This window comes from Cornus florida, unplaced genomic scaffold, assembly GCF_030987335.1.
Source record: "Cornus florida cultivar Cherokee Brave unplaced genomic scaffold, ASM3098733v1 CherokeeBrave_3.0.0_Hap2_Chr06, whole genome shotgun sequence".
In the NCBI taxonomy this organism is placed as follows: domain Eukaryota; kingdom Viridiplantae; phylum Streptophyta; class Magnoliopsida; order Cornales; family Cornaceae; genus Cornus; species Cornus florida.
The window spans coordinates 73,395,641-73,467,729 of NW_026775576.1; the positions used below are offsets into that span (position 1 = coordinate 73,395,641).

Sequence of the window (72,089 nt, forward strand, 5' to 3'; positions counted from 1 at the left end):
TCATAGTTATTTCTGGATTGTTTGATGTATTTCCTTAATCGTTACATCAATTGTTGGATTGTGTGGTTTAATGCACCGGTATGGGACAATGGCATTCTAGGGACGGATTAATTTATCAGTTAAGTCCTACCTATTTTATATAAGGGAATGGATTAACTAAAATGTTAAGTCCTACTTATATTCAAGTCATGTCAGCTGAACAAGTTGAATGACTTATGGAGGATTAATTTATACTGGATATGATGGTTACTAGATTTTATATATATAAGTATGGTGCCATGATATGAGCTTGAGTCTCAGGATCAGTGGTTAGGGCACGTATATCGCCAGGGATGTGTAGCTAGATATAATGTAGTTGTGTACCCTGGTAAATCTAGGTACTCATGCCCACTATATGTGCGTTTTGTATGTTGCCTACTATTCAGGTTGAGACAACCCTATAGTCTAGTGAGGTTCCTTTAGTGTGCATTTATATATATACGGACTACTAGTTATTGTTGGATTGACTAGGATGTATACGTGTATCGAATCTCTGCTTGGATTGTAGTAGAGTAAAACTTGTTTATGGGCCTAACCCGCCATTATTTTTCAGGTGTTCGTCAGGAGTAGAGGTTGTTCATGCTGAGTAAGGATCAGTCTACTTCACTCCTCCGGTTTATCTACATAGGAGTTCCTTTATGTTTCAGTTTCCTGATGTAGACAGTTATTGCTATCATTTGGGTTTTTCTAGGAGTCCACACAGTATAGATTCCCGAGTTGTATTAATGGAGAATTAATTGTATCAGAATGTTTTTATTTTTAATAAGAATTTATTCTGAGGAGTTTGGATTATCCTCTTAGTTTCTTTTCAGCATTTTTATTTATTCTTATTTATCCTCTTGTATTCTGTGTTCGTTTATTATCAATTTGTTTTCATATTCTCGGGTATTCGGGCGTGGGCCTGGCCAACCCGCATTTGGAAATTCGGGGGTATCACAAGATATTTCATTTTTCATCGTCTCCCCTCTTCATGCACGACCTGGAGCTCCCATGGCAGCCCAAGGGGTGCTGCCATCTTCTCTCTCCTCTTTTGGTTCATTTTTCCTTGATGGAAAGTCTTCGACTTTAACATTTGTTGCTCCCCTCGCCGTGCTCTACCTTTCCCCCTTATTAGAATTCAGTTTTAACCATTTCTTAAGTTTGTTTTGAGGTCAAGTTATGATTTTGATGGGGCTTTCATGGGAGTTATGTTCACGGCTTGTCCCCTACAAAACCTAGTAGTTTCGTCGGATTCAGAGCCGTTCCATTTTAATGGCTTTTGAGATTTTCATCTCTAATTGAGGTAGAGAATGTTTTAGGCTTTTGTGTGTGTTGTATTGAGTGTTTAGCATGATTATACAACTTATATATATGCCTTGTATCAAATCTTGAAAGTTATTAATTTTTATTCTTTGTATAAGATTTAAAATTCATGATGATATATAACTTTGATTTGAATTGTGGCATGCTAGAAAATCTAGTTTTAATATGTTTCTTAACATATATTAAATTGGGATTAATTAAATAAGAATTGCTCTTTTTTATTAATATTTCTCTTTTGTGAAAGATTAAAGTGCATGTCCGTACCTTGCATGAAATTAAGTTGTAGTATGCTTCTAAATTAGGTTTTGGCATGTTGTTTAACATACTTTAATTTGAGAGCATTTGGACAAGTATGAAAATCTAGAGATTTTAATTAAAATGATTAATTAAAATCTAATTAAGGGTTCCGTTGGCCTAATTGAGTGTTTAGCTTGATATTTGTGATAACTATGACTTATGTACTAGCATATGTTAATTTGGGACCATTTAGAGTTGTTTAGAATTGAGAGATTTAATTATCATAATGTAATTAAATTCTACCTTGTTGCACCGTTGATTGAATCATGTAATTGACATTGATAATATGTTTAAGGCATGATTTTAGGCTTATAATGGAATTATGAGTTTATGTTCCAATATTGAATTATATTGTTATAGCGTGTAACGAATCGCACACTGAAGATTCGACATGTGATGTTATTATAGTGCGTAACGAATCGCGCTCTGAAGATTCGACATTGTCATCTTATAGTAGTTGTGGATTTAGAGCATGTGTTGTGTAGCTATAACCTACTTGTGCATAAAGGTAGTTTCATGTACTATTTAATACGTATATAAGTTGTTAACTTATTTATTTTGGAGTTGCTTGGGACATCGTTAAGATGTGATGGTTAGGGTTTAGCTCTAGTACAGGGACAAGAGTCCTCTAAGTCAAAAGTTCGCGCGTTGGGTAGGCTACCTGAGGGTTAGTAGCTCCAAATTAGCCCTATAAAGTTCGCGCGTTGGGTAGGCTGCCTGGGGGTTAGTAGCTCCAAATTTGCCTTGTCTCGGTGGAAATCCGAGCTGCGATGTCCAAGTCTTCCACTATTTGATTTCGCATTCAATTCCAAGTTGACAACCAATGTTTAATTGTGACTTGTGATTTTGGTAATTGGCGATTTGATGTTGTTAAGTACATCCATATTAAATTGATATATTTAGTTGATTTCACACTTTTAGATTGCTAGTTGATAACCTAGAGAATCTATGTCTTGATGTGTGGTATTAGATATTCTAATTATGCTAAATTGTTATATTTAGTTAATGTTGCATTTTAGACTTCAAGTTGATAACCTTGAGAACCACTATGTTGTTGCTTTGTGTAAACATGCTCCTATGTTGTTGCTTTGTGTAAGTATGACCCTATGTTGTTAAAATTGCATGACTGAAGTGATTGATGCTAAAAATGATCTTAAGTAGCTACGATGCTCCTTGAGTCTCACCTTGACATAGACGTTAGGTGGAATGAATCACAACAATTAAATCATGCAACTTGTAAAACTTTAGGTCGATGCATGCTCATTTCCTACGAGTAGCTTTATGTTACTCACCCCTACGATACTGGGGCATATTTCAGGTACAGGATATAAGATTGGAGATTGCAATTGCTTGGGTGATTTGCTGAGTTGAGCTTCTTTAGAAGCATTCTTGTTCACATGCAAGTGTTAGCATGTTCATGATTTGTCTATGAAATGTAATTTTTCTAACTTGGAGGTTTGACATGTCAAATGTTGTAAATGTATTGTAATGAAGCCATAGGCCATTGTAGCATATCTATTTTATCATATTACATACACTTGCATGCTCACTTTGGCAAACAATACCTTCCTTGATGAAGTAAAATCTCTAAGTAGCATTTTTAGGGAGTTTTTCCCTATTCTGTTCCTGGGTATTTCGGGTATATCACAATGCGTTTTTTTTCATTTTTTTCCTTAAAAGTCACGTAGAAAACTCAATTTTCAGGGGGGTTTCTTCTCTGTATTTTTCCAGAAAACATCATCTTGTCCCTCAAAAATCAATTTTTTTCCGAAAAATCCTTGCTGCCAGGTTTTGCAAATTTTTAGTACAAATGTAGTTGGTACTATTCATCAACTTGTTTTTTAAAAATCGTCACGACCGATCCAAAACTTTCGGAGGTCTTATGGTGCATTTTAAGATTACATTTTTAATTTAGGCAATTTAAAAACCTCCCGAAGCCCTATTTCCAAAACTTAGGCAGTAGCTCGGATTAGTTTTTTTCCTCTTGACCTGATTTTCTTGGGGGCATTCTGGGCATTTTACAATGCATTTTTTTTTGTTTCCGTATGCGTTCGGGGTAGGAAACTTGATTTGAGTGGGGGGTTTCTTCTTTGAGTTTTTCCAAAAAAGTCCGTTTAGATGCCCGTTTTTACTCTCAGTTGCAGCAGTGGTGGGTTGTCCTCGTCGGGCCGCCACGACATCATTTTTGTTTTTGACCTTTCTCCCCCGTCCGGACTCCAAATTGAGTAAATTTTTTTTTGAACTTGACTAATTTGTCATTGTCTTTCCAGTGGTGTGCTCGATAACACCTAAATCCACTTTTTACAAAATGACCATTTTGCCCCTAGGTTCTTTTTGTCCGTTTTTGAAATGACACTTCTGCATTTGTTTCCTTTGGGTTCTGTGACCTCATTGAGGGTCACATTGGTGTCTTAGAGACGCATTGTATCTCTAGATACCGTTGTTTCACCTTTCGTTTCGGCATTTCAGATCCATTATCGGGTCATCTTTTGGTCATCACTAACGCACCGGGTTTACAAAACTTGGGCCGTCGCAATGGTATCAGAGCTCCTAGGTTCGAAAACCTTAGGACAACGGGTTTTGGGTGCATATCATGCTTTTGTTGCCATGCTCTATGTGTTTATATGCTTTATGATTACATGTTTTGGTTGATAACATGTTTATTTGCTTACGTGCTACATGTTGTATGTCGTTCGTTTAGCATTGTTTTATTCTGATGTAAAGAGCATGACATGTGACATGCTAGATTAGAATTGTATATGCATAATTATGTTACATATTTGGCATGACACGAGATTGGTCATTGAGGCACGAGTTGAGGTTGATGGTGATTGTAGTCACAGTTTCGTGGTAGTATAAGTTGTTGTCGACCTAGTATTGGTTTTAAGATAGGTGGATGGTCACTTTTTGTTTAGGCTCTAGTGAGATGAGTTGTTTGGCGTTACCATAGTGCTGGATTTGTTGATTTGGGGCCATTATGAGGTTATGGACCTCTTAGGATCCTTGATTGTTCAGATTGATTCTTCTCGAACTTGCGTTTTTCGTGGGCGGGTACGTTGTGGGCGGGTGCATGGCACTGTCATGCTACCATACTGGCATGCTACATGTGTAGTTCGGATGGAATCAATATCGATTTTGTTTTGATAGGCGTTGTCCTTTTGATCGATGATGATGGTGTTTGTTTTGGGGATCAGTCGTGGTAATTGATTTGGTTGTTGTTGGCATGGCTATAGTTGCCATTTTTTTTGGAGTTCTCCTTGAGAGATGATGCTTTTGGGATCAAGTCGATTGATTGATGTTTCGGGTAGAGAGAGCATTGTATTGTTAGCGTCTCTTGTAGTGTCAACTCTAGATTTGGAGTTAGATTGTTAGAGTCTTACCATTGTGGTAAGGGCTCACATTTGTTTTGAGACAGGTTGATGTCGTATTGGTTTTTAGAGACAGTTTATGGCTAGGACTGGTCCTTCCTTTTGCTTAGACACTCTAGGACACGATGTCCATAGGGTTCATTGTTGCATCATTTTGTCTTTTGCAGTTTCGTTTACTACCATGTTAGTAGTATGATTTATGATGTTGTGATGCATGAGCAGATGGAGGTGTATCCACATTTGCCTTCTTGTTGTGTAGCATCAGCATGCCTTCTTTATATGCTTAGAGATGCCATACTGTTATTACGCTTTAATGACATGCTTTTGTGATTACGTGGAGACGTGTTGCATGTACCTTTGATTTTTATCTATGTGAGTAGATTTCTTTCTGGTAGTTGCATTCCTTATCACATGCATGACTTCCAAGTTTGGGTTCCCTTTTGTTTCTCCTCAGTCGCACGTAGTGTGTATGTGGGTTTTTGTAAGAGTTTCGCTGTGAGATTCCTTGTAGAGGAATTGTCACATTTGTTCCATCTTGAGCTGTCCACTTCCCTAAGGTGGGAAGGATGCTCAATTTTCGTGTTTGTGATATCGACACTTGTAGAAGGATAGGCTTTCTTTTCTTTTTTTGGTTCGTGTTAAGGCCTTTACAAGGAGTGAGTCTCTTCTTTTCGTTGCGTTGCGCACAGTTCTTGGTTGGTTGGTCCGTGAGGATCACCATTGTTGTTTTGAGTCCTTGGTGAGGATTTGATGGATTTTGGTCGACTTACTTCCATGTAGGGGGTGAAGTCTTTGACCTTGTTGTCTTTCATTTCAGAGATGGGGTTTTGGTGTTGTCCTTTTAGGACTGGTGGTTGCCTTTCTTTCGTGTCTTCCTTGGGGTGTTTTTGTTGTGGTTGTTGACGGAATTGTGGTGCTCGGAGTGAGTTGATTGGTGTGAGATCATTTTATGGGGACTTGTGTCCATATCATTGACGATTTGTTTGATTGTGAGGTGAGCTTGATGCTCTTTTGAGAATGTCTTTTAGAGACTTGTTTCCGTTGTGGAAGTCTGGATGTGGTTAACTTTTAGGACGAGTTTTGGAGGATCGCTGTTGGATATGGCTTGTTATAGAGTTTCTCGTCCTAGTTATAACTAGGCATGGTTTTGAGGAATCATAGTTCCAGTGGTCATTTATGGATCGATAGAAATTGAGGAATTTTGATTTAGATTGGTGTTGCCAAGCATGGTTTTGAGAGATTCATCTTGTGACATTAGTTGTTGGCATTTTGATGTGTGTGCCACTTGGTGAATTTGTATTTTAAGGATTTAGTTATCCGTGATAGGGATGTGGATCTGATGTTCGATTACGGTGTAGTCTTGTAGTTGATCTGTTTCAGGGAGATGTGAAGGACTTTCGATGACATGTCTTATTGTGAGGTTCGTTTTGATTTCTGCAGGCATTGATTTGTTTGTAAGGTTTTGGATTCCTGATTAATGTTGTTAATAGGGGTATTTTGAGACATTGGAGATGTTGGTTTTGTTGTATTAAGGATTTAAAGCCTTAAGCATAGCGGTACCATTGGCGTTGTTGTCAGAGTTTTGGGATTGGCTAGGATGGTCTGGCCAGACATCTTTGGACCATATCTCAACTTTCACAAAATGTTGGTCTCCGTAGTGCTTTTGGCAATGATCATTTTTTACATTGATGTCATTTGTACCGAGAGGTTTCTTGGGTAGACCTAGTGGGGGGCAGGTTATGAATTAGTGCCTTATACTGCCATGCTACCGTACAAAGTTATGTGTTGTGGGTGAGTACTAGTTGTCGTCGATGCTACCTTACTGACGAGTAAGTATGGACGGGTACTAGGTACTGTCATTGGTACCACACATTTGAGTACGTCGTGGGCGGGTTCTGGTCGCTATTCGTACTACCGCATCGTCTTGTTCGGTACCCTGATATGATACGTGGTTATCTTGGAGATTTTTTGGTGGTCGCTGTTGGATCGGTATGATGGTTCATCTAGAGGGATGTTTACGGTTGTTGTCTTCCGTTCCATTGTCTCACCTTGGGTTCTGTGTATGAGTTCTGACTTGTTGGGTGGCCATTTAGTCACTTTCCTTTTGAGAGGTTGTCCTGTCATTAGCACGTGGGTGCGAATGACATTGGTTTGTGCGTTGTCTTTCAACTTTGGGATTGCTTTTGTATCGCATTGTGTGGGATACTCGGAGATGTACTCTATAGTTATCCTGGTTTCGCCTTTTTGTTTTGGTTGGGGCTGGATTTCGGGGACGAAATCCCTTTAAGGTGGGAAGGTTGTAATGACCTGGATTTTCACGGATATTTTTTTTCCGTTGTCTTTCCTTTCTGAGTTCAGTTCCTCTTCGCTTAGTGTCGTCTCGAGTGCTCTGGAGTGATTTCCGAGACTCTTTTCTGTGGATTGACAACTTCCTTTGAGGATCGAGTCGTTTTCATATTTTTCGTTTTTCGACACTATTCAATTTTCGTCATTTTCCCTATTTCGTCCTTTTCCCTATTTTGTCTTTTCCGCGTTTGACACTTTGTTGGCGTAACCACACTTCTTGTGTTCGGAGTTGGTTTTTGACTTCATGTATCTCCATCTTGAGTGGTTTCCACGAAATACGTATCTTTACTTTTGCAAGAAAGTACTCTGGTTGCTCCCGGTGTCCATAGGGACATGGATGCAAAGTTCTTTGAAATTATTTTCTTTTCTTGGGGTATTTTTCGTAAATATCTTTTAAAAATATTTTATTTCAGGGTTTTTAAGAAATATTTTTGGAAGATATTTTCATTCTGGGCCATAAGTGCAGTTTTTATTTTTTAGAGGGGCCATTGTGCAATTAATGAAAGTTATTACAAAATGTCTTGTTTTGAGCCTGGATCCTCGTACGGGATTCATTTTCACATTTCGTCGAGTTGTGTACTCTTGGAATTTCCTCCTGGTTGATGTTTTCCAGTTTCAGGGTTTCTGACCCTAGATTGCGCCAAACTTGTTTTGGGCATAACTTTCTGTTCGGGACTCAGTTTTCAACGCCGTTTCCTCCGTTGTTCATATTTTGTCATTTTGAATCTTTTTCGTTCACAAAGTTTTGCCATTTGAGCGTGTCTACTCTAATTTTACTTTTTCGGACCCGACGGGGCCCGTTCAGGGCACTTTTTGAGATTTCTATAAAAGTGGGGTGAGATATTTCATTTTTCATCTTCTCCCCTCTTCATGCACGACCTGGAGCTCCCATGGCAGCCCAAGGGGTGCTGCCATCTTCTCTCTCCTCTTTTGGTTCACTTTTCCTTGATGGAAAGTCTTCGGCCTTAATGTTTATTGTTCCCCTCGCCGTGCTCTACCTTTCCCCCTTATTAGAATTCAGTTTGAACCATTTCTTGAGCTTGTTTTGAGGTCAAGTTATTATTTTGATGGGGCTTTCATGGGGGTTATGGTCACGGCGTTGTCCCCGACAAAACCTAGTAGTTTCGTCGGATTCGAAGCCGTTCCATTTTGATGGCTTTTGAGATTTCCATCTCAAATTGAGGTAGGGAATGTTTTAGGCTTTTGTGTGTGTTGTATTGAGTGTTTAGCATGATTATACAACTTATATATATGCCTTGTACCAAATCTTGAAAGTTATTAATTTTTATTCTTTTTATAAGATTTAAAATTCATGAAGATATATAACTTTGATTTGAATTATGGCATGCTAGAAAATCTAGTTTTAATATGTTTGTTAACATATATTAAATTAGGGTTAATTAAATAAGAAATGCTCTTTTTAATTAATATTTATCTTTTGTGAAAGATTAAAGTGCATGGCCGTACCTTGCATGAAATTAAGTTGTAGTATGCTTCTAAATTAGGTTTTGGCATGTTGTTTAACATACTTTAATTTGAGAGCATTTGGACAAGTATGAAAATCTAAAGATTTTAATTAAACTGATTAATTAAAATCTAATTAAGGGTTCTGTTGGCCTAATTGAGTGTTTAACTTGAAATTTGTGATAACTATGACTTATGTACTAGCATATGTTAATTTGGGACCATTTAGAGTTGTTTTAGAATTGAGAGATTTAATTATCATGATGTAATTAAATTCTACCTTGTTGCACCGTTGATTAAATCACGTAATTGACATTGATAGTATGTTTAAAGCATGATTTTAGGCTTATAATGGAATTATGAGTTTATGTTCCAATATTGAATTATATTGTTATAGCGTGTAACGAATCGCACACTGAAGATTCGACATGTGATGTTATTATAGTGCGTAACGAATTGCGCTTTGAAGATTCGACATTGTCATCCTATAGTAGTTGTGGATTTAGAGCATGTGTTGTGTGGTTACAACCTATTTGTGCATGAAGGTAGTTTCGTGTACTATTTAATACGTATATAAGTTGTTAACTTATTTATTTTGGAGTTGCTTGGGACATTATTAAGCTGTGATGGCTAAGGTTTGGCTCTAGTACGGGGACAAGAGTCCTCTAAGTCAAAAGTTCGCGCGTTGGGTAAGCTGCCTGGGGTTAGTAGCTCCAAATTAGCCCTATAAAGTTCGCGCGTTGGGTAGGCTGCCTGGGGGTTAGTAGCTCCAAATTTGCCTTGTCTCGGCGGAAATCTGAGCTGTGATGTCCAAGTCTTCCACTATTTGATTTCGCATTCAATTCCAAGTTGACAACCAATGTTTAATTATGACTTGTGGTTTTGGTAATTGGCGATTTGATGTTGTTAAGTACATCCATATTAAATTGATATATTTAATGGATTTCACACTTTTAGATTGCTAGCTGATAACCTAGAGAATCTATGTCTTGATGTGTGGTATTAGATATTCTAATTATGCTAAATTCTTATATTTAGTTGATGTTGCATTTTAGACTTCAAGTTGATAACCTTGAGAACCACTATGTTGTTGCTTTGTGTAAGCATGCTCCTATGTTGTTGTTTTGTATAAGCATGACCCTGTGTTGTTAAAATTGCATGAATGAGGTGATTGATGCTAGAAATGATCTTAGGTAGCTAGGATGCTCCCTGAGTCTCACCTTGACATAGACGTTAGGTGGAATGAACCATAATAATTAAATCATGCAACTTGTAAAACTTTAGGTCGATGCATGCTCATTTCCTACGAGTAGCTTTATGTTACTCACCCCTACGATACTAGGGCATATTTCAGGTACAGGATACAAGATTGGAGATTGCAATTGCTTAGGTGATTTGCTGAGTTGAGCTTCTTTAGAAGCATTGTTGTTCACATGTAAGTGTTAGCATGTTCATGATTTATCTATGAAATGTAATTTTTCTAACTTGGATGTTTGACATGTCAAATGTTGTAAATGTATTGTAATGAGACCATAGGCCATTGTAGCATATCTATTTTATCATATTACATACACTTGCATGCTCACTTTGGCAAACAATACCTTCCTTGATAAAACAAAAACTCTAAGTAGCATTTTTAGGGAGTTTTACCCTATTCTGTTCTAGGGGCATTTCAGGTATATCGCAACGCATTTTTTTCATTTTTCCTCATATGTCACGTAGAAAACTCAATTTTGAGGGGGGTTTCTTCTTTGTATTTTTCCAGAAAAAATCATCTTGGCCCTCAAAAATCAATTTTTTTTTCGAAAAATCCTTATTGCCAGGTTTTGCAAATTTTTAGTACAAATATAGTTGGTACTATTCATCGACTTTTTTTTGAAAATCGTCAAGACCGATCCGAAACTTCTGGAGGTCTTGTGGGTGCATTTTAAGATTGCATGTTCAATTTAGGCAATTTAAAAACCTCCCGAAACCCTATTTCCAAAACTTGGGCTGTACCTCGGATTAGTTTTTTTTCTCTTGACCTGATTTTCTTGGGGGTATTCTGGGCATTTTACAATGCATTTTTTTGTTTCCATCTGTGATCAGGGTAGGAAATTTGATTTTAGGGGGGGTTTCTTCTTTGAGTTTTTCCAAAAAAGTCCGTTTAGATGCCCGTTTTTACTCTCAGTTGCAGCAGTGGTGGGTTGTCCTCGTCGGGCCGCCTCGACATCATTTTTGTTTTTGACCTTTCTCCCCCGTCCGGACTCCAAATTGAGTAAAAAAATTTTTTGAACTTGACTAATTTGTCATTGTCTTTCCAGCGGTGTGCTCGATAGCACCTGAATCCACTTTTTGCAAAATAACCATTTTGCCCCTAGGTTCTTTTTGTCCGTTTTTGAAACGACACTTCTGCATTTGTTTCTTTTGGGTTCCGTGACCTCATTGAGGGTCACATTGGTATCTTAGAGACGCATTGTATCTCTAGAGACTGTTGTTTCACCTTTCGCTTTGACATTTCGGATCCATTATCGGGTCATCTTTTGGTCATTACTAACGCACCGGGTTTACAAAACTTGGGCCGTCACACATATAATGATGCATAAACCATTTTTGTGAATGAATATTTTCATAATTTATTCTTAGAGAAGACGGATTATTCTACAAAATTAGTTAGAAGTAAGTAAGTAGATAATTCGTGTCAACCGAAGATAGATTATTATTAACAAACATTCGTTATTTTTCTTTCTTTAAATTGAATTAAATAAATGGTAATGAATTTAATTCCGAGTTGTACATAAACATTGAAATTCCAAGATTGAGACAATTGACCATAGTATAAGGTTCGTAGTGAAGTCAAGCCCTTTGATCTTCTCTCTCTGATCTCAGTCTTTAATTTTATTATTTTTCTGTTCATGCTAGTGAATTGCAACAAACCAAACACAACTTTCTTCTAAATTAAAATATAAACTAATTTTAAATTTGATAAAACCACCATAGTCCCTGAGAGTCGACATATTCTAAGTAATTTTATCCTGCAAAGGATTTGTACTATTGCGAGTGGTAAAATAAAACACATTAGTAATTAATCCCGAACATGTTTATAGGTATTGGGAATAGTATCATAAGTCTAAAATATATAAATTGGTAATAGACCCTCATGTTTTGATGTTAGATGGAAAGGATTAAGTTAATTAAATAATTATGATTTAATCTTTTGTGTTATTTAATTTGTGTAATTAAAAATAATTATTGATTACATTGTTATAATCATTGTTCTTGATATATTTATGATCTACGAGCATGATATATGGCTCTAATTATTTGTTTATCATGATTAAATATGAGTAATTAGTATTGTGATTTGTAAACCATACTTCTATCATATTTATTGTTTTAGACTTGAACTATTGTGGATTATAATTGTTGTGCTATTGATATATGGCTATGATGAGATTTATTTTTGCTTGTGATGTGATCATTGAGATAACTAATAAGCTTGACTCCTTGATGTTTTATACCATCGATAGATATGGTTTTGTTGGATTGATGTGTAGGTGGGCTAACTATTAAGTCATGACACTCTAGTTGTGTTACTGTTGAATATGGCTTTATTTATTGTTGTTGTTGTGTAGGTGGGCTAGCTATTAAGTCATGACACTCTAGTTGTGTTATTGTTGAATATGGCTTTATTTATTGTTGTTGTTGTTGTTATTGTGTGTGTGTGAGCCATGATACGAGCTTGAGGTCTCGAGATCTATGGTTAGGACTGAGACGTATATTGCCGGATTGGATGGGTAGCTGGAATAGGAAATGTGTGTACCCTATTAGAAGGGGGACTCTGGACCATCTCGTGTATGATTTTTCCAAGAGAAACTACACGGTTGAGACTGCCCTATTATCTAGTGAGAGTCTTAGTGTGTATATATGTATGTATCGACTATGTAGATATATCATGAATTTAGTTAGAGATGTATTGTTTATCAGTTCTATGATCAGGTTGTAGTAGAGAGAACTTGTATATGGATCTAACCCACTATATATTTTTCAGGTCCCCGACAATACCAATCTTAGAGTTGCTCATGCAGATAAGAGATTACAGTTTCACTCTTTCGTATCATCGATACAGGATATTATTTCAGATATTTTGTTATTACTCAGACTTAGTAGTTATTTATTTTTTCAGTAGACGTTCTTTCTATTATGGGATTTTATTAGGTATCCTGGATATATGGATTCCCGAGTTGTATTTTGGAGATTTATAATCTATTCGATGGAGTAGTCGTATCAGAGTATTTATTAATTATTAATTATTTATTTTCCCTTTGAGCTTTATTATTTATTTTCCCTTTGAGCTTTATTATTTATTTTATTATATTTCTCTTGTATTCTGTATTAGTTTATTACCTGGTTGTTTTGATATCTCCAGTGTTCGGGTGTGGGCCTAGCCAACCTGCACTCAAAATTCGAGAGTATCACAAATACTTATCAAATTCGGATTGAACATTCGGATGTCTACTTGGTGTCTTTATTCCGTCTCAAATTAGTCATTTATTTAGCAAAGAAATGACCAAACATTCCACTAAAACTGTTGGCCCAAAACCACTCAAATTGTTCATTTAGTAGAGAAATTATTACATTTTTAGCGAGTCATTCACTCTATGGATGTTCCACATGGAAAAGTCACGCGTTAATTAATTGTGTGTAGGGAGAAGTATGTTAACTATTCTAATTATGGGTATTCTGGACTTTGTTAGTCAACTCATTGTTAATGTGGTCTTCCGGATGCATTTTAATTTCGTCACTTTTTCTCTTTTTAATTGCACAAAAATTGATCTTAAATCACCGAATTTTAAATCCAGTTAAAGAGTATACATTCTTGAACAGAGAAACTCCAAATTCTTGAACGGAGAAACTCCAATATAACCATGGGGTATTACATAATTTTAGACTTCTTAGATGGATTTACAAGAGACTCATGAGATTGTCCAACAGTTTTTAAACAAGTATGGCTAGTATCTTTATATGTAAAATAATTTTCAATGTAAAATATTTTCTATGAAATTCATTTTACATAAATCTGTGTTTGTTAAATTATTTTCTGGTGTTTGGTTAGAATTAAAAATAAAAAAATTTTGTTTCAAAGAGTGTTGTTTGGTACGGGTGTAAAATTGGGCACAAGTATTCCCCAAAGACAAGCCACCGCCATATAGACCCTAATTTCCACATTCCAAAATGCTATTTTGTCACAAACCATCAGTTCATTTTTCGCCAGAAACCTAGACATTCGCCGGAATATCCAACCCCACTGAAACTGGTCCTGGAATTCCCAAGCTTAAGATCACCACTGTATCGCTTGTACCCGCCGTCAGTTCTTTGTCGGAATCCGTCAACCGCCACTACTGTTACTCTTGCCGCAGCTAAGTCGCCTTTACCGATCAGCCCACCCTCGTCGCCAAGAACTTTGCGCGTCTTGCGGAAGCTGAGGAAAATGACTTGCGGAGATTTAATCCGTAAGTTAATTTTCCTCTTTTGATGGAGAATATTTTACTTTGAAAAATATTTTCCTTACTTTAAAGTGTTGCCAAACACAGTACTCTACCAACTATGCTGGTACTATGTAAGGTCAAAGTGATCTATTTTAAAAGTTTATTTTATAATTATTGAATTAAATAAAATAATTATACTGCATATATACATTGACAATCATTGTTCATGTACAAAATGCTCTCCAAATTTTTATTTCAAAATATCAAATTATTTTTCTTAAATCAAGTAACTCCGGTAGTCTTTTATAACTCATCTTGAAGCATCTACAAAATGTAATGTCAATTTTAGAACCTTTAATCAGTCTCTCCTCTCCATTGTTATGGAATCTCTTTACACTTGTGTCCCACAATCACTAGAGCAGAGTTAGTTGCTGTAATTTGATAACATGATTAATTAGAAGATAAGGCAGTGCTTAATTTATATTGGGAAAAGCAATTAATTGAGCACCAAACTTTTGATTGATTTTCCAAATTATTGCCAACGAGACTTTAGCATTGTGGTGTGAAATCTTGACTTGAGACATTCATCATAAAGAAAGGGTGAGTGGTGCAAATTGAAAGAGAAAGGAGTTGAAATCGGGACACATTCCAAAATTTCCACATGAAACAAAATTTTCCAAAGCAAAAGCAAGTATGAAGAAAGGGATAGAAGTGAACAAAGGGTTCAAATCTTCTTGTTGGGAGACTTTGACATGACTTTGACAGCTTTCGATAATGGAAATATGCGAAGACTTAGAATGAAGGCAAGCCAAGGCCACATATTACTTATCAGAATTGGTTAGGGAAAGTGACAACTACACTAAAATACATGCTTGCATATTAATACCACACTTGGCTTTCCTCCTCTGATTCACCTCAACGTGTATCACCTTGTCATGATGGAGAAAACTTGCTCCCTTCTTGTTTCTGTTACATTGAAAGAGAAAGGAGTGGTGCAAATTGAAAGAGAAAGGACTTGGAATCGGGGCACATTTCAAAATTTACAACTCAACTAGGACTTGTTTTGTTATTGAAACATGGTAACTGAAATTATGACTCGACTAAGACTTGTTTTGTTACCGAAATATGGCAATTACAAAAATATATCTCACATAACCCACTATTTATTTTTCAGGTCCCCGACAATACCAACTTTAGAGTTGTTCGTGCATAAAAGAGATTACCGTTTCACTATTCCATATCATCGATGTAAGATATTATTTCAGATATTTTGTTATTACTCAGACTTAGTAGTTATTTATTTTTTCAATAGACGTTGTTTCTATTATGGAATTTTATTAGGTGTCCTTGATATATGGATTCCCGAGTTGTACTTTGGAGATTTATAATCTATTCGATTTATTTAGAGTAGTGGTATCAGAGTATTTATTAATTATTAATTATTAATTATTTATTTTCCCTTTTAGCTTGATTATATAATTTATTATATTTTTTTTTGTATTCTGTATTCGTTTATTACATGATTGTTTTAATATCCCGGTGTTTGGGCGTGGGCCTGGCCAATCCGCACTCAAAAATTCGAAAATATCACAAATACTTATCGGATTCGGATTGAACCAAACCTGATTCGGTCCATATCAGACGTCTACTTGGTGGCTTCCTCTGTCTCAAATTAGTCATTTATTTAGTGAAGAAATGACCAAGCATTCCCCTAAAACTGTTGGCCCAATACCACTCAAATTGTTCATTTAGTAGAGAAATTATTACATTTTTAGCAGGTCATTCACTCTATGGATGTTCCACATGGAAAAGTCACGCGTTTTTGTAAGTCAAGTCATCGTTAATGTGGTCTTCCAGGATGCATTTTAATTTCGTAACTTTTTCTCTTTTTAATTGCACAAAAATTAATCTTAGATCACCGAATTTAGATCCAGTTAAAGAATACAAATTCTTGAACGGAGAAACCCCAATATAACCATGGGGTATTACATAATTTTAGACTTCTTAGATGGATTTACAAGAGACCCACGAGATTGTCCAAACAGTTTTTAAACAAATATGGCTAATATGTTTAGACGTAAAATAATTTTCAATGTAAAATATTTTCTATGAAATTCATTTTACATAAATTTGTTTTTATTAAATTATTTTCTGATGTTTTGTTAGAATTAAAAATAAATAATATATAATAAAATTTTGTTACAAAGGGTGTTGTTTGGTACGGGTGTAAAATTGGGCACACGTATTCCCCAAAGACAAGCCACCGCCATATGGACCCTAATTTCCACATGAGCAAAGGGATAGAAATGAACAAAGGGTTCAAATCTTCTTGTTGGGAGACTTTGACATGACTTTGACAGCTTTCGATAATGGAAATATGCGAAGACTTAGAATGAAGGCAAGGCAAGGCCACATATTACTTATCAGAATTGGTTAGGGAGAGAGACAACTACACTAAAATACATGCTTGCATATTAATACCACACTTGGCCTTCCTCCTCTGATTCACCTCGACGTGTATCACCTTTTCATGATGGAGAAAACTTGCTCCCTTCTTGTTTCTGTTACATTTATGTTGTTGGTGCACAACTACTATTACTCTCTCATGGCTTGCTTGGCTGTGAGTACTAGGAGGACTGCAACCAATATCATCACTGATCAATCGGCTCTTCTTGCCCTGAAATCCCATATCACTTACGACCCTCACAACATGTTGGCCAAAAACTGGACCAACTCAACCTCCCCTTGCAACTGGATTGGTGTCCGTTGCAGCACTCGCCACCACAGAGTCACTGCCTTAAATCTTTTTGACATGGGCCTAAGAGGCACCATCCCTCCGCACATAGGAAACCTCTCCTTTCTTACCTTATTATACATCAGAAAAAACAGTTTTCATGGTGATATCCCTAAAGAGATTGGTCATTTGCGTAGACTAGAAGCCATCAGCTTCTACTCCAACGACTTTGCAGGAAACCTTCCTAAAGAAATCAGCAAGCTTGCTAATCTGAAGCTTTTGGACATGCAGTCAAACTGGTTCTCTGGCTCCATACCCGCCTCCATCTTCAATATATCCTCACTGGAAAGAATTTGGTTCACCAATAATAACTTGTCGGGTAATCTTCCAATGGATATATGCTACCATCTTCCAAAACTCTATGAGCTTCTTCTGTCCAATAACCAGTTCGATGGCCAAATTCCTTTCACTTTATATGAATGTTCAGAACTTCAATCCTTGTCATTGTCATATAATAAATTCAGTGGAATGATTCCATCACAGATTGGGAACTCAACCATCCTAAAAGAGTTATATCTTGGCGGAAACAACTTCAAAGGTATGCTAGATTATGCTTTTGTTCTCCCTTACTATATCCATGTGTGTTTGCATACATAGAAGGATTAATCTTATACAGTGATTCTGAAAGTTCTGCAAACCAGGAAAGTTTGGAAAATAGTGCTATATTAATGTTGTATTAAAATTAGTTAGAGGAATAAAAGTATGAGGATATATTCAAATACTTTAAAATCATATAAATAAATAATTTGTCAGCAAATTTTTTTTCTTTAATCTAAAAAAATATTTACTTTTCTAATCACTGCCGGGATAATTATTTTTAATAAATTATTTGTGACACAGTTACAGAACTAGGTAGATTAATTCAGAACTTATGTTCTGATTCAGTTTTTTTTTTTAACTTCTTCTTTCTAAATGGGATTATTTTAAATAAATAAGAAACTCAGTAGAGTACACGGGAGTGAGGGCATACCCTTACTTACGAGTCACGAATCAAAATTGGAAATGAATAAAACCATTACCAAAACACAACCAGCACAAACACCATCCAAAATAGAAAACTACACAGCAAGAGCAGCATTAGGAAGATAAAGCAAGGAGGAGATTGTGCAACTACATGCCCATAATAGTCACGCACTGAAACACAGCCCCATGTGTAACAGCAGCTTAAGATCTCTGAAAGCCATGATGTAAAGCTGAGTTTCTCTTAATCCAAATTGACCAAATTCGACTGTGGGAAATCAGCATTTCAGGAACTTAGTCTTCACAGTTGAACCTCTTATTTGAGCCAAGAACCAGTCTACCAAATAAGTCTAAGACAAGAATACTGGATAGGAATAATTCAATAGACCAAAAACAGAACACCGGATGGATTTAACACAGGAACAATGGTCAAAAAGATTATCAATAGAGTCCAAGCTCCCATAGCAACAATGACACAAAGCAGCGACCACCATTCCCTTCTTCTGCAGGTTAACAAATGAGGGGATAGCATTCTGAACCCATTCTGAACCACCAGAGCCGAAGTGAAAGAATCTCTAGGGCTGCAACCTTTCCAAACTATACCATGCCATTTCAATTTCGTACCCTTCTCTCTAGAAAACTCCCACAGAGATTTAAAGTTGATATCCCCATGATTCCATTTAATTACGTCTCTACCATCAAATATTGTAATAGAGTGAATGTAGTTCTCGATAGCAGATGGGGCCTGTTCAGGTAAAAGCCAATGCTCATTCAGAATGATAAAAGGAAATGGTTGCTTGTCTGTCAAATGGTCTGTAGGCTCTACTACGTGCTTGAATGTGGCTCAAATTTCTTCTCGTGATGCTGTTTTGGAAGAGTTGGACTGGTCCAACTTCTGCAGACTGGTCCAATGTGCCTCTAGATGATGATTGCATTATGAAAAAGTTGGACTAGTTCAATTTTCCATGTACTGGTCCAACGTGTGAGGTATATTTTTGTAATTGGCATATTTCGGTAACAAAACAAATATTAGTCGAGTTGTAATTCCAGTTACCATATCAAACTTGACATCAACCGCGGAATTTGAAGGTTGTTCAAAAGAGGAAAGTACTATTGATCATCAAAAAGGAAAAAACAACACATTAGGACTTCGTTTCCCACTTAGGACACAAATACCTATATGGTATATTTTTCAGAAGTTCCAAAAATAGAAAATCCAAGTTCAAATTGGATTCTGTCAAGTGAGAACTGGTACCTGAGTTTGGGAACCAGTTCCAGGAGCTAAGATTCGAAGAACTTCATTCTATCCTTTGGAAACCGGTGCTAAGATTGGGAACCGGTTCTAGGAGTCCTAATTGCAAAAGGTTTTCAGTTTTCTTATTCTATTTAATTCCTTTTTGATCCAACTTTCCTTCAAAGTCCTATGCACGAAATTTCCTTTATTTTCAGAAGGAATAGGACTTTGCAAACCTATATATAAACCATGTCATACACATAGGTTTATTCACGGCTTTTGATCTACAAATTCATTATTCTTAAAAGCCTTAGGAAGATTATGTTTGCAAAAAATTAGACTTGATTTTTCTGTCATTTTTCTAGAACACATACACATAAACACATAGAAAGTTTAGAGTTGTGGTATTCAAATCCTGATCGTGATCATATAGTTGCATCTACATCGTTCAGACGAAAACAGATCTACTTCTACATCGAATTTAGACGATTGAAGAACAGAAGTAAAAGCAATCACACTTTGAAATGGTTGGAGCACTCAATGAGTGTTGTCTAATCTACCTGCTACTCTTCTACAAATATCAAGCATAAGCTTGAGGTTAAGTGTTGTTGGACGGGGAGTCACAAAGACAAAGGATTGTCAGTAGTTGGTGTTTGGTAGAACGATAGGGTGTGAGTCAAAATCAAAGTTTAGTGTACTTTATTTCGAACATAGTGGATCGGTTTACTTTGAGGTTTTCTCATACAAACAGTTGACATATTTTATCAACTGGGGTTTCTTTGCTAAAATCCTGGTGTCATCTCTAACTTTACTCTGCTTTATTTTATATTACATGATATTGATTTATTAATTGCTAAAATATAAAAAAAGTTAGTAAAAACAAAGATTTGTTTTAAAATAATCAAAACTTTATAAGTATTTTCCATTGCGTACGACTCACACAACGTGCCTGATATGTGCGCGAAGGAATTTCCTATTCCGTTTTGGAAGTTAACTTGTGGAAAGAGACTGGAGATTTAGGGAGGAATTTGTGGCATATAGGCTGTTATTTTAGAGTAATGATTGATATGGTAATTCTTGTAGGCAAGTTGAGGAATTTTTGTCCAACAACGAATTGGGTTTGAAGACTATAAATAAAGATGGGTGGGAAAGATTATGGTTGAGAGAGGAAAGATGTAAGGGGTTTAAGGTTAGTGTTGTAAGGAAAGAAGATGAGAGAATATGAAATTCCCGAGTGTAGAGATGGTAAGTGATAGAATGGGATTTTGACATCTGGTTTTATATTCTGTTAGTGAAATCCCTCTCTATATGGACGTAGCCCTAGAGTTGGGTGAATCATGTAAAATATTGTATTGTGCGTGGATATGTATGATTGTTATTTCCATATATGCTTGTTGATTGATGTGATGATGATACTTCCGCTGTGTGTGATGAAGGGGGATTTAATTATCTATGATAGCCCACCATGGAGTGGGTTAGAGTAAGTTAATATCCATAACATTTGGTATCAGAGATAATGGTAGGTCAAAGCATATGGTTGGTCCTGAAGATCAGAGGCTCATAGCAGAAGGTTGGTATGAAGTTTGTCAGAACAATCGTGATTGCTATAGAGATTTAATTATAGTAGATGATGACACAAGTACATCATGGTGTGAAGATGTAATACCCCTGATTTTGTAAGGGTTATAATTGGAATTTTAATATTTATTTTATTGTTTTCATTATTTATTTTAATTATTTTTGGTATTTATGTGGCTAGGTGCTTAATTGTTTTATTTTTTTGTTTCCATTTGATTTAAATTTAAATTTTGTATTTGAAGTTGTCTTATTGGATTAATTATTCTATTTAGTTTGATTGTGTTTTTTTTTTTCTGTGATTGCGTTAGGTTCGGTTTAAATGTTGTGTGATTTTATTTATGGAGTTAAAGGAGCTAATTAGGTTTAAATTATAAATGAATTAAAGTTTGGTACATCTCACGCCGACTAGAATTAAGTTTTCCATCGTGGATTAGGATTCGGGTTTAGGGTTTCTTGAGGCTTATATATATATATAATGCTATGGTCTTCAAAGGGTGGAAACCTTATGCACGTACAATATAATGGAGAGAGAACAGAGAGGGAACAGAGAGAGATGGTGAGGAAAACAGAGGAGGAGACGAGGGTTTTGGCCAAGAATTAAGGCTGAACCAAGGAGAGGAGGAAGGGATGCTGCTCATGGGTTAAACCTAGGGCAACAATGGAGTGGATGATAGTCAGGAGGTCACCGGAAAGTCTGGACAGAGGACGGCAAACTAAAGTTACAGAGGCAAGTTCTATTCTGTCTCTCTCCCTTTGGCTTGTATTCTGTGCATTCATAACTGTTCTCTAGGATGTTAAACGGATCATGCATGCTTAGTATATGATAAATTAATTATCTATAGGGGTTGAAATTAAACTGAAATCATTTTATTTTTAAGTTTGGTTTCACTATTAAATCTGTACGCATGCTAAATCGGTAGCACGTTTAATCTCTGTATTTGTTTGCAACCATTGAATATAAAATAGGGGAGTGCTACTGGGGTTATATAAAACTCATGGGGTCAGTTTTATCCTATTTAATGATGTGTTGCAATTTAATCTGTTTCAGTTTGTGCTTATTGAGTTTCAGTGTTAGTCTTTAAGCATATTCTATTTGGTAAGTGTTCTAAGATTTTTCAATGATGCCCACTAGTGTAACTAATGTTTAAGATGTTACTGGATACTCTTAGAACCCTTAGAATCAGTTTTATAAATCAACTGAATGGTAGAAATATGCCAGAGATGAAGCAGAGGGTCGGTGCCGGAGCAAAAAGGGGAACGGAGCTTTCAAATGAGGTGAGAGCCGGCTCCAGGAAGTTGGGAGCCGGCTCCCCCTTCATTGAGCCGGCTCCAAGAGTATAGGAGCCGGCTCCAAAGTGTTTTGGAGGCTGCTCAACTTGTCTAGAGCCGGCTCCACTTTTCTTTTACGTTCTGTGGTTAGTTGTAAGGCACTGTTTGATATTTTTGGCACTGTTTGTGTTCAAATTAGACTTTCTGAACTGTGTTGAGTTAGGGAAAGGTTTTTAAAAATTAATTCATGAAGTTTTTAAGCCTTAGGGTGTATTAATTTAACTATATGCTAATGTTTTAAACCGTAGGAAAATCTAAGGCTAGTCACAGGCAGTTTACGGATTTAGCGGATCGAAAGGATTTAACTGTGCAAACCGTGTCTAAAAATTAAAAAAAAAAAAAGAGTTGGAACATGGATTCCAAACATTATACCATGCTATCTTTAATAAATTAAGGTCTTAGTACTCATGAATTTAACCGTAAAAAAGTATATAACAGTACAGGCGGTTAACGGATGGAATGAGCTTAATTGCTTAAGTAAACTTTAGCAATTTAACGAAATATTATTATAATTATAAATCTTAATTTTTGGTGGCATGCTAGGACCATCTAATTAACAAGTTTGATCTATGTATAGTTTGGACATTATTGGTTAAGATATTAAATTCTTTTCTGCAATACATGGATGTAAGATTTGAATTACAATTGCTGTAATATTAAGCATTACAATGCAATTATTTGGGTTAGGATTTGGATTTAAATTGCTGAACCAGTACTTAGGCTTTATAAATCTAATTCAATGCTTGGCGTGGATTTAATTGCTGAATTATTATATGTTCTGTCAATTACATGGATATGGAGGATTGTATGAACCGGTATGGGACGATGTCATACTAGGTTTGGACAGCACCAGTTGCTAAAGTCCTACCTATACTGGAATAAGGGTTCGGATGATTAAAACAGAATCCACCCTAAATACTTAAGTCTGTGCAGTTGAATAAGCTGAACGACTTACTGAATTTCTTATGGGTAAATGTGAATGGATTTTAAATATATCATTATGTTACCGTGACAAGAGCATTAGTCTTAAAGTCAACGGTTAGGGTGCATGTATCACCTAGAATGGATAGGGGTTTAATTAAAACAATAAATCCTAATTTTATGTCGTGTCATGGCAACGAATCAGTTGAGCGGCACTACATTGGTTTGGATGGGAATTTATATATATAAATTATGGTACCGCGATTTGAGCTTGAGTCTCATTGCCAACGGTTAGGGTGCGTATATGCAGTAGGATGCGTAGCTAGCTATGTTGGTTGAGGTATACCCTGTTAGGCTTAGGTAGTCATGCCCACTCAGGTGCGTATTGCATGTTACCTTCTATTCAGGTTGAGACCCTCAGCATAGTTGGTGAGAGTCCTGTAGTGTGGATATATTTTTATCTATTACGGACTATATAGATATGTTTGAGACGTCAAGGATGTATCTGCGTATCGGGTCTCTGTTTGGATTGTAGTTAGGATAGAACTTGTTCGTGGGCCTAACCCACTATTATTTTTCAGGTAACGGACGGTTCCAGGTCTTAAAACTTGTTCGTGCCGAGCAGAGATGACTTCTCATTCTACCGACGATGTAAGGGGTTCTTCATGGTTTAGCAGTGGACTTCTTTTTAGTTGTTCGCTTTCCAGTATTGGCTTTTGATTAGGGGTCCATCAGATAGATTCCCGAGTTGTATTATAATTGGAGAAGTTGGATGTAACAGACTAGTTCTTATTTATAAGATTTATTCTGAAGTTTTCAATAAAGGATTTGCATTTAGTTTCTTTCCAGCGAATTTTATTTACTCATGTTTATCTTAATTATATTCTGTGTTCGATTATTGCTAATTTGTTTGATATCCTCGGGTAGTCGGGCGTGGGCCTGGCCAACCCGCATCCGGAAATCCGGGGGTATCACAGAAGATACAAGCCCATGAGGAACAAGTTCTAGGATAAGCCAAAGTATAGGTATTGGTTTTCAAGATAGGGCGATTATGGTATGAAGAGTGTGAAGAGGAGGTTTGGTTGCTTTGAGCTAGAAAAACAACTGGTTTGAATGAATGAAATTATTATTGGTGGTTGTCATACGTGAGCAATTATGCACCAATTGGATGGAAGGAAGGAAGATGAAGGAAGAAAATTTTTTGTTCGAGGTGGAGTGATCTTCAATCGAGGTAGAGATACGAAAGAGCATGTGAAGAAGAAATTTTGAGCCAAGGTTGTAACGACCCAAACCGGGGGTTCGGATCACTAACCAGGTCCTTAACCAAACCCGAGGACATACTAGGGGTAAAATGATCTTTTTATAATATAAAAGGATAATCCATCCTTAAACTAGTCAAATGAGGTTTAAAACAACTATTCTAGTCATTCCATGATGCTTGGTGAGGTTCTGATACTATTCCAATAACACAACCATAACTCTCAACATGAATGGAATTTAAGAATGATGTTGGTCTCATTGGAAAGATAACTCAAAATCCTTGAAAATTGACTCAAGAATGACCTATTTGGGTTCGGAACGAAGAAGTTATGATCGTTCGAAGTCTAGTGATCAAAGCTATCAAACTATCAAAGCAAAAATGACACACTGAGGACTTGAACCGGTTCAAGAATCCTAAACTGGTTCAAGATGGGTAGTAAGCCCATATGTTAACCAAATGCACCCCTTAAACTGGTTCAATGGGGTTGAACCGGTTCAAGATGGCCAGAACCTTAAAATCAGCCCAGAAAGCTTGAAAATGTACACTTGTGCCTATAGGTACCCCTTTGGTCCCTTGGTGACCTTACTCAAAGACCAAACCTATCCCAAATCTTTCATTTGATGATGAAATTAACACGGCTAGGTATTAATACATTCAAATAAAACCTTACATAGGTTTGATATATCATTAAAATTTAAACAAGTCCGTCGTACATCAAATATATGGCCTTAAGGCCTTAAATGGATATTAAAAACATAATAAGACCACCAAATACAAAAGAATGGTCTCAAGACCATTTCCAATCATGTGGAAGATACGAAATGATCCCTAATATTATTTACAACAAAAGGTTTGAAATACACATTAAGCACGAAAAAGTCCAAGTCCGTCAACCTGACTAAACTGGTGGTCGATCGTCATCCACCACATCTTTTCCATGACCTGAAAAATGTTAATAATAAAGGGATGAGCATAAAGCTCAGTAGGAGGTTCTTATAACCCCGTGAATCCATAAAATGAATAGGATACGAGAGAACGGGATCATATATCGGGTAAATAAGCAAAGCAACGATAATATCAACAGATACATACACATACGTAAGTCGTCCAATCACCAAGTGTACAATGTATATCAATGAGATGACATGCCATGTAATGTCGCTCCCCATTCCCAGAACAAATCCGTTTCATACACCTGACCCATAGCACCTCTATGGCGTCACGAGGAGAGGGTTGGCCAGCAATCCCAGACCACACGGCACCTCCATGGCGTCGTCTGGGACTAGGTAGCTCAACCTCCCTCTAGATTACATTAACACCATGGACCACTAGGCGCCTCCTAGGCGTCCAGTTTTCTCAACACTTTTCAAAACATCTTTTCTCTAGATTACATTAACACCACGGACCACTAGGCGCCTCTTAGGTGTTTGGTTTTCTCAACACTTTTCAAAACATCTTCCCAAAAATCATTTCATTTGCTTTCAAAATATTTTTCCCTTTTTCCTTTCCCAATGGATGCATGAATGCCTCATGCTTCTAATCATAAATTCAACAATAGAATTTCACACATGCTTTGCAATTTAAATCTCTAAAATAGGTAATTCATGCTTCCCTTCAACATTGTTTCATCACACCAAGCATACAAGGCATAAAATCCATTTCACATAAGCATGTTATTACACAATTCCATACAATGCATCTATATCTCATTTACATACTTTTGGGAAGATTAAATTAATAAACTCTCAATTAACAATTTTAACAACATAGTACTTGACATTCAAGCATTCAAATACATATAATCAAAATCAATAACCAATACAAGTAATTTCTATCATTTTCAACACATTACACACCTTGTCATGCTCATTATATAAAGAATGTCCATAACCACAACAATACTCATAATTTAGTAAACAATTTAACAACTTTTATAAGAAAACTCACAAAAGTCAGAAAATTGTGGATTAGAAACCCGTACCTCAAAGGAGCAAGGCAAACAAGCCCTAAGCTTCCCAAAATTTCGAAATCCTTCAAAACCCTAGCAATATAAGCTTCAATTTGAAGCTCATACCAAGCTCTCTAACTTCCCTCCTTCCTCAACTTCAAAATTAATCTAACTCAAACTTTTCTCAAATCAAGATCAAAGGGTGGAAGACATTTAGTGAATATAGATAAATATAGAGAGAGAAGAGAATGGTTAGAGGGAGAGAGCATAGTGCCGAAAATGAAGGAGGAGGAAAGGTGATGGTGTGATAAAAATCTCAACTTTTGGTCATTGACTTGCCATGTGTCAATTTTTGGTTGATTTCTAATTTTTTGCAAAGTTACAATCTTGTCCTTCTTCAAACCATACATTGTCTCCTTTGTCCCATAAATATCTACCTCTAATATATATATATATAGATGTATACATATATGTGAGAAAAGTCCATTATGCCCCTTTCTTAAAATGACAAAACTTGGAGAAATTGCCGAACCCAAAAATCGTCCTGACCTCAAAAAAATTTAAAAATGACACCACCACCTCTAAATGACAAAAACGCACTTCGGCGCCCGCATGTCATGCAAAACGAGGTACTTAAATTAAATAAATTCAAAAAATTTGAAAAACTCATAAAAATGAAAAAATAAAAAAATGAGAAACTTCACAATCTACCCTCCTTAAAAGATTTCATCTTTGAAATCTACCCTCCTTAAAGAAGGAGGTCCACAGCCACACACCTTCCCGAGAAACACCTCACCAAATCGCAGAGCCAAGAACTCAACAACCTTGTTGCCTTTGACACCCGATGCCAATAGGCAAACACACACTGTTGTCAAAAAAAAAAAAAAAACCAATGCTCACCACCCTATAAGGGTACTCATCACTCACAACATCATACATAAAACCCGCTAAATTCTACACTCAATTTAAAACCAATACCGGTCCCCTCTACACCGCTACACAAGGCTTCGGAGTCGAAAGATGAATGGTCAAAAGACCCCTGAACATGACAACATCCTATCTCAACTCATCCTTCAAAGGACACACTAGACCCCAAATGAGGAACCCCGTCCATCATACAATTAAACTCAAACTCAAATCTACACTTCCCAGTTAGACCAACACTTGCCATCCAACAGATGGCTTTACCACTACATAATCATACAACGACCACCAACCACACCAACTGGCAATTATTATACTGATCAACCTAACAAATATACAATCATAAGTCATCAAACCAATAAAGTATGATATCCTATGTCCAGGACTCAAATCCTCAAAACAAGATCTTTAATAATCAAGCGGATTGGACACTTGGTTCCACCTAACACACCTCGTCACCTGATACAACTTCCTGAATCCACACCATCACACTGACACAACTCCCAATACCATATTCCCACTATTTATGACAACTCGATACAAACACTGACCTTTAACCCGACATCGTGTTAAAGAGGGATTAATTCAGGAGAAATGGTTGGCCAGGCCATTCTCATCCTCAATCCGACCTCGACACAGACATCGTTCTTGTCCTCAGGTCTAAACCTCAAACACAGTCCCACACAGTCCACAAAACAATCATAAGATCCACTCACTATCCACCCATCGCTATACATAACCTCAACAACTATACAATCACATACCAGCACTAAGAATCTCAATCATTCCTCAATAAGACAACTCGTAACAAGGTAAAAACAACACAGCACCAAACGTCGCAATCCTCAACCAACACGAGAGATCTCTAATTTCCTCATAACATCCATACCAGGCAAACAACTCCATGTCATCATTCGGTTCAATTCTTACCTCTTCAAAACACACAATATGACCGTCTCATACCTGAAACCTCAAAACCAAAATCAATCATTCTTATTATTCCTCAATAGAATCGCGCATTCACTTTCTCTAATCACAAAATTTTAAGACAACATCGATATTTATCCTCACTACACTGCTGAAATCAAACGCCTATAGTAACATCCGAGTACATGACACGCATCCTATCAGTTAATCATCCTCGAACTCCCGGTTCACGACATATCCCCTAGTTATCCCTATTCAGCAACTCATGCCTCACATTCTACTGGTCAAAACCAATCTCAAAACAAACACTACAAAAACCAAAGACTCCACCTCCCTCTGTGGGAGTGAGTCGACCCCTTCAATCAAGGCCTTAATTGATGAACTCCAACAGTGCAACAAACCGCTTACAAATCCGTCCGCCCACGGAAGCCTACAACTCCTAGATGGAGAACAAGTCTCACAACAAACGATGTCCTTGCCAGGACTAAAACAAATGAAAAGGATAATGAACCCTTACAAGAGACTAACAACTCGCACCTGAATGCACCCGACACCCTATCACACGCTACTCACCCATCGTCCAACCATGGACACCCAATTTCACCTGAGATGATCCAAACTCCTTACACACCAGGAGAAGAACCAACCGAAAATACACAGGGGACTACGACCTCGATTCCTGGTGACCTCGCCACAACGGATCGTCACACACTATCAACACAAAAACCTCGCATACGATATACCGCGATACCCTTGTTAACCAAAACCAATCAGGTAAAAGCACCAACGCTCACAGCACACTAACACTAGAAACAGTCACAGCCCTTCGTACACCGCGTCCCGTTTAACCTAGAATCAGTCACTCCCAAATGACAACCTCTAAACCATAAAAAGACACTTTACCACAATTCAATCTCTTCCTCCCTAGACGATATTGCCTCGATCCCTGTGTACACAAAATTCGTGACCTCAGCCACAACAACCCACTGATTCGTCAAAAAAAAAAGGTGCCTAATCGGCTACATTGTCCTCACTAACTCTAATGACTAAACCGTCCACAATCGCCTCAACTAGTTCATAATCCCATCACCTATCTGACAACACACAACAAACTACTCGTAAACTCTAATCCGCCCTTGGATCATATATTAAACCATTCTGCTCATCAGTACTAAACACCACACCATAACATCTCTACTGCCACTCATTCCAATAATAGTTTAAACCTATCATCCCACCGGACCATCAAACCACCACTAAGGGATTTTTCATTACACATCCTTAAGATAATACCACCATAACAAAAAAATCAGCATTACTTTCGATACTCCCCCACAATGACCACTATTTACCACTAGAAAAGAACATCCATACGGTAATGCCATGCCGACAAATCCTCAAAACAAAAATTAAACACCAAAAATCCAAAATGCTCAACACCCAACTTTCTCCTTAAAACCATCAACGATGTAATCAATCACTAACGCTTAACCGGTTACTCAAACCACTCATTCTAAGGCAATCAACATGCCTAAACAATAAAACTTCATGCCCTAGATTCAACATCATTACTTCATATCATTCCCATTCCTCATAACACCATTGGCCATGACAAAAGTCAAATAGGGCTACTAATTAAACCTACAAGATCAACCTCATCCCAATCATTTCAAATCAATAATCTATCACTTGAATCCTCAAACACCCAGCACAATCACCTAATACTCTAAACATACCCGGAATACAACTCCAGCCCATAACTTCTAATTTCCAAAACACAACCCATTTGGTACACTATACCTATCATCTATCCCTCCATCCGTAAACAACTAAACATACTATTGACCATACATTGTCTACCTTATCGTGCAATCCTACACTACACAGCTACAATTGATCACAACATACCACCTCAAGACTTTCTCAATAACCTAAAAACCCGCTCATCAACCGAGCCATGCAATTAACTCACCAAGAGTAAATTACCCGCGACGCACTCCTACAGTTTCCCAGAACGGGAATCACCTCTCAACTAACCATAATCAACACACCTCCCTAGACTGTACCAGAACACCCGTAATTCACATCTACAACCAATAGACACCATTCGTGATTCAAACAACCTCTGTCACACCTACCACGACCGGTTCAAAAAAAACCTCCGTACCAAACCATGACCCAAGTCACAAGCACTAATCCCCTAAGGTCATACCTTTCTCCCACAAAACCCTTACTCGCACACCTGACCCCACGATTATAAGAACCTATATACCGATGCATGAAACTCACATACAACACAGCCACCGTGCCATGAAATACAAACCCATTCTAAAGTTGTGGTTTAAGCACTGCACAAATACAACAAGAAAAATCAAAATGATTACACACCAAATAGCTCAATCCACGAACTAAAAGACCAAGTAATCCGTTCGATAAGAACTGGTACCCAAACAACCCTAGAGTAACCGAGCTCCACGCCTACTCAGGTCAAAACTCACACAACCATTCTATGTTTGACCGCATAAACACATAAGAAAATAAATATATACACAAGACATACTTATATATATACACACTAACCGAAGCAAAACCCTTGACACAACCGTGTCCTATCACATAAGTTTAAACAATGAATCCATTAAATTATTATGTGAATTAAATATCCCGTTCATTCTCATCATCACCTCATCATTATCTCATATAATACACACTTGCACAACCCATGCTCAACTGTTTGTCGCATTACTATGCACCACTTATATGTCATAACCCATACTTATAGCTCGCCATCTTATCACGTATAACATGCTTTCAATCATTATTACATAAACATTCTAGCCATGTAACACATATGTTAACATTTAAGCACATAAGCATGTCAACACTTAGCAAGGAAGCATGTCTCTTAAAACCGTAAACACAAAAGCAATAAAGCAAATAATCAGTCATACATGCTTTTCAACAATTAAGCACCTTAACATATAAGCATATAAACATGCAATTCAAATTCTCATACAATCCTAGGTAGACCTCTACCCGTCGTCCTAATAGTTTTCGAACCATCGCTCTGATACCAATTTTGTAACGACCCAAACCAGGGGTCCGGATCGCTAACCTGGTCCTTAACCTAACCTAACGACATACTAGGGGTAAAATGGTCTTTTTACAATATGAAAGGATAATTCATCCTTAAACTAGTCGAATGAGGTTTAAAACAACTATTCTAGTCATTCTATGATGCTCAGTGAGGTTCTACGGTCAACGGATATGAATTCCCAAAAGTGCCCTTACCAGTTCAAGTAAATTTCGACACTATTCCACTAAAACAACCATAACTCTCAACATGAATAGAATTTGAGGATGAGGTTAGTCTCATTGGAAAGCTAACTCAAAATACTTGAAAATGGACTTAAGAATGACCCTATTTGGATTCGGAACGAAGAAGTTATGACCGTCCGAAGTATGGTGATCAAAGCTGTCAAACTGTCAAGGCAAAAATGAAACACTAGAGGACTTGAACTGGTTCAAGATGGCTAGTAAGCCCATATGTGAACTAAATGCACCCCTTGAATAGGTTCAAGATGGCTAGAACCTTAAAATCAGCCTAGAAAGCTTGAAAATGTACATTTGTGCCTATAGGCACCCCTTTGTCCCTTGGTGACCTTACTCAAAGCCCAAACCTATCCCAAATCTTTAATTTGATGATGAAATTAACATAGCTAGGTAGTAATACATTCAAATAAAACCTTACATAGGTCTGATATATCATTAAAATTTAACAAGTCCGTCATACATCAAATATATGGCCTTAAGGTCTCACATGGATATTAAAAACATAATGAGACCACCAAATACAAAAGAATGGTCTCAAGACCATTTCCAACCATGTGGAAGATACAAAATGATCCCTAATATTATTTACAACAAAAGGGTTGAAATACACATTAAGCACGAAAGAGTCCAGGTCCGTCAAACCGACTAAACTGGTGGTAGATCGTTGTCCGCCACATCTTTTTCGTGACCTAAAAAATGTTAATAATAAAGGGGTGAGCATAAAACTCAGTAGCAGGTGTCTAAGACACATTTCTTAAAACCCCGTGAATCCATAAAATGAATAGGATACGAGAGAAAAGGATCATATCTCGAGGAAACAAGTAAAGCAACGATAATATTAACAAATACATACGCAAGTCATCCAATCACCAAGTGTATAATGTATGTCAATGAAATGTCATGCCATGCAATGTCGCTCCCCATTCCCAAAACAAATCCATTTTATATTACCAAATCATAATGCAACCCGACCCATAGCACCTCTATAGCGTCACGAGGAGAGGGTTGGCTAGCAATCCCTGACCACATGGCACCATGGCGTCGTCTGGGCCTAGGTAGCTCAACCTCCCTCTAGATTACATTAACACCACAAACCACTAGGCGCCTCCTAGGCATCCGATTTTCTCAATATTTTTCAAAACATCTTTTCTCTATATTACATTAACACCACGGACCACTAGGTGTCTTCTAGGCGTCCGGTTTTCTCAACACTTTTCAAAACATCTTCCCAAAAATCATTTCATTTGCTTTCGAAACATTTTTTCCTTTTTCCTTTCCCAATGGATGCATGCATGCCTCATACTTCTAATCATAAATTCAACCATAGAATTTCACACATGCTTTGCAATTTAAATCTCTAAAATAGGTAATTCATGCCTCCCTTCAACATTATTTCATCACACCAAGCATACAAGGCATAAAATCCATTTCACATAAGCATGCTTTTACACAATTCCATACAATTCATCTATATCTCATTTACATACTTTTGGGAAGATTAAATTAATAAACTCTCAATTAACAATTTTAACAACATAGTACTTGACATTCAAGCATTCAAATGCATATAATCAAAATCAATAAACAATACAAGTAATTTCTATCATTTTCAACACATTATACACCTTGTCATGCTCATTATATAAAGAATGTCCATAACCACAACAATACTCATAATTTAGTAAACAATTTAACAACTTTTATAAGAAAACTCACAAAAGTCAAAAAATTGTGGATTAGAAACCCGTACCTCAAAGGAGCAAGGCAAACAAGCCCTAAGCTTCCCAAAATTTCGAATCCTTCAAAACCCTAGCAATATAGGCCTCAATTTAAAGCTTATACCAAGCTCTCTAACTTCCCTCCTTTCTCTCCTTCAAAATCTAACTCAAACCATTCCAAAATCAAGATCAAAGGGTGGAAGATATTTAGTGAATATAGATAGATATAGAGAGAGAAGAGAATGGTTAGAGGGAGAGAGCATAGTGCCGAAAATGAAGGAGGAGGAAAGGTGATGGCGTGATAAAAATCTCTACTTTTGGTCATTGGCTTACCATGTGTCAATTTTTGGTTGATTTCTAATTTTGTGCAAAGTTACAATCTTACCCTTCTTCAAACCATACATTGTCTCCTTTGTCGCATAAATATCTACCTTTAATATATATAGATATAGATGTATACATATATGTGAAAAAAGTCCATTATGCCCCTTCCTTAAAATGACAAAACCGGGAGAAGTTCCCGAATCGAAAATCGTCCCGACCTCAAAAAAATTTAAAAATGACACCACCACCTCTAAATGACTTAAAATGATTAAAAATACATCTTTAGAACCCTCGGCTCGAGAAAATGACTAAAACACCCTTCAGCGCCCGCGTGACATGCAAAACGAGGTACTTAAATTAAATAAATTCAGAAAATTCGAAAAACTCACGAAAATGGAAAAATAGAAAAATGAGAAACTTTACAAAGGTGGAGATTGTTAGAATGTGGCTCAAATTCCTTGTTCCAATGTTGTTTAAGAAGAATTGGATCGTCCAACTTCCGCGGACCAGTCCAATGTGTTTGTAGATGAAGATTATATTTTGGAAAATTTGGACCATACCAATTTTCCATGGATCAGTCGACTAACATATTTGATATGTGTGAGAATGAGTTTTATGAGAAAACATGTTTTATTAGATAGCTCAGGAATGAGTTTAACTGAAGAGATCTCAACTAAGAATGTAGCAAGTCACAATCAATAACGCAATAAAACAAAATCTTGAGATACGACATAGAAAGGGATGAATAGGTTAATTCCCAATTCTGGCCTAATTTAAAATTCACACAATATTTTATTCAATATTACGCGAAAGTGAATATAACAATTCGATATATTGATTCTGATACCAATTGGTGAATTTTATAACCTCTTTATTCAATTATCAATTCTATATGTTTAACCCCAAACAAATAAAATCAGGCTTAAACAAATTAAATCTTTAGATATAGGTGGCCAAGGAAAGACAACCCTAAACAAACTAAACTTGATAAAATAAAAAATTAATATTCAACCCCTAAATAAATTTACCAATCAGAGTGGTTAATTATATCTGGTTAATTACGTAGACACTTAAACACATGTGCATATTGATTCAATCACGATTAACAACAAAGCATACGTCAATTACACATATCATATGAAGCAATTAACAAGTGCATAAAAATAAAAGAGTGTAGAAACTTGCACACTAGATATACGTGAAAAAATCTACCCTAAATGGTAGACAAAAAAATCACGACGCTTGGCTCAGCCAGGAAATTCACCATAAAGAAATAGAATACAACTATTCCAGTTGAACACTACCAACCTACCTCCAGACTCAACAAAACAACAAATCTTCAATGCCTGTTCACTACAATTGATTATTTCACGACTAGTTTCAATCCAATTTCTCTACTAGACGTACTGCAAAAGATATCTTTAGTTGTCCTCTAATCGATCTATCGAACAACTACATAATCCCATTGATCCACATCAATCCCACCATGTATTGTTTCTTCACCTTAGAATCATTTCGTCAACCAATCTATCCACCACTTTTGGATTTGGTTTTGATTTGGCCTGTAGCACTTTGTGACTTTGTGTTGACGTTGACCTTTCAGCTCGTATCACAACAATAATATTAACACAATGAAAACATCATAATCACCATATCTAATGCAAGATGATATACATGAATGATGCACGATTAAAATAACACAAAATAATAATATCAAGTGTAATGCCCTCAATTATCACAGATAATCTCTCACACAAATTCTCTTATGAATACACACAAGTAGAACTCTCACACACAACACGTATGGATTAATAAATAAATAAAGAATGTTTATTGCAATAAATTAAACACTTTAGGGCTATTGACACAAGAAGCACGACTTGGACACACAGTCTACATACATTTTCAAACCTTGTATATATATAGAACATTACTTGGTCCCCACTTCTATGATCTTGGTCTCCAAGTTGAGAACTTACTTTCTAAGTAAATAAAATAAAATAAAAAGACAAATCTAAAATAAATTAATTTAGGGTCTTTTATATAGAAAAATATTTTATATTTGACCTATAAAAACTGTTATGACAAACGTAGTGAACCAAGTAACAATTACGAAACATGACAGAAAAATAAACACACCACACAAAGAACACAAATATTTATACTTGGTTCGGCAAAACCTACATCCACAATAGAAATCCAGCGAAAGTCTTCACTTTGTGTAAACTCGGAGATTAATTTCAACCCCTCACTCTCAATTTTGTATGAATTTCAATGTCTCTCACACAACCCACTCCAAACCCTAATCATTTTTATATATTTGTGTAACGACCCGAACCCGAGGGTCCGAATCGCTAACCGGGTCCTTCCCTGAACCCGAGGTCAATTAAAAACGTTACCATCCTTTCCTATATCAATACATAATATACGTGTCATCCCAGTGTTTATAAATAATAATAATAATAAAATGAGATCATAGCTACAAAATGTGTCAAATAGTCCACTAACCCATCAAAACCTGTGGAGGAACGTCGTCCGCTATTTCCTTCCTGTGACTTAAAAAATGTTAAAATGATAGGGTGAGCTAAACGCTCAGTAGGAAGTGTCTAAGACACACCTCTTATGACCCCGTGAATCCACATAGAGCATAGAAAGCAAGAGAGCAGGATCATATCTCGGGAGTCAAGTAAAACCACTGCATCATCAACAAACATACATATCTCAACCAATTACCAAATGCACCACATATGCCAATGATGTGCCATGCCATGCCATGCAATATCACTTCCCGTTTCCGAAACCATACCATTTCAACTACCAAACCGTTAGTGTAATCCGACCCAGGCACCTCCAAGGCATCACGAAAGGGGGATTGGTTAACCATCCACGACCACAAGGCACCTCCAAGGCGTTGCATCCAGCTTGGTTAGCTCAACCACACTAGGGTCTCTCCCTAGTCCCCTCTTTAGACCACACTAACACCACGAACCACTAGGCGCCTCCTAGGCTTCCGGGTTTTTCACAAACATTTTTCAAAAAACTTTTCCCCAAAACAATTTCATTAGTTTTTTTTTAAAAAAATACTTTTCCCCTTTTTCTTTCCCAATGGATGCATGAATGCTTCATACTTCACAATTTACCATAATTTTCACATCATCAAACCTTAACAACATTCTATACTAAAGAATAAATTTCTCATGACTTTATAGCATGCTTTCAGTCAACAAAATTTCTACAATTACACATATTAAACAAAGATATAATCACAAAAGCATGCTTTCCATATCCAATCAACAAATCATACACACATATATTATTTATACATAACACACATAAAGATACACATCATATATCTAGCATCATAGCAATTTCTCAAGAAAAATTTATAATAAATCCCATACATTCCATCTACATCATGGTCATGATCACATTATTAAGGGAAATCCTAACATTTATTTTCATAATTTCAACATCACTTTTCTTAACAATTAAAAATCATGGGGAACCTAAGATGTCAATACTAAGCATGTATCATCACCACTAAGTATACAATCATAATCATTGGTTCAATTAACATATATAATACATCCATCACCTTAATTACCTACAACCACAACAACATAGGTAAAATTGCTAAAATCAAACATGCTTAGAATCAAATTAAAAGGGAAAACTCACAAAAGATCAAAGAAAATATGAATTAGAGCACCCTACCTCTTAATTGTAGAAAAGCCCCAAAATCCCCAAAGTGAGCCACAAATTCGAAATCTCTAAAGTGCACCAAAACTGAAATTGCTTACACCCACTTGAAGATCTCGCCAAGCTCTTCGATTTGCAGCAAACGGCACCAAAAAATTCCCAATGATGAAGGAGAAATCAAGACTTTAGTGTTAAAAAAAGGGGGGGAGGGGGGGGGTGGAGAGAGAAAACGTAACAGCAGAGAGAGAATATGGTTTGTAAAATGATCTCATTTTAATGAATAAAAATGCATGCGGGTCCCACGGCCTAATTATAATAATATTTAACGTTATTTCTTTTATATATATATATATATATATATATATATATATATATATATATATATATATATGTGTGTGTGTGTCATAAACATTACAATTGGGCTACAAGAGAATAATAATTGGTGAGCTTAGGCCAACACAAAACTCAACAAACGGGTTGACTGGTTGCGTTACCAAAATCGGGTCACTACATCACAAAAACATTATTAAACATCAAGCAAACTCAATTAGGAAAGAAAGTTCCGAGTTAAAAAATGTCCTGTCAACCTAAATGTGTAAGGTGTCAATCCATCAAAGCTTCATTAAGTTCGTTAGACTTTTCACAGCATAAATAAAACAACATTGCCCAATTGATATAACCTTACATTTAATTTACATATGTTGTGCATCAGAATGAATAACATCAACATCAAGCGCAACAGAATTCCACCCTACCCAAATCTTCCCACCATAATGAGAATCATAATTAGCTTTCCAATTCCAAGTATGATTAATCTTCTTAGCAACGGAAACATGATATGAACCGATGTAGTTAGAGATTAATTAATTTTATGGCTTCGAGAAAAGGTGAACAATAAGTGAAACAAAGTTACATTTTTAAACTTTAAAAGGCATATCTGAGTTCAAAATGATTCTGTATATATAAAGACAAGGATTTGTAAAGAGATTTGTAAAAGACCATGAAGCAGAGGAGTCACTTCCTAATTCCAAAATACAGCTTCTTAAAAATAGAAATATGTGCCACCACTTCTATTTCATTGCACTCTTTTAGTTTTAAATAAAGTGTACAGATTAGCTGCGCTTAAGTTTCACATGCTTGGTTGTAGATATCTGAATTAAATCTCAACCTTAGGTTGCTCTAATATATGTAACTCTATGGCCTCAACTTACATGCTGTATATGTTGTAAAGCAGCTTTGTTTAAATAGAAAGCCTAGAATATTTTCAAGCGGTTCAATTTTATTATTAATTTTTGGTAAATTGTTTTATTATTTATTACTATATACTTGGAAAAAAAGGTTTGTTAGTAATTTTGTATTACTTTATAGGTAAAATTCCACAACAGCTGGGAAATCTTCATAGATTGGAGACACTTACGATTGAGAGTGCTGGCCTCACTGGTACCATACCATCTTTTGTCTTTAACATTTCTTCTTTGAAATGGCTTTCTCTCCATAGCAATAACTTTACTGGTAGGCTGCCACGGGGTATGCACTGGCATCTTCCTATGCTTGAGATAGTTCATCTTGGCGGAAATGAACTGTATGGAAGCATTCCAAAAGAAATTGGAAACTCTACTTCACTGATGAATTTAAATCTACAGAAGAACAGTTTGACAGGTACCCTCTTAGTTGTCAAGCATACAACTTTCTTTTAAATAACTTCTATATATATATTTTTTTCTTTCTCAATGAATGGGAGCTTATTAGAGTATCTTCTCAAAAACTTTACCATGTAAGATCGCCAACACAGAGAAAGATGTATAACTTGCTAAAATGTGCATAAGAGAACTGGTAATCATTACAATCTGTAGATGCCAACAATTTACTTGTTTGTGTGTGTTATAATACATTTTAATTTGCAGGTGCAATACCACAAGAGATTGGAAACCTTTGTGATCTGGACTTCTTTGTTTTATATTCGAATAGCTTAAAAGGTCCGATTCCAGAAACAATCTTCAACTTGTCGAAACTACGAATCCTTGGATTGACAGAAAATCATCTTTCAGGCAAACTTCCATCAAGTATTAGGCTACCCAATATTGAAGAATTATCCCTTTTTGGAAATAACCTCAAGGGAATTATTCCTTACTCTATCTCAAATCTTTCAAAACTCACTGATTTAGATCTTTCCTATAATAATTTCAGTCATTCAATTCCAAATTCACTTGGTAACTTAGGACTCCTCGAATTTCTAAACCTAGCAGGAAACAATTTCATCAGGGGATCTTCAAACCTAGAATTGAGCTTTATCACTGCCTTGACAAATTGTAGACGTTTAAACACATTATGGATAAATGGAAATCCTCTGAATGGCATCCTTCCAGTATCCATTGGAAATTTCTCCACTTCGCTTCAAGATATTTGGGCAAGTAATTGTGAAATTAAGGGCAGCATTCCCAACCATATTGGTAACTTGAGCAATTTGGCTTTCTTACGTCTACAACGTAATGGCTTCACTGGATCTATTCCAATGATAGGGAAACAGTTGCAAAGACTTCAAGTTTTAGATCTTCAAATTAACAGGATACAAGGGCCCATTCCAAATGATCTTTGCCACTTACATAACTTGGGTTCATTAGCTCTAAGTGAGAATGAACTTTTTGGTCCAATTCCAAGTTGCTTAGGGAATGTTACATCTCTAAGAGAACTTTTTCTGGGTTCCAACAAATTAAACTCCACAGTACCCATAAATTTGTTCAGCCTAAAAGATATTTTGTATTTGGACTTGTCCTTAAATTCTTTAAGTGGCAATCTTCCCTCAGAGATTGGAGCTTTAAAGGTTGTAATAAAAATAGATCTATCAGTAAATAACTTTTCAGGTGATATCCCTAGCACAATAGGAGGTATGCAGAGCTTAATCAATTTTTCTTTGGCACATAATAGACTACAAGGACCTATTCCTGAGTCATTTGGAGACTTGATAAGCTTGCAATCCTTGGATCTATCTTACAACAATCTCTCAAGCACAATTCCAAATTCAATGGTGTCACTTTTGCATCTTCAGAATTTCAATGCATCTTTCAATAGGCTAAGAGGAGAAATCCCCACCGGAGGACCATTTGCGAACTTCACAAATCAATCATTCATGTCAAATGAAGCACTATGTGGTGCCCCGCAATTTCAAGTCCCACCATGTCGTTCAAGCTCTCTTCACAGTTCAAGGAAAAAAAGAGTGTTGCTAGTTTTTTACATTTTGTTGCCAATTGTTCTAATTGCTTTGACTTTCACGTTTGTATCAATAAGATGCCAAAAGAGAAATAGAACGTCAATTGAAACGGAGTTGTCACCCACTTTAGCACACGAGAGAATTTCATACCAAGAACTTCTACGTGCTACTAATGGTTTTAGTGACAGCAACTTGCTTGGAACAGGAAGTTTTGGTTCTGTTTATAGAGGGACAACTACAGATGGGACCATTCTAGCAATCAAGGTATTCAATTTGCAACTAGAAGCTGCATCCAAGAGTTTCGACACAGAATGTGAAATGTTGCGCAACATTCGTCACAGAAATCTCACCAAAGTTATCAGCAGTTGCTCCAACCTAGATTTCAGAGCCTTGGTACTCCAATACATGCCTAATGGGAGTCTTGAAAAGTGGTTGTATTCTCATAACTATTTCTTGAATATCATTCAGAGATTAGATATAATGATAGATGTGGCATGTGCATTGGGTTACCTCCACCATGGTTATTCAATACCATTGGTTCACTGTGATTTGAAGCCTAATAATGTCCTTCTAGATGAAGATATGGTCGCACATGTTAGTGACTTCGGAATTTCAAAGTTCTTGGATGAGGGGGAAAGTATTGCGCACACCAAGACTCTCGCTACTTTGGGATATATAGCACCAGGTAAAACTTTTAACTTCATTTTTCATTCAAATCTTACTTTAGGTTTTCTTTCTTTTTCTCTTGTAAGTATTTTAAGTTTTCCTTTTATCGTAACATAATTTTTAATTGGTGTTTTATTATCCTTCTACATGTGAATTCTTTTGATTAATTCTGACGTTGGACATAGAGTATGGATTGGAAGGACTAGTATCCACAAGATCCGATGTTTACAGTTACGGTATTATGTTAATGGAGACATTTACAAGGATTAAGCCCACTGATGATATGTTTGTTCGAGATTTAAGCTTGAAGCTATGGGTAAGTGAGTCACTACCTAATGCGATAATTCAAGTTATAGATCCCAACTTGCTCATACCAGAAGAAGGACAAATCAATGCAAAGGTGTTGTGTGTATCATCCATCATGGAAGTGGCTCTAAATTGCTGTGCAGAACAACCACAGGAGAGGATCAATATGGAAGAAGCCCTGGTAACACTAAAGAGGATCAAACATAAGTTTCTTGCAACTGGGAAAGGCGAGAAACATAAAGGTATCTATTTTATATTACTTATAATTGTGAATATAATTTAGTAAGGCTTTTTTGGAACTTTACCTCATCTTAACAGGGCATTTCTTTCCAAATATTTCTTTAATAAATTAATTTATATAATTAACTTCCAAACCATAGGAAGATGTTGTAATTTTATCTTAGTATGTGCCACTTGTATTAAGTTTCTAACTTCTATTTGTCCAAGAATGCATATATCAAGGATAATAAGTAAAACAAAACAAAAAATCAGACATAATGTGCTGATAGTGTAATTTTATTGCAACAGATTGCATTGCTTTGAAAGGTGAAAGTGTTGGTAGCTCTTCTCGTCCATGATATGAGAACTTCGTCGCAAAGGAAGTTTCCTCAAATTGAAATTAAGGTGGATTGCTTGTCACCTATAGAGACACATATATGTTGTTTATTTTTCATTTAAAAATAAAAAATAAAAATGGATATTTTGGTGTTGTCTTTCAGATTGTTTTTTTCTTTTCTTTTTTAAAATCTTTTCTATCTGGCAAGGGGGGATGGGGTGTGTTGAAACTGGCTCCCACACGACTTGGGAAGTGCTTCTACCAACTGGACTACCCAGCTCACCCCAATTGTCAATCAGATTGTCAGGTCATTCAATCGATCATCTTTGAGATCTAGTGATCATGTATTGTTTCGCAGTTTCTAGTATCATGTATGTTTTCATGTTTCATGGTACCTATACACAATATTTTTTTTATTATGACTTGCTCATCTTTTGTAACAACATCGTAAAATGAAATAAAATATGTGAAAATGGATTAAATAATGATTAATGCAGTGTTAAATCACATATCATGTTTGTAATAACCCTCGTAGTTTTAGGTTACCTCATAAATACACATTATTATAGCTCCTTGAGGTTTTATTGTGTGATTTAGTTCTTATTATAATTTAAAACCTTTGACTGAATTTCTAAAGGAAAACAAAATCTAGTGGCCTAAATTTTATAGAAAAATTTCATTTGTTGCCCACTTTACAACAAAAATGTTGCAATGCATCTCATTGGAAATGTGCCCAGTGGACAATCCCTCCTTTTGCACAAATCAGTGGATTTGAAATTATGGGCATTGGGCTTGAACGAAAACATGATAATTGATATTGGAATATTAAAAACAAAAGTTATGTGATTTTTGTTTATGAATATGGAAGTAATATATTTTTTTTACTTTTTTATTTTTTTTAAGGAGATTTAAATTCTCAACCTTATACTTTAGAAGATGGGAAAGTATTATTAGACTACAAACTATGGTGATTAGAATCACATTTAAAGTCCATGCATATAATCCTCTCAAGTCAAATGTATGTCATGAAAACTTAAATCTAAATCATTTAATCTAATTTCAAGGTATATTACTCAAATAATTGAACTTAAAATCCATTCATGTCAAGTACTTTATTTAAAATGGAGCCTAGCTGATCCATGGGTTTGACCTGTTCAGTGTACAATTATAAGGGGCATTCAGGAAATTTAAATTGGAATGCGAAATTATATGCACATGCATCCTGGGAATCTGAGTAGGATTATTATTATATTTTTAATTCCAATGTCAAAGCCTTCTCAAATTTTATTTTTATGTTTTTTTTCCTGATAATTAAGTGATGCATAGATAACTCAGAAAAATTACATATGTATACAAGCAGCATGCCGAGGAGCCCGATCCAGACAAACAAGAAAATTAAAACCCAAAAAAAATCGAACAAAAAGCCTAAAAGAAAATTACAATTTTAATCCATATTGTCCAAAGTTTGGCCCAATCGGATATCAGTTAGTTCTCAAGCCCAATTCATAAACATAAAATTCCATCAACAAACTCATAAAAATTCTCTATACTGGTGGTGGTGGTTTGGCTATGGTGGATGCAATTGAGGAGATGGTGGTGATGGTGGTGGTGCATTTGGAAAGGTGAAGAAAGGGGTTTTTTTATTTATTTATTTTTTTTTGGGAAAAAAGAGTCAATATAGGAATTTGGAGTTTATTACTAGAAAAAGTGTTCCACTTGCGGAAGTAAATCTGAAAGCAAGTTTTATAGGCTTCTGAGTTTCCAAACACTCGTCATTATTGGCAAAGGACATTTTGAGCCTGGAAGCCCGTTTTAAGCCTAAAGAAAGCCCATCCAAACAGGCAATTTCCAACATAATATGTTCAAACCATTGCTCTTGAGTATACCAATTAATGAAACAAAATATATAAATGTTTAAAATTGGAAAGTACAACTTTGAATCCATAAAATATTAGGCAAAGAGAACTCTGAAACATTATTGATGATTGACTATATTCTACCTTGTTATAAATAAATAAATACTCTACTACGACTTGTATTTATATATGATAAAATTTCAGACTTTATTATCATCTACAACAACACACACACACAAAGTGTCTTACCCAAAATGGAAAAAATTATGATCATGAGTGTTGTTCAATCACATCTCATGTTTGTAATAACTAAGAAAGTTTACAATACTCTATAGGTATTTACAGGTGGTACCAAGTCCAATGCAGAGTTAAGAAAATTCTCAATTTGCCTTGATACACACAAAGATGGATGGTTTTAAGAAAAAAATATTATCGTTCATTAAATGGAATACAACATGTTCAATACCGTGGGTATTGTATAATTCCACGTAATAACTCCGAGGCTTCCATGTTATCTCTTTAGTATGATTTTTTTTTTAGCTCCTCATGATTTTAGTGTGCAATCTAGTTGCTCAAATTTCCAAACAAAAACAAAATTGTGATATCCAATATTTTTAAAAAAATTCAAACCGAATCGAAAGCTAAAATATATTCATACTAACTTTACATTCCCCTGTTGCTCCTTCAAATACTGTTTTGAATTACTAGGGAAAAAACAAAACAAAAATGCTTTATATATATATATATATCACCACTGATCAATCTGCTCTTCTTGCCATGAAATCCCATATCACTTTCGACCCTAGCTCACAACTTGTTTGCCAACAACTGGACCATCTCAACCTCCCCTTGCAACTGGATTGGTGTCCACTAATGCAGCACAACCCCACCACAGAGTTTCAATCTTAAACCTTTCTGACATGGGCCTAAGGTTTACTTATGTTAATTTCCTTTTGAGATTAGATTTACTTATGTTCTAAGCTGGTTTTCTATTGTATTTAATTTTCTTATGATTAAGAGTTTTCTTTTATTATAAATACAAATCACAGCTTACTGTCACACCCCGCTACCAAGAGGCTATGCCACGCAGGCGCCACGCAGACGCCCAGCAGACGATGACATGGAGCCTGCATGGATTGGAGCTTTCTAGACTTCTCTACACAAGTATGGAACTTTCCGGAATTCTCTAGATTAGTGTGGAGTTGTCTAGCCTTTTCTAGACTTGTCTAGAGTTGTATAGAATTCTCTAGAATTCTCTAGACTTGTCTTGTACATAGTAGATAGTTCTAGAGTTGTGTAGATATTTCTGGAGGATTCTAGACACTAAATCTAGGCCACACATTTGTACACATCTAGAATGTTCTTGTAAGGCCAAAGGCCTATAAATAGGAGGTGGGAGTTCATTTGCTCCTCACCAAGCAACCAAGTTGTAATCTCTCCTCTCAAGTAATACAAGTTCTATACATTCCCAAACTCTCTTGCTCACTTGCCTAACCTCTTCCTACACACCCAAGTAAGCAAAACACTTGTCTAGCCTTAGTCTTCACTAAGCTAGCACACTCGGGTAGGCTGACTTAGCGCTTCAAGGGGGCTTGAAAGTGTCTAAGGCCGCACGGGAGCTTGAAAAGGTTCAAGTCCGTGACAGTTGGTATCAGAGCTAAGGTTGTGAGGCGTCACACCTGGTGTGGAGGAAGCTATGGCGGAGCTATCAGACGTGACTGGCACCCAAGAGGAGACTCTACGTGGAAGGGAAACAAATCCCCCTCCAGGCGGAGTGAGGACGAGGGCTAGGTCGAAGGACATTATGGCGGGCTTAGAGGCACGTATGGCAAACATGGAGGGGTCCATAGCCAACGTGTTGGAGCAGCTTGAGGATGCTCACCAGCGCATGGATGGGCTGGAGTCGGAGGACGTTGAGGTCCAAAATGCTGTCAAAGGGTCACTCAATGCCCTAAGTGGTGACTTTCGGCAGGAGCTCCAAGCACTTCGAGAACTTATGTTGGGGGAGTTTGCCACCCTACGTGGCTATGTTGATCAGGAGCTTGGCACTTTCCGCGAGCAAGTGGAGGAAATGCGAGCGGACTGGACATTGTGCAAACGGGCGGTGGCGTCCGGCACAGCTACTACGGGGGTAGTAGCACCCCGGGTTGATATTCCCAAGCCTAAGTGCTATGGTGGGAACCGGGTAGCGAGGGAGTTGGAGAACTTCCTCTTCAGCATGGAGCAATACTTTGAGGCTACGGGCATGACCGATGAGACGATCAAGATACGCACGGCGACCCACTACCTCACCGACCATGCCATGCTATGGTGGAGGAAAAAGTATGGTGACATAGGCAAAGGTACGGTCTCTATTGATACTTGGGCTGATTTCACTAGGGAAATTAAGAAGCATTTCTATCCTGAGAATGCCGAGGATGAAGCTAGGGGCAGACTCCGAAGGCTAAAACAGGTTGGGTCGATTCGGGACTATGTGAAGGAATTCACTAACTTGACTCTTGAGATCCCGGATCTATCCGACAAGGACTCTCTTTTCTTCTTCATGGATGGATTGCAGTTGTGGGCTAAGACGGAGTTGAGGCGGCGCAACGTGCAAGACCTTGCCACAGCTATTGCAGAGGCGGAGTCCTTTATTGATTTCAGCTCCAAGAAGGAACCCTCGTCCAAGCCAAAAGACAAAGACAAGGACAAGGGGAGGTATGCCGGCAGAGGTGGGGGAGACAAGGGCGCTGCACCCCACAAGGATTGGTTCCGTAAGCCAGGTGGTGGTCATGGAGGCAAAGAGGGAAGGGAGAACAAGGAAGGAGCACCCAAGCCTAAGGGTTCTTGCTTCATATGTGATGGACCACATTGGATACGAGATTGCCCAAAGCGGAAGACCCTCAATGCCATGACGAGCCGTTATGAAGAGCAACAACAGGAGGAGGCGCAGATGGGTTCATTGCAAATCCTTAATACCATTAAGGCTAAAACTGAAGTCCCTAAGGCGGCGGCTAAAGGGCTAATGTTCGTGGAGGCGAGCATCAATGGGACACCCACACGTGCTTTGGTGGACACGGGTGCATCCCATAACTTTGTGAGCCTTGACGAGGCCAAGAGATTGGGCCTCAAGTATAGCAAAGAAGGGGGCTCCATGAAGGCAGTTAACTCGGCGGCAAAGGCCATACATGGCATGGCACACGGCGTCCAAGCATGCATTGGCGAGTGGGGTGGCCACATAGATCTATCGGTGGTACCCATGGACGACTTCAAATTAGTCCTGGGGTTGGATTTCTTAGACAAGGTGAGAGCCTTCCCCATCCCTTTTGCTAACACTATGTGTATTATGGAAGGCAACACAGCATGCATGGTGCCGGTGGAGCGAGGCGCCAAGTTGGAAGCCCAAGCTTTGTCAGCTATGCAATTCAAGAAGGGCTTCAAGAAGGGAGAGACTAGCTACCTTGCTACGTTACTGGAGACACCCGAAGATGAGCTAGTCCCTTCCCCACAAGAAGAGGTGCCTAAGGAGATACAAGCCGTGCTAGACGAGTACACGGACGTGATGCCTAAAGAGCTGCCCAAGAAGCTTCCACCTAGGAGGGAGGTGGATCATAAGATTGAGCTGGAACCGGGTTCTAAACCCCCTGCTTTGGTGCCCTACCGGATGGCACCCCCAGAGTTGGAGGAGTTGCGGAGGCAACTTAAGGAACTGTTAGATGCGGGCTATATTCGACCATCGAAGGCCCCATATGGCGCACCGGTGTTGTTCCAGAGGAAGAAGGACGGGTCCTTGCGCATGTGCATCGACTACCGGGCGCTCAACAAGGTGACTATCAAAAACAAGTACCCCATTCCTCTCATTGCCGATCTCTTTGATCAGCTTGGTGGAGCACGCTACTTCACTAAGCTTGACTTGCGCTCGGGGTACTACCAGGTGCGGATAGCGGACGGGGATGAGCCTAAGACTACGTGTGTAACGAGGTATGGCTCCTATGAGTTTCTTGTTATGCCGTTTGGCCTCACCAATGCACCTGCTACTTTTTGTACTTTGATGAACAAGCTCTTCCATCCCTACTTGGATCGCTTTGTGGTGGTGTACTTGGATGATATTGTTGTGTATAGCACCACTCTAGAGGAGCACGTGCAGCACTTGAGGGCGGTCTTCCAAGTCCTACGGGAGAACGACCTATATGTGAAGATGGAGAAATGCTCATTTGCCCAAGAGGAGGTGTTGTTCCTAGGGCATAAGATACGGGATGGCAAGCTGATGATGGATGAGGCAAAGGTGAGGGCCATTCAAGAGTGGGAGCCGCCCACTAAGGTGACAGAGCTACGCTCATTCCTTGGGCTTGTCAACTACTACCGCCGCTTTATCAAGGGTTACTCGGCGAGAGCAGCCCCATTGACAGACCTTCTCAAGAAGGCGCGTGCTTGGAGTTGGACAGAGTCGTGCCAGGGGGCATTTGATGACTTGAAGAGGGCAGTTACGGAGGAGCCGGTACTTAGCTTGCCCGACCACTCCAAGCCATATGAGGTGCACACGGATGCATCAGACTTCGCTATTGGGGGTGTGTTGATGCAGGAAGAACACCCCATAGCTTATGAGAGCCGCAAGCTTAATGACACTGAGCGGCGCTATACTGTGCAAGAGAAAGAAATGACGGCGGTCATCCATTGCCTACGTACTTGGAGGCACTACTTGCTCGGGGCACAATTTGTGATCAAGACGGATAATGTTGCCACCAGCTACTTCCAGACACAGAAGAAGCTTAGCCCCAAGCAAGCTCGTTGGCAGGACTTCCTAGCGGAGTTCACTTACCATTTCGAATATAAGCCGGGCAAGGCCAATGTTGTGGCGGACGCACTTAGTCGCAAGGCCGAGCTCGCAGCTATTAGTCGGCCCCAACACTCTCTTGTGGAGCGAATCAAAGAAGGGTTGCAGCATGACCCTCTAGCCAAAAGCCTTATTCAGCTAGCTAAGGAAGGGAAGACTCGGCGCTTTTGGCTAAGGGATGATTTACTTCTCACTACGGGGGACCGACTCTTTGTGCCCAGGTGGGGCAACTTGCGGAAGGAGCTAATACGGGAGTGCCACGACACCAAATGGGCTGGTCACCCAGGTATGCGGCGCACACTAGCACTCCTTGAAGATTCTTACTATTGGCCTCGGATGCGAGATGACGTGGAGACATATGTGAGGACTTGTCTTGTGTGCCAACAAGATAAGATTGAACAACAGCATCCTGCAGGCCTACTAGAGCCACTGCCTATTCCAGAGAGACCATGGGAGAGCGTCTCTATGGACTTCATCACTTGCTTACCCAAGTCAGAGGGTTGCGGGAGCATTATAGTGGTGGTAGATCGATTCAGCAAGTATGCCACCTTCATACCCGCACCAGCAGACTGCACAGCAGAGAGGGCAGCAGAGTTATTTGTCGACCATGTGGTCAAGCTTTGGGGAGTTCCGCAGAATATTGTCAGTGATAGAGACCCGCGTTTCACGGGTAGATTTTGGACGGGACTCTTCAAGAAGATGGGGACGGATCTTAACTTCTCTACGAGTTTCCACCCCCAATCAGATGGGCAGACAGAGCGCATCAACGCTCTCCTGGAGCTTTATTTGAGGCACTATGTGAGTGCTAATCAGCGAGATTGGGCCAAACTCCTTGGGGTGGCACAGTTTTCTTACAACTTGCAGCGGAGTGAGGCTACCAATCACAGTCCATTTGAGGTTGTCACCGGACGGCAGCCTATGACACCCAACGCCATTGCTTCAACTTGCGATGGTAAGAGTCCGGCGGCCTACAAATTTGCCAAGAGGTGGCATGAGCAGTCCGACTTGGCTAGGGCGTACCTTGACAAGGCGGCAAAGAAGATGAAGAAGTGGGCCGACACCAAGCGAAGGCGGGTGGAGTACATAGTGGGAGACCAAGTGATGGTTAAGCTACTACCCCAACAATTCAAGTCCTTCCGGAGCGTGCATAAGGGGCTAGTAAGGAGGTACGAGGGCCCGTTCCCCATCGTCAAGCGGGTGGGCAAGGTCTCCTACATGGTGGAGCTTCCACCCAAGTTGAAGATACATCCAGTCTTCCATGTCAGCATGCTCAAGCCTTATCATGAAGACACGGAAGACCTTACTCGGGGCATATCGCATAGGGCACCCACGGCCGTTGTCACATCCTTTGACAAGGAAGTTGATTGCATCCTTGCAGATCGTGTGATGAGCAGGAGAGGTGTGCCCAAATATACAGAGTATTTAGTGAAGTGGAAGAACCTGCCAGATAGCGAGGCGAGCTGGGAGCATGAGGATACACTATGGCAGTTCGCAGAGCATATCCAGCGGTTCAAGCAAGAAGACGCGACGAGGGCGTCGCGAGCTTAGGTGGGGGAGAATGTCACACCCCGCTACCAAGAGGCTATGCCACGCAGGCGCCACGCAGACGCCCAGCAGACGATGACATGGAGCCTGCATGGATTGGAGCTTTCTAGACTTCTCTACACAAGTATGGAACTTTCCGGAATTCTCTAGATTAGTGTGGAGTTGTCTAGCCTTTTCTAGACTTGTCTAGAGTTGTATAGAATTCTCTAGAATTCTCTAGACTTGTCTTGTACATAGTAGATAGTTCTAGAGTTGTGTAGATATTTCTGGAGGATTCTAGACACTAAATCTAGGCCACACATTTGTACACATCTAGAATGTTCTTGTAAGGCCAAAGGCCTATAAATAGGAGGTGGGAGTTCATTTGCTCCTCACCAAGCAACCAAGTTGTAATCTCTCCTCTCAAGTAATACAAGTTCTATACATTCCCAAACTCTCTTGCTCACTTGCCTAACCTCTTCCTACACACCCAAGTAAGCAAAACACTTGTCTAGCCTTAGTCTTCACTAAGCTAGCACACTCGGGTAGGCTGACTTAGCGCTTCAAGGGGGCTTGAAAGTGTCTAAGGCCGCACGGGAGCTTGAAAAGGTTCAAGTCCGTGACATTACGCTTATGTCAATGTATATGAAGCAAATACATTTATACTGTATTCTCATTTTGTTGATTAATATTGGAATTCTAAACTTAATAATCGCTAGTTTCTATCAAAGAACAAAGAGAGAGGACCCACAACCTTTAAGGTGATCGATCAGCTAGGTCGAGCTGTGTCGCCATTAATGAGTAAAAAGACCCGCTAGCTACTACATCAACAGTCACCCTGCATGAATTAATTCGTTAATTCGACTACAGCTGTATGAGATGCTGATCGAAGTATTGTGGGATCTACATATTAATCTGTAATGGCTTAATACAATTAATTGCCTATGAAAATAATGTTATATGATACTGTGTGTTTGAATCCCCATTCCTCCATCTTAATGCAACTGGAAAAACAATTTTAGAACCTTTAATTAGGCCTCTCCTCTCCTCTCCTCTCCATTGTTATGGAATCTCTTTACACTTGCTCCCTTGTTTCTTCTATTACATTTATATTGTTGGTGCACTACTACTCTCTCGTGACTTGCTTGGCTGTGAGTACTGCAACCAATATCACCACTGATCAATCGGCTCTTCTTGCCCTGAAATCCCATATCACTTACGACCCTCGCAACATCTTGGCCAACTGGACCAACTCAACCTCCCCTTGCAACTGGATTGGTGTCCATTGCAGCACTCGCCGCCACAGAGTTGCAGCCTTAAACCTTTCTTACATGGGCCTACGAGGCACCATCCCTCGACATTACAAACAATAGTTTCCATGGCGATATCCCTGAAGAGATAGGTCTGTTGAGTAGAGTTGAGGCTATCATTTTCCTTTTCAACCACGTTACAGGAAACCTTCCTAAAGATATCGGAAAGCTTGCTAGTCTGGAGTTTTTGGATCTGAGGTGGAACCGACTTTCGGGCTCCATACCTGCCTCCATCTTCAACATCTCCTCGCTGGAGAGTATTAGACTCAACCAAAATAGCCTATCGGGTAACCTTCCAACGGATATATGCTACCGTGTTCCAAAACTTTCCAGACTTGGAATGGCCAGTAACCACTTCCATGGCCAAATTCCTTCCACTTTATATAAATGCTCCCAACTTCAAATCTTGTCATTGTCAAATAACAAATTTAGTGGAGCAATACCAAGAGAGATCAGGAATTTAACCATTCTGAAAGAGTTATATCTTGGTGGAAACAACTTGAAAGGTATGTATGTCGATACTGCTTTTTTTTTCTTTTCTTTTTTTTCTTTTTTTTATCCCTTAATTACTATATCCATGCATATATGCAATGACTTCATCTTTTTTACACAGTGATTCTGATAAAAGTTTTTCATACCATGGAAATTTGGAAAATTGTGGTATACTTAGAGGAATAATTGTACGAGGATATATTCAAATTAATGCTTTAAAAGTCCATAATTTTATGGCTTCCCAGAAAGGTGAACAATATATATAAGTGAATATAATTTACATTTTTTACTTTGAAAGTCCATCTGAGGCCGGACAAAGTGATTATGTGTAGAGAGGATGATTTTTGAACGGAATTGTAAAAGGCAATGAAGCAGAGGAGGGTCTTAAAAATAGACATGACAGTACCTCATCTTGTGTTTCATTGCAGTCTTTTAGTAATTGTGTTCCAGTTTAGTTGGCCTCAAGTTACATGCTATGTTGGAAAACAGCTTTGTTTTGAATGGAAAACCTAGAATATTTTCTAACGGTTTAATCTTATTATTACTCCGTATATGCTTGAAATAGAGATTTGCTGGTAATTTTGTATTCATGTGTAGGTAAAATTCCACAAGAGTTGGGAAATTTTCATATTCTGGAGGTGCTAGCAACTGATGGTGCTGGCCTCACTGGTACCGTCCCATCTTCTGTCTTTAACATTTCTTCTTTGAAAAGGCTTTATCTGGATAGGAATAAATTAACTGGTACTCTGCCGCGGGGTATGAGCTGGCAACTTCCTATTACATCTTATATATAATAGTTTGACTGGTACGTATATATCCTCTTCATTATCTATTTTTTATATGTTTGATTTTCAGAATTGGCACAGAGTCCTTGTTGAAATAACAAGCATTTCTAATTTTCTTTAGGTTGTATTTGGCTGCATGAAATTGGAGCTTTGAAATTAGAATTAGTGTAATTGGAGAAATTTTCTGTTTATTTTTATGACCAGCTTTCTTTTAATTCCACAAATTCCAATTCCAAGACTACCATTTCATGCAACTAAACATACCTTAAAGTGTATATATATTCCCAATGGATGGGAGCTTAGTAGAACATGCTGTCATAAACTTCACATTTTTAATTGCAGGTGCAATACCACAAGAGATTGAAAATCTTTCCGATCTGGAGAGTTTAAAATTAAGTTTGAATAGCTTAGAAGGTCCAATTCCGGAAAAATTATTCAACATATCAAAACTAAGAATCATTGCATCAGCGGCCAATTATCATCTTTGAGGCAAACTTCCATTGATTATTAGGTTAGCCAATCTTGAAGAATTATCCCTCCCTCTATCTCAAATGCTTCCAAACTCATTCGTTTAGACCTTTCCTCTAACAACTTCAACCATTTCATTCCCAACTCACTTGGTAAATTGGAACTGCTCGAATTTCTAAACCTAGCAGGAAACAATTTCATGAGCGAATCTTCGAACCAAGAATTGGGAATTATTACTGCCTTGACAAATTGCAAGCGTTTAAGAATATTGTGGATGGAAAGAAATCCTCTGAATGACATCCTTCCGGTATCCATTGGGAATTTGTCCAATTTGCTGCAAGATATTCGGGCGGGTGATTGTGAAATTAAGGGCAACATTCCTAACCATATTGGTAACTTGACCAATTTGTTTTTCTTACATCTACATGGCAATGGCTTCACTGGATCTATTCCAACCACAATAAATAAGTTGCCAAGGCTTCAAATTTTAGATCTTGCATATAACAGGATACAAGGTCCCATTCCAAATGGTCTCTGCCATTTAAAGAACTTGGCTTCATTGGATCTGAGTGAAAATGAACTTGTTGGTCCAATTCCAACTTGCTTAGGGGATGTTACATTTCTGAGAAAACTCTTTCTGGGCGCCAACAAATTAACCTCCACAATACCCATAAATCTATTTAGCCTCAAAAGATATCTTGAAATTGAACTTGTCCTCAAATTCTTTGAGGGGCTCTCTTCCCTCAAACATTGGAAGTCTAAAGGCCGCAATACAAATAGATTTATCACAAAATAAATTTTCAGGGGATATCCCTAGCACAATTGGAGGTCTACAGAGCTTAATCAGTTTTTCTTTGGCACATAATAGACTACAAGGACCTATTCCCGAGACATTTGGAAACTTGATAAGCTTGGAATTCTTGGATCTGTCTTACAACAATCTCTCAGGTGTAATTCCCATGTAAATACTTACACTTACATATATATATTTTCCCATCTCTCCACTTTTGTGGCCTCTTTAAGTAATACATTGCTTAAATAAATTAGAACTTCCATATAAAGATAATGGCTCAAGAAAAAAGAAATGGCAAATCATAATTTTTTTTTAAAAAAAAAATTTATTTTTGTCACTGACAAAAAATTCACATGCATTATTCAAAACACAACTATTTTGATTCTTTGAAGAGTCGAATTCATATTATTCATTTTGAGTAAACGGTAAAGGACATACCATTGGGCACAAGTTCTGCTTTCAAGTTTTTCATTGGAATTTTTATTTTTGGTTTTAAATAAGATGTAGAGCCTAATATTCTGTACACTTTAGCCAACTTCGCAGATTACGGAATTCCACTTCTTATGTTAACCCTACTAGTTGGGTATTTATTCATCCTGAGAAATCCTGCAACCTTTACCTTAGCTTAAGTGAACTATCTGTGTGTCATTGTGTTATATATATATATATTTCCCTGTTTAATTTCCCAACAATCCCAACTGTTTGGTGTGAAGTCGGTTAGAAAAGGCCCGCGAAATCACTTGTATCATATCCGTTTGTTTCTTTCTAAATACATAAACATATACAGCACCCTCTCATGGAGTTTCCTAAAAACTCACACACTTATGTTTTGTTCTAAGAAAGAATATATTACCAGTATTTGGTAAAGAAGAGACAAGAAATAAAAAATAATAGGATAGATGAGTATTTTTTTTCCTTTACAAAAATTTCTTCAACCTTTAACCAAAAAAAAAAAAAATTTCTTCGACCCGCAGCTCAAACGCATCAAAGAGCTAGTGTCTTATCTTGTTGCGTTCTTTCTGTTTCTTCTGCATATTCAATGAAATGTTCTGCAGATCATACTAATCTATTTTTAAAATTTCGTTTCGGAAAAATATAAACCTACCCTACCCTCGATAAGATTGATTAGATTTTATTATCAAAGATAGTGGTTCAACAGGTAAGAATAATCCTATTATAACTGGAGGAGGTCAAAAGGATTAAATCATATCGATTTCGCACAAGCGGAAGATAAGATCAACCATCGATATCGACGGAACTATTTTGATTCCAATCGACAGTCATAAATAGGACATCAAGCCATTAAAGAAGGTACGACGTAAAAATTATTATTAACCCTGTCTTCTTTTTAAACCTCAGTTCTCCTCTCTTCTTTGCAGAAAAAGGGAATCATATCGGGCTGCGCAAATTTCGGCCTCAACAATTACAACTTTGTTTTCTTTCCAATCTAGGATTTTGTATTCAAATGTTAGACTGAAGAATATTTTTTTCAATCTTGTTTATGGAGTTCAGAATCCGTAGATTGGCTGTGGATTTGTTTAGATTTTATGGGGATTCGACAAAGAAAGTTAAATAATAAACAGAACACACAAATTTATGTAAATAAATAAATAAATAAATAACTATATGTTTTTTACTAGTTTAAGTTGGGGCCATTATATTTGACACGCCACGTTGAGTAGGTAAGAGTAGGGTTTTTATTTTTTGGGGGCGGGGGGAAATGGCAATACTCTTTTCTTTTCTCCAAATAGGGGCGAAAGAGGAGTGATGTTTGCTACAAATCAATTTCTTTTTTCGCACAAACGTAAAAGGAAGCAAGATAGGCTGTGGTGCAAAACAATTTCAGTGAACATTTCATCTATAAAACAAGTTAAAAAGTCACTAAACCTTCAAAGTTACATTGAAGACATTCAGCAAACAAAAGAATGATACGGAGTAAATACATAATTAATCACAATCACATTTCCCAGAAGCCATTTCGTGCCCTTTTTCAGTTCCTACACGTACTTGCATGCACCTTTGCCTGTAATCAAACACAAGAAGCACGCAACAACGATCTTAATAATTTGTACATTCTATTCAAATTTGTGCAATCAATCATAAATTCATGCAATTTTACTAATTAGAATTGTCGTCTTACTTGGGTCAACGTTGATGACAATACCACTGCCAGAGAACCCACAATCTTTTTGACCAGTTGATTGATAGAGTGCGTTCATTGCATATGATGCGTGAGAGAAGGCATTAGCAGGGTCGAAGCATGGTCCGCCGGCTTGAATGGGCTTGCAGTCTACCTTGCCGCAGGCATAGTCTATGTTCCACTGCAACCTCTGAGCATCTGTTCCCGGTTTCGGCACACACCATGTCTTTCCAGCTGCTCCAGGTGCTTGTTTACGGTTCCTTGGGTTCCTCGGGCTCTGGTTCCCCGGGTTCCTCGGTTTTCTCGGGTTCCTAGGGTTTCTTGGAGTCCTACCAGCTGGTGGTTTTGTTTCCGGTGCTGGATTAACCGGTGCAGCCTATACATGCAATGAGAAAGTAAATAAATAATTAATATTCAAACAATTTGATCTACCCAAATTTTTGAAAACACAACTGTTAATCTAGCTCTCTAACAGAGACCACATGATCAATCTCATGGTCCAACAACATAAACAAACCTCTGGCAGATGCCAAATATATTTAAATAGCAGAGACCACATGATTTATCTCATGGTCCAACAACATAAACAATCTTTAACAATGCAAGTTGATGGGTAAAATTCCATATAGCTTACCAGAACAAAATGAAAAACATAAAATGTTTTTATGTTTTCAATTCTGTGTAGTATAAAAAGGAAAATGAAGCATCATATATAAATTTCTTATCCTGATACCCGTGACATAAGTTTTTAACGGCTCTAATAAATTTCATCATACTTTATTAAACATATGAATATAAAAGCTGCCCGTGAAATGGACCAACCATAAATACCAATTGCTGTGAGGCACCGACGTCAATCACACTTGCCAGCCATCAATTCAAACAAAAGATAAATGATCAGACAGTGTGGGATCATGTGGTCTTAGCCAATTATAAGTTATCGCACAATAAAAAGTTAAATATATCCTTGACACATTTAGGTTGTGATTGGCCAGACCACATAATCCGGAACTATCAACGGATTCAATATCCCATTTTACTATGTTTAGATTGTGATTGGTCAAAAGGACCACATAATCCCGAACTATCTACTAATTCAATGTCCCATTTTACTATATTGAAGGGCTAGAAAAAAAAAAAAAAAAAAATTAGGCCCTCCATTTGGACTCACATCTTTGTTTACTTTATGAATGCTATTAGAACATGTAATGAAAATTTTCTCATTTTGTTTTGGCTCAGATCATGTAACGAACTTAATAAAGACCTAAAAATATATGTTACCTTTCGCGTACCCATAACTCCAATGTCGTATACCGAGCTGAAATCTGGCCGGAACAACCCGAAATTCCTCTCGGAAATAGAGCCTGGTTTCTGGTTCTCGTTGAACAAAGCGAAAAGGTAAGTCTCAAAATTCCGTTTGGGCATCAACGGCGTCCCTTGACCGGAGCTAGCCTTCTGCAAAATATTCAGATTGTGCTGCCTGGCATTCTCAGGGGTGTTTTGGGTCAACCAGGGCTCACCCGCCGACGGCCACCCGGTCTCTCCCACCACAATCTCCACATCTCCATATCCAATGCTCTTCATGGCCGAGTGAACTGAATCCAACAACTGATCATACATGTTGGTGTAGGTTAGCCCCGTGCCGGGGTCACGAACGCCGGAGTTTTGCTTGAAGAGGACGTAGTTGGCCTTCTCCGGGCTGTAACCGAAATACGGGTAGGGATTAATCATAAACCCTGACTTGGTTTTACGCAAAAACTCAAGCATGGGTGCCATAATGGATTTCTCGACGTCGGGAAGGAAGCGGGAAGCGCTGGGGATCGGGGTGGGAACGAGCATGCCAAGAGAATGAGGGGTTGAGATCTTAACATCCTTCATTCCGGCTTGCAGGAGAGCTTGGCTCAGGGTTTGCATGGCGGGAACGAGGCTGTTTTTCATGTTAGCGTCGCCCCAGTGGAGGACTTCACTGCCAACCAAGATGTAGTTGATTTTGGTCGCCGGATAGAATGGTTTAACCTTGGTGTCGATCCACTGGCGAGCTCCGGCGATGTTGGTGAGCCCGGGGATGTCGCCGTTGGGGACGGTGATGGAGACGGAGATGCCGGAGTTGGCGAATGCCCTGATAATGTCGGGGTTGGCGTCGAAGAGCTTGACGGCGTCTATGTTGGTCTTGTCCTTGATGAATTGAGCCACCTGGGCCGGCGGTGGGAGGTTGTCGGCGAGGGTGCCATAGTTGACGCCGATGGAGTGGACGGCGGCAAAACACTGGATTACAAGAGTAGTAATGAGGAAGATAAGACTGTATGGAGATTTCCTCGCAGACACCTCCATTTTCAGGCCTTGGTTTGAGATTGGGAGATGAGATTTGAGATCAAGAGTGTATATATATAGGGATGGGTTTGAGATAGAGCAAACTAATTGGGAAAGAATTGGATGGTTTTGTTTGTCTTTCCTAAACCGAGGAGAGAGAGAGGAGAGAGAAAATGTGTGTTTGCTAAAATTTAAGAGAGAGAGAGAGATGAAAGAGATGAAGAGGTGCCTCAACCTCAAGGATGTGGAGTGGTGATGAAATTCCGGGATTTTTCTTTCCCTGGTCAAAAGAAACATGTCCCACTTTTTCTTTTGCTTTTAAAAATAAAGCTGGTTCATATTTTGTTGTCGGACAGCTGGGGAATCTGTTTGGGTAGGGAGAAAATATATTACTATAATATCACGTGGCCACGCAAAGACAGAACACTGTTTTCCAGTCATAATTTTAAAAAAGCAGAGAACGAAACCGCGTAAGGGAAAAGCAAAAGGAGACACGACAGAATGAGTGGGCTCCACAAACGTCAGATTCAAGATTTGAACGATCAATTTAGATCAAATAACCTTTAGTCAAATAGTCAACAGCACTACCAATCAAAACTCCATATTTAATATAATATGCTCATGTCACGGGAAAGGATAAAAATATTTATGACAACATCTGGAATAGACCTGACTCCTGAGTAAGTTAGTAGACCTTTATTGAGATTTTACTCCTGAGTAAGGCAATAAGTTATACAAGAATCAAGGAAAATTCCTTAATGAAATTTACGGACTACGTTTGAGAGTATGCATCGTGAATTTAAAATTAAGAAATATTTAATTCAAATATTGAATTAAAATTTTTAGTATCAAGGAAAATTCCTTAATAAAATTTATGGACTACGTTTGAGAGTATGCATCGTGAATTTAAAATTAAAAAAAATTTAATTCAAATATTGAATTAAAATTTTTATAATTTTAAAACGAAGTAATCTAATTTAATTATTCCAAACAAAACATAAAAGTGTTTTTAACTTAGAAATGTATGATTTGGCCCCATGTTATAATGAAAGTTCCAGCATGCTCGTAAACAAATTCACATTCCTTTATTTCAAAATAATTATTCATCTTTTTATTTTAAAATGCCCGAAGTACAAGTCTCATTTTTAAAATAGATATATTACTTTTTATAACATTCCTAAATTATAATATTTACTTTATTAAACACTGCAGAGTACTTTTTGTGTTTTAATAAAAATAAATGTAAAATTTCACTCTTATTTACCAAAACACCCAGAGTAGCTTTTATAATGACATGGATATGTTTAGTGACTAGTTGCGCGTCAAAGCCCTTTTGGTGTAAATTGATGTAATTCCTAACGCAATGTCCGTAAGTATTTTATTGTAAGCATATGGTCCAATGACGTAACTATGCTGCTTGGCGGACTTGTACCACCTTTGAAAAGGTGTTTCACATGGAAATTATGTAACTAAAGCCATGATCATCCAATTTGGCGCTTGTAAATATAAGAAGTGTGCATGATTTTGATACTCTAAAATAATAAATGGTGTTACGAGGACTTAATACAGACTCTGAAATATTTTAGGTGAACAAAATATTTTGGTCAAATGAAGTGAACAAGACCGTTGGTACAAGACCGAGGCAAAAGTTCGTTGTCTGCTTAATATATATTACAGTTTTGAGCACGTGTAAATGGCTGAACTGTTGATGGAAATGTTCCAACTACTACCAGAAAATGTGGTCAAACAAGGTTTACTAGGTTTAATAGCTAGCTAGCTTTTAACCGTAGCTAGTAAATACAGCAACTCATTGCTAATCATAGTGTGTGTGAGCAGTAACTTTTAGGCCCACAAACAAATGAGCTGAGTAGACCTCAAATTTGGGTTGTTCGAGGTCAACTCGTCAGCTCAATAGAAGAATTCGGAGTCGACTCAGTAACTCGGACGAGCTTGGATATATATCAAAATCGTCTTCATCTTCGTTCTGAATTTAAATCTCACCTAATGATCCATCGTCTAGTTCGTACTCATACAACTCATGGCACACATTATTTCATTGGAAACAAATTTGTGTGTGTGTGTGTGTGTGTGTGTGTGTGTGAGAGAGAGAGAGAGATCTAACCTTGCAGTTGCAAGTGGACTGTAGCAGAGGGTCGCCGTGAGAAAGGGTTGCGGCACGGCTTTCCAGTGGAAATGGGCGGTTCGTTAGTCTGCGGTGGAGAGGGTTGAGCGACTGTACTTTTCCTTGGGTTCTTTATTTCTTACTTATTAATCTATTTAATTAATCTAATGACTGAAACGGATTTGTATTCAATGGGGACAACCCTAGTGTCCAACCCGTTGTCAAGTTGGGTTTAAGTGGGGTATTGTCTAATTATTTGAATTTAACTTATATTATTTTTCTCTTTTTGGAAAAAAAAAAAAAAAACATCAATTCTCACCTGTCCTATTCAATGTTGCCGCGCCATTACCGGCTATATTTGCTCACCATTTCATCCCTTGTTCATGCCAACGTCTGTTAGTCTTTTATAAAAAATTCAGATTGTATTGAATTTTGGGATAGGATTCCATTAAGGGGATGAATTGATTTTGCTAGACTTAGGGTTAGAGTTTGACTATGGGACTGAATTGGTGGCCGGAATAATTGTGGGTTGGTATCTACACGTATGTATTTTAAATTCACGATGCATACTCTCAAACATAGTCCATAAATTTCATTAGGGAATTTTCCTTAATTCAAATATTGAATTAAAATTTTTAGTACCAAGGAAAATTCCTTAATGAAATTTATGGACTAGAGTATGCATCGTGAATTTAAAATTAAAAAAAATTTAATTCAAATATTGAATTAAAATTTTTATAATTTTAAAACGAAGTAATCTAATTTAATTATTCCAAACAAAACATAAAAGTGTTTTTAACTTAGAAATGTATGATTTGGCCCCATGTTATAATGAAAGTTCCAGCATGCTCGTAAACAAATTCACATTCCTTTATTTTAAAATAATTATTCATCTTTTTATTTTAAAATGCCCGAAATACAAGTCTCATTTTTAAAATAGATATATTACTTTTTATAACATTCCTAAATTATAATATTTACTTTATTAAACACTGCAGAGTACTTTTTGTGTTTTAATAAAAATAAATGTAAAATTTCACTCTTATTTACCAAAACACCCAGAGTAGCTTTTATAATGGCATGGATATGTTTAGTGACTAGTTGCGCGTCAAAGCCCTTTTGGTGTAAATTGATGTAATTCCTAACGCAATGTCCGTAAGTATTTTATTGTAAGCATATGGTCCAATGACGTAACTATGCTGCTTGGCGGACTTGTACCACCTTTGAAAAGGTGTTTCACATGGAAATTATGTAACTAAAGCCATGATCATCCAATTTGGCGCTTGTAAATATAAGAAGTGTGCATGATTTTGATACTCTAAAATAATAAATGGTGTTACGAGGACTTAATACAGACTCTGAAATATTTTAGGTGAACAAAATATTTTGGTCAAATGAAGTGAACAAGACCGTTGGTACAAGACCGAGGCAAAAGTTCGTTGACTGTTTAATATATATTACAGTTTTGAGCACGTGTAAATGGCTGAACTGTTGATGGAAATGTTCCAACTACTACCAGAAAATGTGGTCAAACAAGGTTTACTAGGTTTAATAGCTAGCTAGCTTTTAACCTTAGCTAGTAAATACAGCAACTCATTGCTAATCATAGTGTGTGTGAGCAGTAACTTTTAGGCCCACAAACAAATGAGCTGAGTAGACCTCAAATTTGGGTTGTTCGAGTTCAACTCGTCAGCTCAATAGAAGAATTCGGAGTCGACTCAGTAACTCGGACGAGCTTGGATATATATCAAAATCGTCTTCATCTTCGTTCTGAATTTAAATCTCACCTAATGATCCATCGTCTAGTTCGTACTCATACAACTCATGGCACACATTATTTCATTGGAAACAAATTTGTGTGTGTGTGTGTGAGAGTGAGAGAGAGAGAGAGAGAGAGAGGGAGAGAGATCTAACCTTGCAGTTGCAAGTGGACTGTAGCAGAGGGTCGCCGTGAGAAAGGGTTGCGGCACGGCTTTCCAGTGGAAATGGGCGGTTCGTTAGTCTGCGGTGGAGAGGGTTGAGCGACTGTACTTTTCCTTGGGTTCTTTATTTCTTACTTATTAATCTATTTAATTAATCTAATGACTGAAACGGATTTGTATTCAATGGGGACAACCCTAGTGTCCAACCCGTTGTCAAGTTGGGTTTAAGTGGGGTATTGTCTAATTATTTGAATTTAACTCATATTATTTTTCTCTTTTTGGAAAAAAAAAAAACCCATCAATTCTCACCTGTCCTATTCAATGTTGCCGCGCCATTACCGGCTATATTTGCTCACCATTTCATCCCTTGTTCATGCCAACGTCTGTTAGTCTTTTATAAAAAATTCAGATTGTATTGAATTTTGGGATAGGATTCCATTAAGGGGATGAATTGATTTTGCTAGACTTAGGGTTAGAGTTTGACCATGGGACTGAATTGGTGGCCGGAATAATTGTGGGTTGGTATCTACACGTATGTAGATACATGTTTGGTAAATAAATAATTAATGGAAGGTCGTTACAATAGGTTGGTAATGGTGAGAGAGAAGCAAAGATTGTGACGTGTTGTGGAAAAACAAAGAGGCGGGGTCAGTGATGATTGTGATGGTGTTGTGCAAAATTCAACATAATTTGAATTATTGAATTAGCGTTGAAAAGGCTAGAAAAAATTCAACATAATTTGAATTATTGAATTAGCATTGAAAAGGCTAGAAAAAATATTCGGCAATGCCACGAGTTAAAAAACAAATCTCATCACAATAGGTTAAATTCTGAACTCCAATAATTGAACAATATTCAACTTAAATTTAACTTTTATTTTGAATCAACTCTTTTAAATTTATTAAGTCACGTCACATAAAAGTGTTGTTTGATAACTTGAGGTAAACTGCAAAAAAATCTCCCAACTATAAGTCAATAGCACAAGAGTTCCCTAATTAAAAAGTATCCCCCAAACTATTAAAATGTTGCACTTGAGGACAACAGGTGAGATCTCTAGTACCGGAAATAGAAGATTACAAATCCACCTGTGGTGAAATGGCACCGTTTTGCTGCTAATGTGTAAACCAAAATATGAAGAACCAATGAGAATTGGACAACTCGTAATCTTATCAAAAAAACAACACCTACACCCACCTCATTTTAGTACACCACCCGCTGCCCGTTCGATGCTTCCTCCAGGAACAGAGACATAGCACAGGTAGCAGAGGACGACGACGACCACCTCCTCACCTCACCGCACTCCATTCAACTTCCTCGACTCCTCCTTCACCATCCACGCGCACGCTGCCCATTAGATTGCTTCGTTTCTCACATCAAACAACTGGAATCTTATCGAATTCTCGATTTGCTGAAACCCTGAAGTTTGAAACCCAATCGCCGTGAGACTGAACCCTAAACGAAGGTGAAGACATTCTCCACAACCAATTCTCATTCTCATCTCAGACCAAACCCTAAGCTTTCGTTTCGTATCAAATTACCAATATTTCTCTCAATTTCTGCCATTTAAAGTTAGAAAGCTATCTATCTTTTATAAACAACAAGTTGCCAGTCTTCCATCTAGAAAGGAAAGGAGCTGATCGATGCTGATGTAGCAATTTAGCATTCAACATAAAGAAATGACCGTTTACACCTACTAGTGTTCAATATCATAGACTGTAGCCGGTCAACCCTAATAGCATATCCAAGGTTTGGTCAAATGAGTCAAATGTCTATCCAAATCAAGATCAGCATCCACCACCATTTATATTTTCATTTTGGTGGTCTCAATTACGACAAAATTACGGCAACAACGCTCGCCATTGTTGGCGATCACCAAGCAACCCCAAGAGCGATCACCGCCGCGTTGATTCTTACTGTCACCATCGGAATGTATCTCCGTCATCGGATCTATTGGTTGTTCTTATGATTTGTTCGTTGAATGAAGCTGCTGGCCAGTTTTGGGTGTTGGAGTGGGTTTTAAATCGGGTCAAGACAATTCTATTTAAATGGGCAATAAGGTTATTCTTGGCATTTAAAATTTATGCTTAGGTCATGTGATGTCACACACTACTTTCAGGTTGATGATAATTCACCGACGGAACTGGGGTATGTGCAAAAAAAGAAAATAGATTAGGGGTTAAGTGTAAAAATTTCAGGGATTTTTTGCACTTTACTATAACTTCAATAGATTAAGCGTTATTTACTTTAAATGAGTAAAATATTAAGTAACGAAAATATGCTGAAAGTTAAAAATATAAAAATATATTTAATTTTTCATAAATATTTAGAATTTTAAAGGATGACTGATGGGCTATTTGGGCCTGTACTTATTCATGCAATTATGCGAGTTCGGCCCAACTCATGTTTGATGTTGAAAAAAATAAAACACTTTTATATTTGATAGGCTGGTCCTTCATTCATTGAGTTCAAATTAAGCTGGTTTATTTAATGAATGAGCCCTAATTAAACTTTCAATGAACCGAACTCTAACGGTTCATGAACAACTCAGACAACATACTCAAACTAATCCAAATCTAGTCAAGACCCCCAATACAAGCAACAAATACTTCAATTAAGACTAAAGCCTATGTAAAGAATGATGAAAATCTCATCTCATCCTATCTAAAATTTTCTGTCTAAACCGAAGCTCGGCCGGAATCGGATACCTGCAGGAACAAGAACCTTCCACCCTCATCCTGGAGAAAAATGTTGATTCTTTCCCCCCAATACATGATGTAAATGCCCCGCTGCACACTATGGCACACCCTTAAAAACTAACTTCCTAAGAGGTGTATGGACTTTTCATCAAGACCCATCCCTAAAGAATTTCCAACCGGACAATGTTTAATATAAAAGCGAGGCAATTTTCATATCACAAATTCTATTTGGTAAATAATTTCCGTTAAGAAAAGAATCAATAGACAACATAAACAGTGTTATTGCTGGAAATACATAAAGGCTAATGTATCAATGCAGAGAAGAATATAACATCATTCAAGAAACCTTTTGGTTGCTGGAAAAACAAAACGGAAGTAGATTTATAGAGTGGAACGTGTCGAAAGCTGAAAATGGGACAAAATTTTCCTATGCCAACAAAATGAGAGGCAAGGAATGGATTCTCAACGAAACCAAACAACAAAAAGAAAAATACAATCTGTAGAATGATGCCCCAGAGTCGTGCAAGTAGGAACTGGTCAATGCTGAAGATATCAAGAGCAGTTCCATAAAGTTGGGAGCCTTGCATTCTGCTGGTGCACAGAAAAATGGAAGGAAAATGATGTACTCCCCCCAGTGAGCCGGAAAAAAAAAGTATCTCCACCATAATATGGCGAGTTATTGCTACTTGTGTCGTCTACATGAACCTGTCCTCCTTTCTAGTTACACATTTGATACCTGGAAATAGAAATTCTCCTCCTGCCAGAATCTGTACATCTCACAGATGCCTGAACGAGGAGAGCCTCCGCCTTTCAAGCTTCTTCAGCCTCCGGTTATTTTCACCATTTATGGGTTTCAACAGTCGTTCTACTTCAATTTCAGATTGGAGCAAAGATTGCAGCCTCTTTAAATGTCCATTACACTGCTCATGTTCACAAGGAAGAGTGGTGTTGCTTTTCTGTTCATCTGGATTAAATTGTCTCTGGTAGGGTGAGTGCCATTTCGCTTGCAAATAAGCAAGAGATCTCCATGGAGGAAGAGGCATAGAGTTCTGCTTGAGAGAAGATCTAGCAGCTTCAGCCATAACTTGAAGAAATTGTTTCAGCTTTGTCAAAGACCCAACGTAAACAACTGGAAGGGAATTCAATATTCTATCATATGATTCGACAGCTCTAGCTATTTCAAAGTGGCTTCGAAAGTCAATATCAATGATCAAACGCTCAGAACTTCCAGTGTCATTGCAATTGACAACGTCAATATATTCATGATCCCCTGCATATTAAGTAAAGTAAGTTTAATATGCCAGAATGAACAAGGTACATATAGAATTTTTCCTTATTGCCTTATATTTTTTTATTCAAGAGGCAGGAAAAGCAAACCTAGGAGTTCCAATCTAAAGATGCAAACTAAAGAAAAGAAAATTTGCTACACTATGTTGAGCAGATGCCCCCAAGTCCACAACATCACTTTTGGATGTCAAAGTATGCTAAAAGGATGCAAATAAAATTCCGTATGGGGTCCAATGTTGCCTATAAACTTGCAGTTAGGATCAGATGAAAACAGAATTTCTTGTGATGCAACAAATGAGGCAATTTTTGTTGTCTACTATGCTCACACTATCCAGAAAATTATAAACTATGGTACTTGTCCTCTTACATCTCTGAGTGGTCTTAGATAAACTTTTTGACATAAAAGAATGTGGCGATAAGCTTAATGAAATCAATGGCATACCTCCAGGGACTTTCCCGCTAGCCTGCCACCTAGATGCACAAACAGCAGCATCATAACCAGAAAGCCTCAGAAGCTTCACCAGAGAAAACCTGATGCAGCTAGCATTACAAGGAACCGACTTGACAAGGTGCAGGTCCGTCTCATTGATAGATAGCATAAGAGAATTAACCGCTGACACCACCTCACTCTCATGCTGATCCATGGAGAGCTTGTTATACTGCAAAAATGAATATTAACAGAAAGATATTAGCATTACTAAAGTTACTTCCCCCCTTTCTTCATCCATTTTTTTTTTTTTTTTCTTGGTGTGGGGTTTGTGCTGGAGAGGTTAGGACCTCAGAACTGAATATGAAATAAATTCAAAATTCAGTGGCTCAGAACTATGCAGATAAAACAACAATTAGACTTCATTGAAATAAATGGGGTATCATACATGAACCTTAAAAGGGCAGTCCTTACAAATGAGAGAGAAATTCTCTCTTTTTTTTTATTTCTTCACAAGGAATAGGGGATGTGGATGAGCTCCTTTAGAGACTCAAATCCAAGCATGTGCTCTTACCACCAATATACATTGCCAGCTAAGCTAGTTGACATCTTTAAGAGAAGGAAATATAAAAAAACTACATTCTTAGGATGACTTCGTGCATTTGAAATATATATATATATATGCAAAAATCTACAGTGGGTTCAAAAAAATTTAGGAGCCCATCAATTATAATATTCTCAATGGACTATCATGTGCTGCTAGGTTATTGGGTACAATATAAACTTTCCATCATGTTCAAATTATTATGTCGGATAATTCACAATTGTCATATAGTGTAAATTCTTACCAAAGAGAAAGATAGACGCACTAAATATACTCATAATGGAAGCAGTATATATAAGTTCTACATTTAATAAGATACCAAAAAACTAAAGCAGGACACTAGCAAATTAAGAACGGTAAACTTGTTCCCACCCCGTCAACTGCACCTTTTCTTTATGAGACATCAAATTAAGCAACCATTTATTTGCCATCAGGTAAGATGTGTCTTTCAGAATGAAATACAGAATACATTTCTACAGAACATTGCATTATCAACATACAGAGTACTTCGACCACCCTTAAAGCTAATTTTTTTTTCATTCTTTGCTCATTTATTCATTTAATAACTTTGAATCACAAACCCGCTGAAAGTTGGAACCCAGAGAATCAGGCATCAGATAAACTTAAGACATGAAGGCTCAGAACACACCCCGACATTCATAGCCTGAGGGAAGTCATGTTAACAAAGGAAAAAAAGCCCTCTCATACCCCAAGGACAGTGGAGGAGAAAAAAAGAACAAATTAGGCAAGACTAAAAATATGACTCAAACAATTCAATCACCTTTTGGATCACTGAAAGGGAAATAATGTCCATTTGACTTAGGATACCAGGACACCAGATAAGATTTGAGAGACAGCATACAAACATAAGAGAAAGCCATTTCACAGCACCAAGAATAGTTTCATCTAACCATGAAAGCACAACATTAAACAAAATTCCGGCACCACAACTCCTTTAATATATTGCCCCTTTTTTCATTTTGAGCCTAAAGAGGGAGAAGGACACAAGCAAAAGCATATGTTCATAAAAGTAGTCTTCTCATACACTCCCACGACTAGAACAAACGGTGACTGAGTTCTATACTCCATTTCCTGAACTTTGCAATGCACGGTTAATGAAACAAATTACCAAACCTAGAAAACTTATCAAAAATAATAATATTGATTTAAAATAAAAATTATGAAAAAAAAAAAAAAACACAAACACACACTCAAGCGACATCAATGCTAGAACTTATAACACATCCTTAATGGGACCCTAGACTCTGGCCAGAGTGGCAGCAGGGAAAGCAAAGCACTCTTAAAATCAGGTTCAGTCTCTCAGAGTCAATTAATGTGGGAAGCTAATCGTTTTGGGGTTCTTTCAAATTTCTAAGTTCCACTGTAAGTTTCTCAATTAGGAATTCTTGAGACAAAGGACTTTGTGATTCAGCTGGAGAGAGATCAGCCCATAATGCAACAATATAACAGGTTTCGCATGCAATTACTGCAAAGCACTCTTAAACTCAGGTTCAGTCTCTCAGAGTCAATTAATGTGGGAAGCTAATCTTTTTGGGGTTCTTTCAAATTTCTAAGTTCCACTGTAAGTTTCTCAATTAGGAATTCTTGAGACAAAGGACTTTGTGATTCAGCTGGAGAGAGATCAGCCCATAATGCAACAATATAACAGGTTTCGCATGCAATTACTGCAAGAGGACTGTTTACTGTTCTTCTGAAATTATTTTACAGCTGATTAATTTGACCTCTACTTCTACAAGTATAATGGTAAATCAACCATAATCTCTCAAAAATGAACAGTGAAACATGTCTTTCAAGGAAGTACAACTAAACACAGTGATGAACATTCAGGGCCAAATTGAATTTTAATAAATAAATAAATAAATAATCATTATTTCAATTTATACCGAAAATTGCAAAAACGGAAAACAAAAATATATACCCATCTTTGGACTAGATTGAAAACGTTCATAGTTTCCAAAAACAGCCGAATTGAAGAAATTTTTATGACAATTATTCAATAGACCCACCACACATGATTTTTCTCATCACTTCCATTATTAAGCTTTCAAGAACAGCAAACAGTAGCCCAAAAGAGAAATATACAGAGTCCTTGAAATCCAATGATAAGCTGAAAAACTATAATTTCGAAAAATTCACAGTTCACACAGGAAACATTTCAATGATTCACACAATTATATGAAAGGATAAATACATTTCCAAAAGCGTCATAAATAATTTGAATTCTAGAGAGAGAGTCTGGGTGGAGAAACTAACCGAAATCTTGTTGGCTAGATGAGCAAGGTCGCAAAACCCGGAATCGCTGTCGCTGCTACACCACGATTCGGCACCAGCACTTTCATTCTCCAAAAAATCACTGACCATAACAGCCAAGTCATGCTCGCTCTCATGGCTGAAACCACCTCTCTGAGCCATATATTGACCACCTCCACCACCGCCGGCCACTCTCAACCACAAGTCTCCGCTCGCCGAACAAACTCGACAATCCATAACAAACACCCAAAAATTCCCAATCTCACCTCCACCGTCCGATCACAAGAAGAACCCAGACAATCAATGTTCAAAATTCACCATCTTTTCAACACGAAACAATAGCAAAAATCCCCCATTCTCGAAAACGCTAGATTTATAAACCCTAATTGAACTCAACTCCTGTAATTGTATTTGTATACAAAACAATCAAATTGTTCGATTTTATTAGCTATAATGTAAAGAACAGAGTCGTATGAATCAAATTATATTCTTTAATTATGTATAATTAACACGAAAAAATGAATGAAATAGACTGAATCATTCGATTTTATTCAAAGAATTAAAAAAGAAACACCATATAAATCCATAAATTTGCTGAAATTGTACTGAATTTTTGGTGTTTGAATTGGTATTTTGGTGATCCAAATGGGTGAGAATGAGGAAAGAGATCAATTTTGATTTCTGCAACCCAAAGGATGAAGAAGAAAGCAACCGGAAAATAGAATTTATAGAGAAATCGAAACGTTGTGAAATGACAATAATGGTCTTGAATGTGGTCATAATGACCACAGAGGTAATTGTTACTTTAACCGAAATTTACGAGATATTAGATAAGGTAAAAATTGAATTTGGATGGAAAAGAGCGGTAAATTCGTTTTGTGCCTGGTTTCAGAAGGTTGTTTATTGTATCTAAATAATGTTGAAATAAATGTGATTCAATGTATATGGCTAGAAATTGAAGCAACAAATTTCTCTCTTCAAAAACGAGAAATTCTCTCTCAAAAATTTTGAGCCCGTGTAATAATATCTTTAGTACTTGTTTTTGTAATGAAACATTAGACATGTAAACATGTTTTAGAGAAAAAAAAAGTGTTGGCAATATTTATATATACATATAAATAGTATTTACAATATATTAGTTTTTTATAATACACATAAATAAATAAATAAAAAGTGAATGAATTTGAATTTTTGTTTTTTTAATTTTGGCTTTAGGATTTGGAGCATTTTTAAAAAATAGACGTGTAAAATTTAGAGCCACTAGAGATTTACTCGGTCGTTAACTTCAGAGCCTCGTAAGATTAGTCGAGGTACACGCAAGTTGGACTAGACACCTATAATTATCAAAATAAATAAATAAATAAATTGACATGTAAAATGTAACAAGGTGTAATGAACGGGTTTGGTTCCTTATTTTAGTTTATTTATTTATTTATTTGATAACAAAAATAGAAAATAAAAATGATTAACAAAACAAATCATTAGATGATATAGTGTCTTAATATTGTAACTATCAAAACATTCCCAAAAATATATTTATATGATATCCAATTACATTGATCATTTACCTACACTTTCATTGTTCATAATATAAAACTTTCTTTTATATATATATAAAGAGAGAGAGAGAGAGAGAGAAACAAAAATTTATTAAATATAATCGTATGATTAGTGTAACATTTTTATTAAATTTCATAGACAATGGACCTTTTTTCTGTTCCTGGTGAGTACAAAGAATTGGTCCTTATTGTTAACTCTCATTAATTAATATGACCCTATTAAAACAGTTAATTTATTGATAAAAAGTTAAAAAAATAATCTTAGGATTGTAAAAAATGTGGTAAATGTCTCTGTCATTTGATAACGAAGCTATATAGTGACATTGTTATATAGTGGTGATATAAGGAAAATGTCTCAATCATTGACCATTATTTTGCCTTCTCTGACGGTTTAAAAATCTTATTAATCCAAAAGGTGTCAATAAAACCAAGTGAGAGGGGCATAATGGTAATTTTTAGGTCGCGAGAAATTAGTAATAAATTATATAAGGGGCAAAACGCAAATTGAGTCAAGAAGTAACTGTCAGGGCTAGAATAGTGATGACGTGACGGGCAAGGCAACATCCCTCGGTGAAGTCAACATTAGAATTAGTCGAGTATTACTCTAAAAAATCTTGTGATGATCCACACTACAATTAAAAACATTAAATTCAATACTTACAGACCTTTTATTTGCTTAACTTAGAAGACTAAAAAAAATTTATTTCATTTGATTTTTTGCAGCTTTTTTAAGGTAGCAC

The 72,089-nt window shown here is 37.3% G+C and overlaps 3 protein-coding genes and 1 long non-coding RNA gene across 6 annotated transcripts; 2 read left to right on the forward strand and 2 right to left on the reverse strand.

The window, feature by feature from the left end:
* The first annotated feature begins 16,705 nt into the window (after positions 1 to 16,705).
* LOC132312048 (probable LRR receptor-like serine/threonine-protein kinase At3g47570) lies at positions 16,706 to 42,127 on the forward strand. 2 transcript variants are annotated; one of them, XM_059810266.1, is made up of 5 exons: positions 16,706 to 17,616; positions 38,603 to 38,893; positions 39,139 to 41,127; positions 41,294 to 41,656; positions 41,943 to 42,127. In XM_059810266.1, exons 1-5 carry the CDS (start codon positions 16,815 to 16,817, stop codon positions 41,990 to 41,992), a joined length of 3,495 nt encoding a protein of 1,164 aa, XP_059666249.1. In that variant the 5' UTR covers positions 16,706 to 16,814; the 3' UTR covers positions 41,993 to 42,127. The 2 variants fall into 2 exon arrangements, with proteins under 2 accessions (XP_059666249.1, XP_059666250.1); XM_059810267.1 differs by having other exon boundaries at positions 40,648 to 41,127.
* Positions 42,128 to 51,072: 8,945 nt separating this feature from the next.
* On the forward strand, positions 51,073 to 55,701 carry LOC132312050 (uncharacterized). 2 transcript variants are annotated; one of them, XR_009483163.1, is made up of 3 exons: positions 51,073 to 51,979; positions 52,563 to 55,322; positions 55,391 to 55,701. It is a non-coding gene; the product is annotated as an uncharacterized LOC132312050 (long non-coding RNA). The 2 variants fall into 2 exon arrangements; XR_009483162.1 differs by lacking the exon at positions 55,391 to 55,701 and having other exon boundaries at positions 51,077 to 51,979; positions 52,563 to 52,770; positions 53,093 to 55,322.
* Positions 55,702 to 55,851: 150 nt separating this feature from the next.
* Positions 55,852 to 58,701, reverse strand: LOC132312049 (glucan endo-1,3-beta-glucosidase-like). Its single transcript, XM_059810268.1, has 3 exons — positions 57,433 to 58,701; positions 56,152 to 56,527; positions 55,852 to 56,034 (listed from the first exon to the last, which is right to left on the reverse strand). Exons 1-3 carry the CDS (start codon positions 58,480 to 58,482, stop codon positions 56,009 to 56,011), a joined length of 1,452 nt encoding a protein of 483 aa, XP_059666251.1. The 5' UTR covers positions 58,483 to 58,701; the 3' UTR covers positions 55,852 to 56,008.
* Positions 58,702 to 65,423: 6,722 nt separating this feature from the next.
* LOC132312051 (uncharacterized) lies at positions 65,424 to 70,493 on the reverse strand. Its single transcript, XM_059810270.1, has 3 exons — positions 69,794 to 70,493; positions 66,931 to 67,147; positions 65,424 to 66,471 (listed from the first exon to the last, which is right to left on the reverse strand). The coding sequence occupies exons 1-3, from the start codon at positions 70,025 to 70,027 to the stop codon at positions 65,978 to 65,980; spliced, it is 945 nt and encodes a 314-aa protein (XP_059666253.1). The 5' UTR covers positions 70,028 to 70,493; the 3' UTR covers positions 65,424 to 65,977.
* Between the last annotated feature and the right edge of the window lie 1,596 nt (positions 70,494 to 72,089).

Bases quoted from the DNA above. Each gene is read 5' to 3' on its own strand.
- LOC132312048 (XM_059810266.1), top strand. From the start codon at position 16,815: ATGATGGAGAAAACTTGCTCCCTTCTTGTTTCTGTTACATTTATGTTG. The intron at 17,617-38,602 runs GTATGCTAGATT...ATTACTTTATAG, and splicing joins TGGCGGAAACAACTTCAAAG to GTAAAATTCCACAACAGCTG. The intron at 41,657-41,942 runs GTATCTATTTTA...TTATTGCAACAG, and splicing joins GAAAGGCGAGAAACATAAAG to ATTGCATTGCTTTGAAAGGT.
- LOC132312049 (XM_059810268.1), bottom strand. From the start codon at position 58,482: ATGGAGGTGTCTGCGAGGAAATCTCCATACAGTCTTATCTTCCTCATT. The intron at 56,528-57,432 runs GTAACATATATT...TTGCATGTATAG, and splicing joins GAGTTATGGGTACGCGAAAG to GCTGCACCGGTTAATCCAGC. The intron at 56,035-56,151 runs GTAAGACGACAA...GTTTGATTACAG, and splicing joins TGTCATCAACGTTGACCCAA to GCAAAGGTGCATGCAAGTAC.
- LOC132312051 (XM_059810270.1), bottom strand. From the start codon at position 70,027: ATGGATTGTCGAGTTTGTTCGGCGAGCGGAGACTTGTGGTTGAGAGTG. The intron at 67,148-69,793 runs GTTAGTTTCTCC...TCATTTTTGCAG, and splicing joins ATCTAGCCAACAAGATTTCG to TATAACAAGCTCTCCATGGA. The intron at 66,472-66,930 runs GTATGCCATTGA...CTTAATATGCAG, and splicing joins TAGCGGGAAAGTCCCTGGAG to GGGATCATGAATATATTGAC.